Genomic DNA, 72089 nt, shown 5'->3' with positions numbered 1-72089 from the left:
GTATTCTTTAAATTCATTCGTGTCTTTTTCTTTCAGAATAATTGGCTAATCTATAAAAAAGTTTCTTGGCCATATAGGTAATTAAGTAAGCTTACACAAATTACTAGTGTTAGAACTAGAATTTCAAGACTTAATTAAATTAGGTAACCGTTCATGTTTTAGTTGTCGTTTAGTTATTCAGAAGATCCAAATTATATTCCTAACCAATTAGGAAAACAAATATCCATAATTCATAGCAACATAAATTTATAATCTTCAGATAGAAGACGCCAACACCATAGTCCATAGTCTTGAAAGTGCTAGAGTTCTAGATGTTACAAATTTTATATATATAGGAAACTGTTGGCCGCTGGAAAATGCTGGTTTCCTACTAGACAAGAGTTCACATGTTTTCAAGCCTAGACAATAACTGCACTCTTTTATGTGGCTATAATGTTTTTCTCTTATAGAAATAGGAATTTATACTAGTAATGTATGTGATGTCTCTCAACCTGAACAACCCCACATGTTTGGCAATTCATTGTCTGTGCTGAACCAAATAAGATACTTCAATCTAATTTCTCAATGAAGAACCTTTAATTTTTTTCCCAGGATAACAAACTTTAGCCATACTCTTGATTTTACCTAATTTGACTACTATTTACCTAATAAGATATTCATTTTCCCGAAGAGACGGATAAAATATCTCGATATATAGACATTTAATATTGTTGTACTCCCTCCGTTCACTTTTACTTGTTCACTATTCACTTTGCACATTCTTTAAAAATAATAAATAAAGTGCACAATTTACCATGATACACATATTAATTGATGTATTGTCTTAATGTATTTGAAAAATGATTTGGAATGAGTAATTAATGCTAAGGGCAAAATATAAAAAATAATTTATTTTTCTCTTGATATGCGAAAGTGGACAAGTAAAATTGAAAATCTATTTTTAGAATAATGCACAAGTAAAAGTCAAGGGAAAGAGTATTTCCAAAAAGAAAAGAAGGCAAACGATTGTAGGAGTATTGCATTTTCTAGGGACAAAAGTGGAAAGGCCATGGTGCAATTGATTAATTAATGATATTGATCCAGTAACAATAATTATCCCAAACTAGAACGTGTATGTATTTCTTCCTTTTCGTTGATTCAATTAACAATCCCATATATATACATTTTCTACTTTTCCGTATGCTCTAGGGAACTAAGAAGTCAAATGGATGATTTTATAGATAGCAATAATCGCAAAAAGAATGTAAAAGAAAACACTTCTTTATATGATGGCTATACATTGCTTATCTATAAGGTTATAGGCAATTACTCTCGCCTAAATTGCCATAGAAAGTCCTACTTAATTAGACATAATGATGGATTATCAACATTACGTCCATTTGATGGAAGCTTGTAATGGCAGTCATTTTCACTTAATTATTTTATTAACTTCTTCTGGTAGAGGTATTCAATTATGTGGACCTTAATCCTCACTTAATTTCTCCACTAATTCATATTAATTACAACTTAATGACTATAAAAAATCACGAGTGCATATTATTAAGTGTGGAAAGAAATCTTAACAACAGTTTGCTTCTGTTGTAGGATGTGGAATGAAAGATTTTCTTCCCTTATTTTATGGTTTAGAGACAGCAACAATAGAGGCAGCTACTTGACATCTCTATTGCTAATTGACATGACTCCTTCAAGCTAGACAGTATTTTTTTTTCATTTTGTTGGAAATTCAAAACAGGGAGAAGCAATAATTGCCTTAGTATTGCCAAAACACATAATTTTATTAACTAGAAATTTTCATCGTCTGAGATCATAGGCCAGAACTCCATCTAATTTGTCAACCATATCGAGTGTGAGTTGAGGAGGTGGAGCCAGGATTTGAAATTTATAGATTCGGGATTCTAGATCTTTTAAAGTTAGTGGGTTCTAAATTAATAATTTGTACATCTTAAGAAAATACATGATTCTGACTGAACCCATATGTTCTACATTCCCTCCTCCCCAGGATTGAGTTGCAAGGTCATTATTTGGTTACTTTAAATACATTGCCAAAACACATAAATTTATTATCTTGAACAATTTCTCAATTTGTGCATATCATTATTACACACGAATCATATTGACCTTTTTTGTATTATTCTGATTTTATCGATGTTCACGAAGGTATAAAAAAGGTCAAACTTGAAACTTCAATCTCAAATAAGCACACACACATATATATATATATATATATATATATATATATATATATATGCACTTTCAATCACTCTAATTATATAAAACGATTGAATCTTAGAATAAAACTGCTTAGAACGGCCAATAATTGCCCACTACAAGAAATATCAAGGCTAATCAAGTCAAGATGATGGAAAACGGGTGTTTAAATGAAAGCAACCTTGTATATAATGGTGAACTTAAAAAAGGCAAGAAAAAAAAGGATAAAAGTCATAATGTGGCAAATCTAGGAAAATCGTACTTCTATAATAATTTTGTCTCTGTCGTCGCTATGTTAAAACAGAAATTAAAAAACTATTAGAAGAAATTGAAAAAACTTTAACGATAAGAAATATTCCGGGTTCACAATTTCCTTGTGCGTCCTTAAAGAATTTTAACCCCCTCACAAGTTGTCAAGGTAATGGATCAAATCCTCCCAGGTTGAAACGGAATAAACCTTCATGCAACAGTGGCAATACAAACTGCAGGATACCAACGAACTCAAAGAACGGAGCAAAATCACACTTACGAATTTAAAAGAGAAACTGCGAAGTAGAATGCTGGATTTTCAGAAGGAAGTTCTATATTTTTCTCAGTATGTGAAAAAGGAAGCCAAGCCTCGGAATTTATAGGTAATTGTCGGAAGAGGTGTGATGTCTGTTCATAATGTGAACAGAAGGGAAAGCAGCGTTTAGCGTTTTGGATTATACATTCCAGTTAATTCCGTTAATGAGCTGACTGGCACTTAATTAATTCTTAAATAATTAATTAAATAAACTTTGTCCAAAAAATTAATCTCATCGATCGATCATTTGACAAATCCGAAGCCGAAGCGAGCGACGAAGACGGCGCGAGGCTTCATTCTTTTCAACTCCTTTAAGAGCTCTGAGAAGTGATCCTATATTTATACACACAAGTGTAGTTGTCCCTTACCAATGAGGGACAAAGTTCATTTGTCATAAATAAAAAAGCTCATTTGATTCAAATTTTTCATTTCCCTCTATTTTATTTACCACCATTTCTCAATTCATACTTCTAGTCTTTTAAAGCCCAATGGCTTAAAGTCCAACAATTTCAATATCAATGATGCTAAGATCTGATCCACATTACGTAAGAGAAGGGAAATAAAAGGAAAAAGTTAAAGAATACGCAAGCAAAAGGATTTTTTCTTTTCTTTTTCAAGTGAAGAGTTCAATTGTGATGGTGATATGCACAGTTACTTCAACTTGAAAATTGTGTTGCTATATTATAATCCAATTAATCAATGATAATGACACTTAGGGGCCTGGAATGTAGACTATAGTTTTAGGGATTATAATCAAATTAATCAAAAATATTGAAATTAGGCCCGCATAGCCTTAAGTCTAAAGTATGAATAATGAGGGTAGATGTTAAATTCATAAAGCACCACTGAGGCGTTTAACAAAAACAAAATATAAAATTTATTTAACTAGGATTGCATATATTTTCATTAGCGTTTGGGGAAAACTATGAAACTCGGTCTACATTTTACATTATGCTTAAAGTGGTAATTCTTATTGATAAAAATACTTGACTCGCCTACTTTTTACATTAAGTTACTCAATTTAATCATTATAGTCACAAAATAAAGTGAGGATGCATTCATTTGACTAAGGCTAAGTGAAAACTATTTTATGCATAATATATGTCACGCACTTATTTGTTTAAGTGCTGTTTAGTGTAAACATTAAATATGAAAAAGTCACTATCTCTGTTTTTCCTCGCGGTAAGTTTTAAAATTGCGCTAAATCTTCATATCACTTCATGGTCATCAAATGAAATGTGAATAACACCTTATCTTACTTTGAGTGAAGAGATTGTCGATCTTACTTTGAGTGAAGAGATTGTCGATCTTTTTCTGTTGATCTTTTGAAATAATATTTGGAAATTGGAATGTGCAAGCGAAACCTTCCTTCATTCAATGACAAACCAGAACTTCTTATTAAGAAACTATATATATGAAGCTTTCTTGATATTTATGTACGTATATAATGGTTTAAACAGAAAATATCTCAAATTTTAAGGGTTTTATTGTGATAAACCAAAAAGGTCATCACTTATTTTAAAAGAAAATTCTGTGTTCCGAGGCCTCAAAAAAAACTTCTTTCGGCATCACCTCGATTTGCATGCGCAGTCCGGGCGCGTAGCCGAAAAGCCATTATGTGAAAATCTGTGAAAAATGATGAATTTTGACTTTAAAATAGATTTAAGTTGACCTCGGTCAACATTTTAGGTAAACAGACCCGGACCCGTGATTTGACGGTCTCGGAGGGTCCGTAGGAAAATATGGGACTTGGGCGTATGCCCGGAATCGAATTCCAAGATCTCAAGCCCGAGATATGAATTTTTAAAGAAAATTATTTTCTGGAATTATTTAAGAGTTTTGAAAATGAAATGTGTTTAAAACTTGATGGTATTGGGCCCGTATTTTGGTTTCGGCGCCCGGTACAGGTCTTATACGTGATTTAAGATAAGTTTGTGAAATTTGGTAATAAACGAACTTGAGATGACGTGAATCGGATCGTATTTGAGAAAATTGGAAAATTTGAAGTTCTTAAGAAATTTCATGATTTTGATGCTAAATTCACAGTTGTTGGTGTTATTTGAGTGATTTCAATGCACAAGCAAGTCCGTATGATATTTTTAGGTTGGTGTGCATGTTCGGTGTGGAGCCCCGAGGGTTCGGGTGAGTTTTGGATAGGCCACAGAGTAAAAATTTCACTTAGGGATTTGCTGGTATGTTGCAGGCCTGCAGGCTTAGCATGGCTCGCTAATACGAGCATTGTATCGCAAATGCGAGAAGTGGCCTGGGCTGCCTTATTCGCAAATGCGAAGAAATGGTTGCAAATTCGACATCGCAAATGCGAAGGCGCAGTCGCAAATGCGAAGAGGCCTGGTTTTTCTCAGGGTTCGCAAATGCGAAGGTAACAGACTTCTGGGTTCGCAATTGCGAACCCTGGTCGCAATTGCGACATCTGCAACCTGCAATTTTATAACTTAGCCGGAAATCTTTCATTTTTCACACTCTTTCAAAACCAAAACACTCTTGGGCGATTTTTCAAAGACAACTCTTCTTCCAAATCGATTGTAAGTCAATTTTAACTCGTTTTCTTCAATCATTAACATCTTTTCACATGATTTCAACTCAAAATCAATGATTTTCATGGGGGAAATTGGGTGTTTTGGGTAGAACCTAGGTTTTTCAAAAATTGGGGATTTGGACCTCGATTTGAGGTCCGATTTCAAAACAAATTATATATTTGAGTTCGTGGGGGAATGGGTAATCGGGTTTTGGTTCGAACCTCGGGTTTTGACCATGTGGGCCCGGGGGCAATTTTTGACTTTTTGGGTAAAACTTTAGAAAACTCATTTTCATGCATTAGAATTGATTCATTTGGCATTTATTGATGCAATTAAGTAACTTGTGGCTAGATACGAATGAATTGGTGGTGGAATCAAGGGGTAAAGCGATAGTTGAGGCTTGAATTGTGTTCGTGGCATCGAGATAAGTGTTTGGTCTAACATTAGCTTGAGGGATTAGGAGTCGAGTCTTATTTGCTACGTGTTAATTGTGGAGTACGACGTATAGGCATGTGACAAGTATCTATACGTCAGTGTCAAGCATGCCAGTGAGTCTTGTATTGTAATTGTTATGACTCTGTTGTGGTTTACTACGCTTCACATGTTATTATCATTATTGTTCCCTTGTCGGGATGTTATTGTCATATTATTGTTCCCTTGCCGGGATGTTGTTTTGATATTATTGTTCCCGTGCCGGGATGTTGTTGAAATATTATTGTTCCCTTACAGGGATATTGTTATATTGCTCTTGTTCCTTTGCCGGGATGTTGTTATATTGCTCTTGTTCCCTTGCCGGGATTCTTTTGTGATTGTTGTTGATTTGTAACTAGGATTGAGTGGCACGCCGCCACGGAAATATATGAAATAGGAGCGGATTGCACGCTTGCAACAAGATATAAAAAATGGGAGCGGGTTGCACGATACAACAAGATATATGAAATGGGAGAGGGTTGCACGCCTGCAACAAGATATATAAAATGGGAGCGAGTTGTACGCCTGCAACGAGATATATGAAATGGGAATGGGATATATGAAATAGGATCGGGTTGCACGCCTGCAATGAGATATATGAAATGGGATCGGGTTGCACGCCTACAACGAAATACATGAAATGGGATCAGGTTGCACGCCTGCAACAAGATGTGAAATGAAAGTGAATTCTGCATTTGTTTTCCTTATCCTTGTTAGTAATTGGATTTTGGTTTCTTTATATCTCTCTTGATATTTTGTTGTTATCTGCTATTCCCCGAAGCATGTTTTCCCCCTCCCATATTTAACTGTAATTATCTACTTTTATTTTTCCGTTGTATATGATTTAACTGCACAGGTTTATTTGGTAGTCTGGTCCTAGCCTCGTCACTACTTCGCCGAGGTTAGGCTAGGCATTTACCAGCACATGGGGTCGGTTGTGCTGATACTACACTCTGCACTGTGTGCAGATCCCGGAGCAGCAACTTTTGGATCGTAAATTGGGTGGCTGCCTTCAGTCCACGCGGAGATCCAAGGTAGTCCTGCAGGCGTCCGCAGGCCCTGGCATCTCCCTCTACCCCTTTATCCCTATTTCATTTACTTAATTCAGAAACAGTGTGTCTTTCATCTTTCAGACTTTGTATGTAGTATTCTTAGATCGTCTGTGAAACTATGACACTAGTTTTGGGTGGTCGAGGCTCAAACAGTTGTATTAGATACATATTTCAGATAGTTTACTGCATTTCTTCCGCTTATTGTAATTTTTGATGTCTACACGTTATTGCTTTATAATTGTTAAAGAATATAAAATGGGTAAAAAGGTAATTTGTTCAAATAGTCGGCTTGCCTAGCTCACATTAGTAGGCGCCATCACGACTCTCGGGGGTGGATAATCCAGGTCGTGACATTCATATACTTGAAATAATTTTGTATTGTAAAACCTTCGTGCAGTTGATGACAATCACGAACTTCTTGTTCGAACAGTTTACCAGCTACTCTTTTTTTCCACTCACAAAATGATACGAGCTGGGCTAAGTAGCAGAAATTAAAAGGGAAATGAAAGAAAAAGTAATGAAATAGTAAATGCACGAAGGAAAGAGCAAGAAATGAATGCTAAAATTAGGGCAACAAAATAAGAGTTCTGTATATTCATCCTAAAGAAAGAGGAAGCCATTACAATATATAGGATTGCAGCCCTAGATTCCTTAGCTGGCAATGTACTATCTCTGCCAATTCTAACTAACAGGGCTAGACCTAATGTGTATAGAACACCCAAATGTGTGGGGTCAATTTGTGAATACTATAGCTATAACTTAAAAGTAAAAAGGGCTGAACTGACTAACTTGTAAACTTGTCCCTAACCTTCTTCTCAACTAATTTAATGGCTATGTTCACTTGTGCAAACACAAGGTACCATGGTCTGAAGCTCTTCTCTCTTAAATTGGTATCAGATCCCTCTCGTTAAAAAAATCCTTGTCCTCAAGGAAGAAATGTAGAACCTGATTTTGAGAGATTGGTAATCCTCCCAAGTTGCTTGATCTGGAGCTGCCTTATCCCATTGAACCAACACCTGTGCAATAGACTTGTTCCCTTTTTGTCATTCTTCTATCGAGAATTTGTTGAAGTTGAAGACAGTATGGTCTGGATATATTGGTGTGTGGGAAATGGTGTTAGGTAGTTTATAGCAAGGCTTGAGCTGAGATACATGGAATGTATGATGGAGTAGGAGTTGAGGAGGCATGGATAGCTTATATGCTACATTACCAATCTTTTGCAAGATTTGGTAAGGCCCATAGTATTTTGCTGAGAGTTTGGAGAAGTGAGTACCTGAAAGTGTCACATGCCGATAAGGCTGTATCTTGAGGTAAATCCAATCCCCCTCTTCGAATTGCCTATCACTTATATGTTTATTAGCTTGGTCGGTCATTCTCTGTTGTGCCTTTTGCAAGTGATATTGCAATAGCTGGTATTTGAATTCCCTTGTCAACAAGCTTCTGTCCACCTCCTCCATAGATGAATCACCTACCATGTAAGGTAAGTGAAGTAGTGGAGGCTGGCCATAAAGGGCCTCATAAGGGGTGGTTTGAATTGAGGAGTGAAAAGTAGTGTTATACCACCACTCAGCTGCTGCTAAGTAAGATGACCGGTTCTTTTGAGAGTCAGAGCAAAAACACCTAAGGTAGGTCTCCAGGCACCTGTTAACAACTTCTATCTGTCCATCAGACTGTGGGTGGTATGTTGTAGAAGTGCTAAGCGTGACACCACTCATAGAGAACAACTCCTGCCATAGTTTACTAGTGAATACAGGATCCCTATCAGTCACTATGTCCTCTGGCATGCCATGTAGCTTGAACACATGTTTCATAAATAACTTTGCAATATCAGTGGCAGTATAAGGATGAGCCACTCTTATGAAGTGAGCATACTTGGTTAATCTATCTTCCACCACCCATATCATTGTCTTTCCCTTAGCTTTGGGCAACCCTTTAATAAAATATATGCTGATACTGCTCCAAGCCAGTGAGGAAAGCTTGAGTGGTTGCAGCTACCCTGGATAGGGTAGTGTCTCATACTTGTGCCTTTGACATGTGTCACATTTCTTGACATATGTCTGAACATCTTCCTTCATTCCTCTCCAATAGAAGAGAAAAGCTATTTTTCTGTAGGTGTGATCTATGCCAGAATGCCCTCCAGTAGGTGAGTCATGCCATAGTTTTATGATATCATTACTCAATTGTTCATCAGGCCCTACCAGTAATTTTCCATTCTTCTTAACTGCTTGTGCACAAAGGTGTACCTTTTTTATTCTACCCCTTCTTTCTTAAGATCCTCAATAATGGCCACAAGCTCAGCATGTAACTCCTAGGTCCTCATTATCTGGCTTAACAAGCCAGTCTTAATAGTAGAGAATGTTAAAGCTGCCAACTCTACCAATGGCAATTTAGATAGGGCATCTGCCACTTTATTCTTCTTTCCCTTTTTGTACTCAATGATAAAATCATATTGCATGAGCTTGGTTATCCATTTTAGCTGAGACCCTATGTGCAACTTTTGTTCAAGAAGGAATTTCAATGCTTTTTTATCTGTCTTCACTATAAAAGGCATTCCCGTTAAGTATTGTGACCATTTATTCACTGCTATGACTAAGGCTAATAGCTCCTTATCATACACTGACAAGGTCCTTTGATCAAATAGGCTATTGGTTGACCCTTCTGCATCAGTACAACCCATATTCCCATGCTGCAAGCGTCTGTCTCCACAACAAATAGTATAGAGAAATCAGGCAGAGTTAGGATTGGTGCAGAAGTTAAAGCCTTTTTCAAGTTACTAAAGGCTTCAGTAGCTTTAGGAGATCATGTAAAATTATCCTTCCTCAATAGATCAGTAAGAGGTTTGCTAAGAACTTCATATCCTTTAATGAATCTTCTATAATACCCTACTAGCCCCAGAAATCCTCTTAGTTGGTTGAGATTAGTAAGTTTTGGCCACATCTGGACAACTTCTATCTTCTTATGGTCAGTAGCTACTCCTTCTGCTGAGATATAATGTCCTAGGTATTCAACTCTAGTGGCTGCAAATACACACTTGCTTTCCTTGGCAAATAGTTGGTGTTGTATTAATAGCTCAAAAATGATTCTGAGGTGTTGCACATGGTCCTGCAAATCCTTGTTGAATACTAAAATGTCATTAAAAAATACCTATATAAACTTCCTGAGGTGTGCTTGGAATATGTGGTTCATCAAACTTTGAAAGTTGGAGGGTGCATTAGTGAGGCCAAAGGGCATTACCAAGTACTCATAATGCCCAGAATGAGTCTTAAAAGCTGTTTTTTGGACATCTGAGGGTGCCATTCTAATTTGGTGGTAACTTCCTCTCAAATCTATCTTGGAGTAGATTCTTGAGCCACCTAGCTCATCTAATAGCTCCTCAATAATTGGTATACGGAACTTGTCTTTTATAGTGAGCTTGTTCAAGGCTCTATAGCCCACACATAGTCTCCAAGAACTATCCTTCTTCACCTCCAAAACTACAGGAGAAGAATAAGAGTTGGCACTGTACTGAATTATGCCTTGTTGCAGTATTTCTGACACCATCTTCTCTATCACATCCTTCTAGAGGGGAGAGTATCTATAAGGCCTTGAATTCACTGGAAGACTATCATCTTTAAGGGAATATGATGGTCAAACACCCCCTTGAAGGTGGTAGTTGTTTTGGTTTCTTAAATAACTATTGATATTCTTCCAATAATGCTTGCACTTCAGCTGGTTTTTCCTCCGAGCTAATGTCATGTTCCTATTTAGTAAGTGATGTTGGGCACACCTTGATCATAAAGATCGGGGTATCATTGGCAGTAATATTATTGATAGCCTTGGCATCTACAGTTTTGAAGGAGGGTTGGATGCCTTGTAGAGCAACTTGCTTTCTTAACCTCATGTACATATTTTCAAAATTGATTTGAATGTCCCCAAGCTTGCTCAACCACTAAATGCCCAGTACCACATCACAGCTCCCTATAGGAAGCACCAAGAAGTCATCTTGAAATATGACTCCTTGCATCAACCATTTAAATCATTGGCTTCCTTTTACAGATTGGATAACCCCCCCCCCCCCATCAACACTGATACATCTTGAGGATTCATTTGATAAATCTTGCATCCAATACTCTGAGCTGCCTTTTCATTGATGAAATTATGTGTAGAGCAACTATCAATGAGAATACTGATTGGTTTGTGCTCAGTGAACCCCTGGACCTTTAAGGTTTTGTATACTCTAGAACCATGCAAGGCTTCTAAGGAGATCTCACAGCTTTTTATAGCTTCTTCTTCTTGCCCTTGATCTGCAATGACATCTTCAAGTTCTATTTCTTCAGTGATAACTGCATCTGCCTCTTCAATTTCCAAAGAATAGATCTGGCTTTTGGCTTTGCATTTATGCCCTGGTACAATCTTTTCATCACAGAAGAAACACATGCCTGAGCTCTTTTCTCATCCATCTCAGCTGGAGTGAGTCTCCTTCTCCTACTATTATCAAAGCTGGTAGTAACTGGCCCTTTGCTTCCTATTGTGATCCCCTTAGAAACTCCACTAAATCCTTGTCTTGAAGCTGTCTTAAAAGCAGAATGTGCTGTAGTTTGCCCCTTAATGGTCTTACTCTAGGCAGCAAAGCTTGCCCCTTGCAATCTGGCCAGATAATAAGCTTGAGGTAAGCTGCATGGATTTCCTACTCTAATAGCATCTCTGAGCTTCGGTTTTAAGTTGTTCAAGAAAATGCTGATTGCATACTCAGTAGCTAAGTTGATCCTGGTGATAACACTAACAAAGGACCTCTGATAATCCTTTATTGAACCTGTGTGTTTGACATTCATAAGCTCAGTCATGGGGTCAGAATACTCAGCCCCAATCAAAATACTCAGCCCCAAATCTGTCACAGAGTGCCCACAAGTACTCTTCCCAAGCAGGAAGAGGCATTTGTCCCCTACTTCTTATGTAACCTAAATGCCACTGCAAAATATCCCCTTCAAAATGCATGGACACTAACTTCATTCTATGTTGAATAGTAACCTCCTCGTCAGCAAAAAACTGCTCTACCTTATACAACCAAGTCCTCACCGTTAAACTTAGGAAATTCTACCTTGTGATATTTAGCAAAAGGGGTGTTAGGTAAGGGACAGTAGGGGTGTAAGGAGGATTCTGTGGAAGATCATTAGTGGGAGTAGGCTGATATGGTGTGGTGTAGGAAGATAAGGTATCTGGTGGTACATGGGAGGGGATATGTGGGTGGTTTGGGTGTAGTAGATAGATGAAAACTGAGTATGTTGAGCATACTAATTATATGGTAGGGGTATAGCCATAGGTGAGCCTTGGGTCTGAAACTGGGCTTGTTGATAGCTCCTACTTAAGCTATTTTGGTTGTAAGGAGGCTGAAGTTGTATTAGGGTTGTTCTAGGAAGCGGGGTAGGGTATGGCTGAAAACTGTGTGTTTGAAAAGGGGCAGGTTGTATAGGGGAGGTTCGTGCAGGGAAATTGTGTAATGAGGAGCTAGGGTTTAAGGGGTATTTGTGAAGCCTGCGCCATAGGAACAGAGGTGGCTCTAATTGGAGCAACAGAGATGGGGTTACTGCTAGTACTGGAAACAACAACAGGAGGGCTATTAACCCCTTGCGAGCTAGGTGAAGCCACATCTCCAAATTCAAAAGGTTTATCATTAGGAGAGTAAAGCTCACCTCCGCTGTAGGCAACTGATTTGTCTCTCTTGGGTCTCTTACATCGTGTATAACCTCATTGAGTACCTCCTAAGCTTGCTCAGAGCTTCTTCTTGATTCCTACAGGTTTGCTCTTGAATAGCCTCCAGTTGTTCTTGCCTAGTTGTGAAGGTAGATACTTCTGTAGAAAATTTCTTGAGTGTCTCCATAACATCATTCATATTAACGGTCATCGTACCCACAGAGCCAAGATTTTCTCTGATACCACTGATACGAGCTGGGCTAGGTAGCAGAAATTAAAAGGGAAATGAAAAAAAAAGCGATGCAAGAAGGAAAAAGCAAGAAATGAAAGCTAAATTAGGGCAACAAAATAAGAGTTTTGTATATTCATCCTAAAGAAAGAGGAAGCCATTACAATATATATGATTGCAGCCCTAGATTCCTTAGCTGGCAATATACTATCTCTGTCAATTTTAACTAACAGGGCTGGACCTAATGTGTATAGAACACCCAAATGTATGGGGTCAATGTGTAAATACTATAACTATAACTTAAAAAGTAAAAAGGGCTGAACTGACTAACTTGTAAACTTGCCCCTAACCTCCTTCTCAACTAATATAACAGCTACGTATACTTGCGCAAACACAAGGTACTACGGCATGAAGCTCTTCTCTGTTAAATTCGTATAACAAAACCATAGGTGACAGGTAATGCAGATTTAGAGTATTGTTCACAAGTTCACGTGAATCTACTAATTTTTTTCGGATTATATATATATATATATAATAAAATTCATTAAATACCTATAAATATTTGACTATAAACTCAATTATTATTATTGTATCAAATTGAGACAGCTGTAAGAATACATAAACTCCTAATCCTTGATCCGCTTCTGAAGAGGAGAGGCAGAAGATTTTGTTGGCCCCAACCTAGTGAAAATAATTCGTATCATACATACAGAACCTTGACAAAAATCACTGTTATATAGATGTTATACATATGGAGTTGTATATTTTACTCGATACGTTATGCACCAATTTGATACAGTTACTTTAATTTTGAATTTTCAGTTATTTGTTGTAAATTGATACTTTGTGGTGTAGCGATCGGTACACGTGGTCAAATAGCACGATAATTAGCTTGGCAACTAACACACCAATTACAATTTTCCTTACTTTGGCATTTGCTTCTTTCATTACTTTTTTCTTCTCCTATAATATGATTTTTGCTCCTATAGAACATAGAACGAGTAATTTTTGTATGTTTTATATACAGCATTATTGATCTCTCGAACAGCACAAGGCAAGAAAAAATGGTTAAAGTGTGCTAGTGATGTGGACATAATATTAATTTAATCGAATTATGACAATGGAAGTCTAAGTGGTCAACACATGCATAGAAATAGGATAACTCAACTGATATCAGGCTATTGAAAAACGAAAAAAGAAAATTGATACCAGGCTACAAGACTCCAAATTAAAGACAAAGGAGGAAAAATGGCTACCGTTTTTAGTGAAACAGTTCAATGATAAAAAAAAAAACTACATTTATATATCAGTGTTGCGAGTTCAAATAAAAAAAAGGTCACTACTATGCTCTTATATCTTCTCTATTTTCATGTGAAAAAAAAAAACTACATTTATATATCAGTGTTGCGAGTTCAAATAAAAAAAAGGTCACTACTATGCTCTTATATCTTCTCTATTTTCATGTGAACTAGGAAAAACAAATATATATATATATATATATATATATATATATATATAGCCGGTTGAATTCATTGATTTTACTTTTTTTAGCTGGTATATATATATTATACATCGATTATACATGGTTATACATATATTATACATAGATTAAATAAATATTATATATTTGCCGGCTATTTAAGTTTAAGTGGAGAGCAAATAGATAGCTATTTAGGTTAATTCTTAAAAAAAAATACAACCATGTGAACCAAAAGTAGGGATATTCATCAGGGTGGTTCGAATTTTTACTATCCAATATTGCGATGGAATAATAAGTACGCGTTTATCCTTAACCAGAAATTTCAAATTCGAGCTTTAGGAATGGAGTTACCTTTAGTAGCGAGTGTTTTACCCCTAAAATGGAACTTTTCCGCCCGATCAGGATTAGTCGGGCCCCTAAGCTGGTACTGAACTTTGGATGAAAAATAAATAAAAAATTTAATTTGGTTTGGACTTAATTGGACCTTCTAAAATTGGCCTCAGAAATAATATAGTTATGTAAAATTGTATTATTATATGTATACATGCTAAAATAATATAATAAATATATCCGGTATTTCAGTTTGATCCGTCAAATATTTTGTAAAAATTGAAGACCGAACGTAACTACCCTAGCATTAAAAAAATCAGGAATTTTGTTGTTCTATTTGGAAATCGATGAACAGTCCTAACCGAAAGTAACCGTCATTCAAGGCAAAGGCAAAAACTACCACCTAAAGTAACAATTAACAAAACAATAACAATAAGTGACATGCTAATAGAACAAAAGAATATGACTATAGTATTAAAATCCCATTCATTCTTGTTTCTTTTAAAATGCAACACCGAGCCACTGCTAAAAAAATAATACTTCTCTCCCTCTATTTCAAATTAGACGAGATATTTTTCTTTTTGGTCTGTTCCAAAATAAATGATACATCTTTAAATTCGAAATAATTCAACTTTAAACTTTTCATTTTACTTATTTTACCTTTAATGGGAAGTTTTTATTACCACACAAATGTTATGACCCCACAAAGCTTTTACCCCTTAAGTTTTTAAGACCACAAGTTTCAAAAATCTTCTTCTTTTTACTTAAACTTCGTGCTACCTCATCTAAATTGAAATGAAGGGAGTAATAATAATAATAATAATAATAATAATAATAATAATAAGGGACCCCCTCCTAGACCAAGTTGTCTCATTTTCCATTGCCCATGGTCCCTCATAACATGGAGCAAATTAAGCCACTTTTCCCCACTATAAGTTCTCACTTCCTCCTCTCCCAAATTCCCACCCTTTTCTTCCTCTCATTTCCCAAAAGTCCATATGTCATAAATTCCAAAAGTGAAAAAAAGATTTGTGATTGATTGAAGAAATGGAAATAGAGTTGGCAAAGTGTGAGTGTTGTGGTCTAAAAGAAGATTGCACACAAGAGTACATTAGTCAAGTGAAGGAAAATTTTGATGGGAAATGGCTATGTGGACTGTGTTCAGAAGCAGTTAGAGATGAAGTAAACAGAGGAAAAAAGCAGCAATTTCTTTGCATGGAAGAGGCAGTGAAGGCACATATGTCATTTTGTAGAAAATATAAGTCAAATCCAGCAATTAAAGTAGCTGATGGGATGAGGCAGATGCTAAGGAGAAGGTCTGATTTGACATCATCATCATCATCATCACCTAATTCCAACAAGTATTCAAGATCAGCAACTTCATCTCAAGTAGGAGATGATCAATTCTCTTTCTCCTATTATTAGTTAGACAAAAGAGAGAAAGCATAGTTTCTTCAACTTTTGATGGAAAAATAAAAAGGTCTAACAACAAACAAGTCTTTTTCATTGGAGAAATCTTTCTTGATCTTGTACAGAGGATGTTGTTTTAATAGTGCAAATAGTTTAATTATTTTTCTCTCTTTTATTTTATATATATGGCCATGTTCTACTTATTATTTTTCCACTACAATCAACAGAAGAAATCTTCAAAAATTTCTCCATTATTTCCCTACAATAATGGAGTTTTTTCAAAATTTTCTCCTCTTTTTGACAAAAGTGGGAAAGAAAGTTGATTTAGTTTGTTCTTTGAGTTGATCAAACATTGAACTTTTTCTTGTGTTAGGACTTTTTTCCTTTGAATCTTTTGATGTTATGAATTGGCTTTTTTATAATTCAGTCTAATATAGTACCATATATGTTCCTAATTTTATACTCCCTCCGTTCCAATTTAAAAAAAATGAAAGACTGGGCACGAAGTTTAAAAAAAAATGAAAGACTTTTGAAATTTGTGGTCTTTAACAAGTCAAAAAGGGGTCTAGAGTATTTATGTGGTTATAAAAGTTTTTCATTAAGGATAGAATTGAAAGATTAAGCTAAATTGATTTTAAATTTAAAAATGGACCATTTTTTTTGGAACGGACCAAATAGAAAATAATTTCACGTAATATCAAATGAAGTTCAAAAGGAAACCTCCTCAATGCTGAAAGGTCAAAAAGATTATTAATTTTATCTTTACGACAGAGGCTCATTCCTAAATTTCCTTCTTTACCCTAAATTGATTAATGTTGACAAATCAAATTACTAGGAAGATCCAAATTATTGCTCATTAAACCAAGAAGATCTTTTTAGGAATCATGTCATATGCCACAATAACTTTATGTTTAAGATGCCTTTAATAACACAAATATTTCATGTATTTTGATTGAACATTTTATTGTCTGATCAAGCAGACTAAACTAAGGTTCTTGTTATCATATGCTAAATGACAACCTAGGATGATCATCTACTAGTTGACCTATTCAGGTTTTAATTTAACTACTACAGGATGATTCATCACAATATTCTCTGCTGTAAAGTAGAATTAGTTCACCAACTATACTAACAATTAAAGGAATTGTTTACACAACCCAACTAACACGACTTGAGATCATACGTTTTTCCCTTTAAAAAATCTATAACATTGAGAGATCAGGGAAGGAGAAGGGAAATACTTCCGTTGTCAAGTATTCTAAAAATAAATTTTTATTTTTACTTGTCATTTTTTGCATATCAACAGAAAAATAATTTATTTTTCTTATTTTGCCCTAGCATTAATTACTCATTTCAAATCATTTTTCAAATTCATTAAGACTATACACCAATTAATATGGAGATCATGGTAAATTATATATTTTATTTATTATATTTCTTAAGGGGTGTGCAAAGTCCATGTCGTGCAAAGTTGATCCCTATTGTATCGAATATTTCAATCGATATCATGACTAGACTGTAAAGATTGGTGGTTAACTAACACGACTTGATTTTTGATGATTTACTGAGTAGATTTTATATGACTTTGCTTGCTTTAAATAATGACATAGTATACATTTTAAATTGCCCCACGATCATGGAGCTAAGTCGTGAAAGTGTTCCAAAGCAAATCTTTGATTACAATCAAGTCAACTAGAAAACTCAGCCACTTTTTATCTACTTCTTCAGGTGGTCAAAATGTTATACCTTAAAGTGCAGACTATTGACAACTTAAGTTCTAAGTAATCTCACTCCAGTCACGCCAAGATTGGAGTTGAATAATACACTACAAATTTTCATTTTATTTAACGTTTTTGTACTTATATCTAGTGGCATTTATCCTCTAGTAAGGCGTGTCACTTAACACTGCTAAAATATATTTCTTATGTATGTATTTAAATAATGTTTTTTTCCAAAAAGCAGTACGTGTACATATAATAGACCCACAATGCATGCATAAGACGATATAAAATAAATATCAATTTCAAACAGGAAGTAAAACCTTAAAATCACTATATATGATCCTAGATCTACTGTTTTCACTTACAAGTCAAATAGTCGCGATATTGTCTATTGCTTAGAATTTTTTTTTTTCGGTTCAAGGAATAACTATTATATTAAGTTAAACCAAAGTAGTACAGGAAGCGTTTAAGTATAGAAACTATAACCTAAAGGGGCGACCCAGTGATGGGTCGTTACAAAGGAGGAACCTAAGGGAATTACTACTACTACTATTAATATCCATACTTCTTGAGATACAAAAAGGTTGGTTAAGAGGATTTTGTGAACATGTTGCGTGCTGAAGAACTGGTGGTGTAACAAAGTATGCTTGAGCGATCATCCTCCAAAGCCGGTTGTACAAAAAGCGGGGGTTGTGCAAAAACAGTAATGCCGGTAGTGTTATCCATAGGGAAACCATACTTTGCTAGCATATCAGCTACTTGGTTTTGCTCCATGTATGTGTAACATATGATAGGATCATCCAGCTACTCGTGCAAGAACCTGCAATCATGTATAAGGTTAGTATAAAGAGGGTGCGAGGTCTATAATATATTAATTACTATTTGAGCGCCTAGGTTCACTTTGAGAGGCTTGTATCCATGGTTATAAGCCAATTTCAATCTGTGATAAAGCGTACGTAGTTTAGTTTCAACACACCCATGAGAGATGCGACGTCGTGAAAAGCCGATGAGCCAGTTACCCGTGGAGTCACGTATAATACCACCAATCCCACTCTGGCCTGTATCGAAGTGGGCTGAACCATCAGTGTTAAGTGTGAAAGGAGTAGTGCGAGGTGGAATTGAAGTTGTATGGGTATACAGCTATGTGAGGACGGTGGTAAAACATCAATATGGAAAAATTCGGTTGCCATGTTGAGGATATGACAAGAAGAAAGCAAATTTAACGGTGAGCGAGAAATTATGACAATTCGAGCTAACTAAATATGCCAGAGACAGAAAGGTATAAGTATGGAATTTGGGATGTTCAGGGTATTTGGAACATCAATGTGTAAGATAAGTTGTTGTAGCAATTGAAAAGGGGAGTCGTCAAGCCCCTAGAGTCCAGCAAGGTTCGAGAGCATGTGTAGATTAGTCCAAATTGGTGTTTTCCTGGACATTCTAGGAGTAGATGTCTAATAGTTTCTGGACTAGTGTGGCATTGGGCACAAACATATGTGTTTAGTATGCCGAGATGTTGATAATATGCAGCAGTGGGTAGTCGATGATGACTGAGAGCCAAAGGAAATGTTTAATTTTGGGAGGTAACTGAAGTTTCATGATCCATGTGAAGGAGTGACGAGAGGGGGACGAGAGTAAATGGTGGTAGAGTGATTTGGTGGTGAAGGTCCTATGCTTCGTGAGGGCCTAAGCATGGGGGGGGGGGGGGGGAAGTGTATAGGAAGGGATATGTATACTAAGAATATTCTGTAGTAGTAGAGGCGGTAGTTCAAAGGGGATGGATGTAAAACCCCATTGACCATGGGATAAATAGGTAGAGACCGTATTAGTATGTGTATTACGGGGAATGTGCCCAATTAAGTAATTGCACATGGGCGTATTGGAGGTAATCAAGAGTCTGTCCAAAAGTTAATAAGAGTGTCATTACCGAGGATCCATTGTGTTTCGTATGGACACAGGCGCCAGCCAGTAATATGGTTATTCCAAATGAAAGAGTCACCAGTGATTCCATTACATCTGTGATAGAAATATTTGTGTAGGAGTGTGGCAGCTTATAATGAAGTTGGTTGACCGAGTAATCGTCAAGCTTGACTGGTGAGTAAGATCTGATTTTTTAGTTGGAGTTGTTGATGCCCAGGCCATCATCTTTCTTCGGGTAGTAACTTTTTGTGGGGGACAACTTCCAACAAGAAAAATTCATCTTACTTAGAAAAATCTTGGGTATGTGTATATCAAAAATATGGTACACTTCATGTAAAACATGAAAATCACCACGGAATTGATTGAGGCATCCAAAAACCAAGTCCAAAAGGGTGTATTGTGCCTTGAATCTTAGGTTAAAACAATCTCATGTAATGCCAATGTAAGCTACATGTATCAAAGCACAAATTTAAATAATGAATATCAGCAGTATGTACATATTGAACATATCGGGCATGCACTATCACATTTACTATACGAAGAAATTTGAATTCTTGACAAATTTTGAATACTCAATCAATCTTGAAGAGAAAATTATCACATTTTCACAATTGGACTTGAAAGTAGCAATCCAAAGTATTTTTTTTTCCTCTTCTAAACAGGGTTTTTTCTGCAAATAGCCGGCCAAATTCACTGTTTATTTTTCCTAGTTATTATATATAGATTTTATATTGATTATACATGGTTACACACATATTATACTTGACTTGTACATATATTATACATATATCGGATATTTTCAGTCCAAATTCGACGATACATTCTGTACCTTGCTAAAAAACCGATCCTTGTTTACCAACCACACATTGTCTAACCAAATCCAATTCTCTCTCGATACGTTCCTCAAAAAATCCGATTCGGACGGATTCTTCCCCCAACTAATGAAGAGATCTTGGCGGAATTGCCACATATGAAATTTAGCACAATTTTGGAATGATCCTTAACTTCACACTAAAAAATTGTTCGACAAGTAGAATCTATTGCAACTTGATATTCAGATTTCGTGGCCCCTAATGATTAGCTCTTCTTCGAGGAAGAGTTGATGGATGGTCCCAAGTGTGAAAATTTTGGTTCCTTAGGTACAAAGCATAATAAATGGCCATTTCCTAAAATGACTAGTTAAAGTCAACCAGAAAATGAGGCATAGTGTCATGACCCGTCACATCATCATGCTACATAGGTGCCACTTGGCATATATTTTTACTATATGGAAGGGTTAAATAAGTTAGGGAAAAGATCTTGGTGGAATATTCTAGAACTATGGAGAATTTCTCTAGAAAAGTTCTAGATATTTATGCATTTGTAGGAAGGTTCTAGAGAAATATAGAAGTTTCCTTAGGAAGACCCTAGAACCCTATAGAATTGTTAGGAAAGTCCTTAGAAGAATCTAGTTGTGTAGAATATTCTAGAGAAGGGACTTAGTTATAAATATGGAAGGACTTGTAGAACAATTATTATTTACATACTAGCCCCTAGGTGATTAGTATAAATAGGGGGCATTCATTTGTAATTCATCAACCAAGCAAAACAATCAAGTTCTCTCTAATACAAAGCTTCCTTTAACAATTCTCTTGTGTTCTTTCTTCCATTCTCTTAGCGATCTTGAGTGTAGTAAGGCTGACTTGATATAGCAAGAACGTGAGCAAGTTGTGAAAGATCGTGAGCGAGTTATCAAGTGCTGCACGTACACTTAGTTTAAGACTAAGGATGTGACAACGTGGTATTAGAGCAAAGGTTATGACTAAGGAATGTTAGAAAGAATACAAGAGATTGCTAGAAGGAAGTTTTGTAGGGAACCATGGCCGGAATTACCAAGGGCTTGGTACTTGCAGAAGGGATCAACGCGAAGGTCCCTAAGCGAAAGCAGTATTGTGGTGCACGGGCTGCACGCGAAGTGGCAGACTGGCGGAAGGTAAGGGAGCTCCGACAGAGGCCACAATTCGGGAGTATGTACGGGAGTTCACTACCTTAATGCTGCAAATCTCGTCATTTTCCGAGGAAGATTTCCTCTTCTACTTCATGGATGGGTTGCAAAATTGGGCAAAGCATAAGTTAAGAAGACATCAAATAGCCAACGTGAATGGGGCCATCGGAGTAGCCTAGTCACTTGTTGACTTCAAGATGGAGCCTGCCAAGTCCAAAGAAGGCAACGCCGAGAGGGATGAGGGAGATCATGATGAGGACAACGAGAAATGCATAGCCGAGGTATACAAGGGTAATGGCAAGGGGCTATCCCATAACGAACAATGGTCCAAGAAAAACAGCAAGGGGCCGGAAAATGGTAGGGAGTACGTGCCTAAGGGAGGGTGCTACTTCTGTGAAGGATCACATTGGGTAAGTGAATGCTCAGAGCTGAGGAAGCTTGCAGCAATGATAGGAAACTTTGCTCAAGCTCATAAGGATGACACAGGGGGAACTGCCTGTATTGGAGGGATGCGCTTGGAATCTAAGCCGAAAGTAGGGGATTCCAAAGCCTATCTTGGAACCATGCAAATGGAGCATGGTGACAGCAAGAAAAGTTGGACGGACATAGTTGAAGAGGATGGCGAGTTACAAAATGATGGCATGCTATCGGACTCAGACGATGCACCAAGCAGAGGGTTCAAGTTTGCCAGTAAGGCTAGACCACGGAGGGCAGCCAAATAGGGAGTGGAAGCATGGACTCGATGCTTGAGAAGCTGCTAGACTTGGTTGAGTCATGGGAAGATTCAGGCCAAGAGCAAGGAGGGGCATCCAATGGGCGGAGGATGGAGTCCATCATTGCTAGCCATCCAAAGTACAAATGCGTAAGAAGAAAGGTAGCTACTAGCCAGTACCTTGTGAAATGGGAAGGAGAACCGCTTCATAGGGCATCATGGCTAATGGACAAAGATCTCTAGCGACGCCAAGGCGAGGTGTGCGCATATGTGTCGATGCTTTGTGCCGAGGGCGACACAAAATTGGGTGGGGGAGAGTGTCATGACCGCCACACCATCATGCCACATAGGTGCCACTTGGCATATATTTTTGCCATATGGAAGGGTTACATAAGTTAGGAAAAAGATCTTGGTGGAATATTTTAGAACTATGAAGAATTTCTTTAAAAAAGTTCTAGATATTTATGCGTTTGTAGGAAGGTTCTAGAGAAATATAGAGGTTTCCTTAGGAAGACCCTAGAACCCTATAGAATTGTTAGGAAAGTCCTTAGAAGAATCTAGTTGTGTAGAATATTCTAGAGAAGGGACTTAGTTGTAAATATGGAAGGACTTGTAGAACAATTATTATTTATATACTAGCGCCTAGGTGATTAGTATAAATAGGGGGCATTCATTTGTAATTCATCAACCAAGCAAAACAATCAAGTTCTCTCTAATACAAAACTTCCTTTAACAATTCTCTTGTGTTCTTTCTTCCATTCTCTTAGCGATCTTGAGTGTAGTAAGGCTGACTTGACATAGCAAAAACGTGAGCAAGTTGTGCAAGATCGTGAGCGAGTTGTCAAGTGCCGCACGTACACTTAGTTTAAGACTAAGGACGTGACAATAGGTACTGATAATCTTTTTTGAAATTTTATCATAAGACATCATTTAAGTTTAATAATATGTACCAAGGCTTTCACTTCAACACGTCTAAGACTTCCACTATACGCTATTGCATAGTTTTCTCCCACGAAAGTTCACAATAATTAAATCCAATCTTAATTAAACTTGACACAAGAAAAATAGTACCACATGAAATCATAGTGAAGAGTGGTCTACAATTAATTTTAAACGGATACGTTAGTCCATTAATTGAGCTGTTTTTGTACTGTCCACTAGCTTAAAGTGGAGACATTCTTGATAGGGTGTATGCTAGGTTTGATCTAACTAAGTGATTTGGGTTCCTAATATAGAGGTGGGGGCCTATTTTCCAAATGGTAGTTGTATGAGTATGTTTATATTACCTGCATTAGACTGATCAATTTGGTAAAAGTCATTGTTTCAAACAAAGAATGTTTATAAATTATTACAATTTGGGAAAAATCACAAACCAAAGTGATTCATGCAATCCAAGTTTTGGACATTGCGACGAACTTCTCAAGCTAAGATTTTTTTTTAGATATTAATAACAAACAGATATATAAACCCAAGGGAAGAGGGAATTTCAGTACCAAATGCATTCGAACACATAAGTTCAGTACGTACCCTAAGTATTATTCAATTAGTTAGGTTAAAATATTTAAAAATGGATAGAACTTGATCTGGGTTTGATTCTGTGCCTAGACAGCTTGAATTGTTTTTTTTAAATGTCGAATACCGCTACTTTTGATTTATGCTGCATCATTCCCGTAAGATGAGTTAATCAATCGTGAGAAGAAATTCATTTTAGTATTTATACATGGTAAACATTTTCTCAATCTGATAACTGTAACTGAATTATGACATCTTCATTCTCGATTATTCAACTTTTCATAATATAATTATAACAAAATCTGAGTAGAGAGCTAGACTAAATCATAATTGCATGCAACGAAGAAGAAGAACATAGCTGAAAGAAGAAGAGAAATGAAGAAGGTGAATTCTGTTGTTCTCCAAAACTAACTCAGTTAGTGCAGAATATCTACTTTTATACAAATCCTCTCACACGAGTCACGTGTGAGATAAGGGTAAAAAGACTAAAATACCCCTGTTAACCAACATAACTACCAAGTCTTTAACACTCTTCCTCAAGTTGGAGGGTGGAAGACATCCAACATTCCAAACTTGGAGACTAATGAGTGATGTTGAGATGCAGACAGACCTTTGGTGAGCAAGTCTGCAAGTTGCAATACAGAACTGACATGGTGTGGTGTGAGGAGCCTTGATTTTATTTTATGTCTAATAAAGTGATAATCTATTTCTATGTGCTTTGTCCGTTCATGGAAGATAGGATTCTCAGCAATTTGAATGGCTTCCTTGTTGTCACAGAACAGTTGGACAGGTTTAGAAATTGGTATCTCCAATTCCTCTAAAAGTCCTGATAACCAACCAACTTCTGTTGTCATAGCTGCCATACTTCTATAATCTGCTCCTGCTGAGCTCCTACTAACTGTTTGTTGCTTTTTTGATTTTCATGAGATTAAGGAGCTCCCTAACTTGACAATATAACTTGTCACTGACCTCCTAGTATCAGGACAAGAGCTCAGTCTGCATCACAGTAGGCAGTTAATTTGTCAACTGGCCTTGCATGTAGAAGAACTCCTAGCTTGGTGCTCCTTTGATGTACTTAACCACTCTCAAATATGCATCCATGTGATATTGTTTTGGACTTTGCATGAACTAGCTCAATGTTTGTACTGCAAAGCTGATGTCAGGTCGTGTGATTGTCATATTTAAGAGCTTCCCAATTAGCTTCTGGTATGCAGTAATGTCCTTCAAATCTGGATCTCCCAACTTTCCCACATGAACATCATATTCTACTATGGTGAGCTTTTGATTCATCTCCAGAGGTGTTGAAACAGGTTTAGACCCACTCAAACCAACACTTGAAATCAATTCAAGTGCATATTTTTTTTTATTCAATAGAATGCCCTTTTGTGATCTAAGGACCTCAATACCAAGGAAGTATCTTAGTTCACCAAAATCCTTCGCTCTGAACTGACTTTGTAATGTCTTCTTAGCATCATCAACCAGTTTAGGACTGCTGCCAGTGATCAGTAGGTCATCTACATAAACAAGTATGATGACCAAATCTGAACCCTGCCTTTTACTGAACAAGGAATGATCATAATTACTCTGCAGATAACCATGTGTAGCCAATGCATCTGTCAACTTAATGTTCCATTATCTTGATGCATGTTTCAACCCATAGAGTGACTTTAGTAACCTGCCAACTTTTTTCTCCCCCCCCTGTTTGTGAAAGCCTTGTGGTAATCCCATGTACACTTCTTCATACAAGTCCCCTTGTAGAAAGGCATTATTCACATCCATTTGATGCAAATTTCATCCTTTTGTTGTAGCAATGCTAATGATAGTTCTAACAATTACCATCTTTGCTGCCGGGAAGAATGTCTCATGGTAGTCTAATTCCTCCTTCTGATTGTAGCCTTTAGCCACTAATTTGGCCTTGAATCTTTCCACCTCTCCATTTACTTTATGTTTTATCTTATAAACTCATTTTGATCCAATAGCCTGCTTTCCTGGTGGTAGATCAACCAGCTCTCATGTGTTATTTTCTTCTAATGCATTTATCTCTTGTTGCATTGCCTTAATCCACCTACTATCTTGGGAAGCTTCCTTAAAAGAACTAGGCTCAATGTGTGCTGAGAAAGCCTTCAAATATAACTAATATCGTGCAGTAATGTTAGCATATGAGAGTCCTTGAGAAATGGGGTATAAGCTATTTACTGTGAATTTCCCTGGTGTCACATAGTCCTTCAGCCATATAGGTGGTCTAGAGATCCTTCCTGTCTTTCTAACATCCACTGCATCTTCTTCTGGTGAAATGCCTTCAGCTTCCTCAACTGTATCTGCAGCTAAAGGATCTGAATTCATGATGATGTCTGCCTCTTCCTGATTCAGTGGTGGTAATTGATCAATACTATCTGCACCTAATTCTTCATGTAAATGCCCTTGTGGTTCTGTGTGTGTGATATTTGGAGATATATCTTCAGCTTGTACATGGATATCAGGAGAATGAGATTGAGAAGTATTGGGATTAGAGGATATTTCAATAGGTGTTAGCTCAGGAGGATCTTATGGGAATATGTCATCCAAGTCTAAAGTCATTCCTTTGAAAGGAAATACTTGTTCTCTGAAAAGAACATCTCTGCTCACTAGAAATGTTCTGTTCTCCAAATCATATAATCTGTAACTCTTTTGAGTTTCTGAAAATCCTATAAATACAGCTCTCCTAGCTCTTGGAGCAAATTTGTCTCCTCTAGGTAGTGTGCTTCCAAAACATAAACATCCAAAAACCTTTAGATGCTCAATACTTGCTGGATTCTTATAGAGGACCTCATAAGGTGATTTCCCTGATAGAACAGAGGTTGGCCATTTGTTTATCAAGTAAATTGTTGTCTTAACACAGTCACCTCAAAATCTATTTGGTAAAGAGCTTTGAAATTTTAATGCTCTAGCTACTTCCAGTATATGCCTGTGTTTTCTCTCCACCACCCTATTTTGTTGGGGTGTGTATGGCTAGCTACTTTGATGCACTATGCCTAATAAACTCAGTAACTCATTACACTTTGAACTGAAGAATTCAGTACCATTGTCTGATCTTAATCTTTTTACAATCAAGCCAAATTGATTTTGCACCATAGTAAAGAAGTCCTTCAACACAACAAATACTTCACACTTTGACTGCAACAAACATATCCAAGTATATCTGCTAAAATCATCAACCAGTGTTACAAAGTAATGTTTTTTGTCATATGTTAGTATCCTGTGAGGACCCCAAACATCTACATGCACTAGTTGAAAAATCTGTTCTGTTTTACTGCTACTAAGTTGGAAAGGAAGTCTATTCTACTCAGCCAAAGGACATACTTCACAACTGTGTTGTGTCTTGGCATCTATCTTATTCTTCAGTAGAGGAATATGTTGCATTGCAACAGTTGAATGATGACCTAATCCAAGGTGCCATAGTGTTGAATTTTCCTGCACTTTCATAATACCTCAAGCTATAGCTAGGAATTCCTTATTGATATCTTTCTTCAACAGATACAAACCATTGTATTCTTTACCAAATCCCAGAACCTTCCCACTGTAGAGACCCTGAAACACACAAAAATGAGGGAAAAATGCAGCACAACATGACAACTCCTTAGTCAGTTTAGACACTGACATCAAATTGAATTTAAAGTCGGGAACATGTAGTACATCTATCAGTGTCAATTCTTCTAATATCTTCATATTTCCTGTATGTGCTACATGACATTTCCCTCATGTAGGAACTTCCACAGCACTATTATTCTGGTTTTCAATCTTTCTTACATTGTCTAGTACTTCCTTATAAGGTGTAACATGATGTGAGGCAACAGTTGTCACAACCCAAGTTCGCTCTCCGTGAACTGTTGACGGCACCTAATCTCTACGACTAGGTAAGCCTAACAATTGCAAAAAACAAAACAAAATACGGAAAAACTAATAAAAACTGAAGATAAGCAAATATAGAAACGTTTAAGATGTTATTCGGCATATACTAATATAAGATCTCAAAACTGAACAACTTCTCAAAACCCAGAATCTCATGAAATCACAAGCTATTGAATAACTATCAGTGTCTAACTCCAGAATGTCTAAACAAAAGTAAATAGAGAAGGGCTAATACTGTAAAAGAGAATAGAAAGGGACTCCTCGGTCTGTGGACGCGGCAGATATACCTTGAAGTCTTTAGAGAATCGCCTCGCCTCAAGGGTAGTAGGGTTGAGTCGAAGTACCTGGATCTGCACATGAAAAAAATGCGCAAAAAGGGCATGAGTACACCACAACGGTACTCAGTAAGTGTCAAGCTTAACCTCGGTCGAGTAGTGACGAGGAAGGTCAGGGCCCTACTGATTATAGCTGAAAAATGAGGTAAACCATTATAGAATACGATAATATAATTAAATGCTAACAGTATAAAGTAACACAGGATAATAAGAGTAACAACAACTATAATAGAGACAGAATTATCACAGAAGAAATACAGCTCAACATAGAGATAACAACCGGGGATCTTCCAGGATACCGTCCTGTAGTCCCCAAATGTAAATATTCAGTGGATCTCCCGGGTGTCTTCCCGTAGTCCAATTCATAGTGCACGGGGATCTACCGGAATTCCGATTCGTAATCCCAAATGTAAATACCAGTACTAAGGGAATCTATCGGGTGCAGTCCCGTAGTTCTAATATAATATGCAGGGGGATCTACCGGAATACAAATCCGTAGTCCCAAAATAAACATGCAGGGGGATCTCTCGGGATACCGTCCTGTAGTCCCAAAGTAAACACATAGAAGCAACACTGAGAATATTCAGTTCAATCCAAATTTCATACCAAGGTAAACAGGTATTTCTAACCTAGCATGCTGCATATAATTCAAATAAAGCAGTTTGAGCAAGTAAAGCAATTAAGTCAATTAGATATGCTTCCCTAAGCTAATAGTAGGCTTAAATTGCAAGTAGTATAAACAGGAAAAGAAACACAGTTATAGTTACTTAATGAAAACAGGATTATCAGCAATTAGCACAAGTACGCACTCGTCACCTCACGTACAAGGCATCTCAAATATCAACAATACCAAATCCTAAGGGGAGTTTCCCTCACACAAGGTTAAGCAAGCCAATTACCTCGAACCGGCTCAAAAATCAACCCGAAACCATACTCTTGCCACGAGTACTTGACTCCAAATGGACCAAATCTATTCAAATTCAATTTCATAATGTAAATATAACTTCAAGTAACTAATTCACTAATTAATTTGAAGCTAACACGCGAAATTAAGAAAATTGCCCACAAAGCCCCCCGGCCCCACGTCTCGGAATCGGGTAAAAGTTACGGATTATGAACCTTCATTCACGAGTCTAAACATACCAAAATTATCCAAATTCGATGTCAAATCCCCAACCAAAACTCGAAAAGTAGGTCTAAGAACTTTTCCAAATTTTTCTCCAATTTCTTACCCCAATTCCGAATTAGATGATGAATTCATGATTAGATTAATGGGTTATAAGCAAAAAGGAGTTAAGAATCATTACCCGCAAACTCCCTCCGAAAATCTCTCCAAAATTCGTCTCCTACCGAGCTCCCAATTCAATTTTGTGATATGAACTCAAAATCCTCGAATTTGAACTTTATGTTCTGCCCAGACGCGTCCTTAATCGCGATCGCGGAAACTCTCACGAAATCGCGAAGAGCAACTTTGTTGACCCCCAAAATAACCTTTCGTGAATGCGATAAACCCTATGCGATCGCGATGTTGCACTGCTCAGCTCTACGCGATCGCGAAGAGAAAATCTTCCACTCCTCAGCTGCCTCACTTCTTCCTCTTCGTGAACGTGGCGTAGCCCATGCGTTTGCGATTCAACTCCTACCAATACTACGAATTCACACTCCCTTTCCCGCGATCGCGTAGAACAAAATCCCCTCTGCCTCATCTAAGCCTTCGCGATCGCGAGCCTCCTCACGTGATCGCAATGAAGAAAAGTCTTCAACAAAAACCAGCAAAAATCTGATCCTTCTCCAAGTCCAAAAATTGTCCGTTGAGCATCCGAAACACACCCGAGGCCTCCGGGACCTCAACCAAACCTGGCAACCAACTCTAAAACATCATTCAAATTTTTTCCAACCTTCGGAACGCTCAAAACAATATCAAAACACCAATTTAACATCGGATTCAAGCCTAAGAACTCCAAAAACTCTCAAATTATGCTTTCGATCAAAAAGTTTATCAAACCTCGTCCGAATGACCTGAAATTTTGCAAGACGTCACATTCAACACTACGAAGCTACTCCAATTTCTGGAATTCCATTCTGACCTCGATATCAAAATCTCACTATTGAACCGGAAACTTTAAAAGTTCAACTTTCGGCATTTGAAGCCTAAATAAGCTACAGACCTCCAAAACACAATTCAAACACGACCCCAAGCTCGAAATTCCCTAACGGAGCTAACGGTACCGACGGAATTCCATTCCGAGGCCGTCTTCATACTGCTCCGACTATGGTCCAAATTCTAAAGTTTAAGCTCTCTTTTAGGGACTAAGTGTCCCAAAACACTCCGAAACTCAAAACCAAACATCCCGGCAAATCATAATAGTAGGAAAAAATACGGGGAAAGCAGTTAATAGAGGATCGGGGCATTAATTCTCAAAATGACCGGCCGGGTCGTTACATCCTCCTACACTTAAACATTCGTTCGTCCTCGAACGATCATAGAGACATATCTGAAGTAGTGAAAAGATGAGGGTAACAGCTGCGCATATCCTGCTCGGTCTCCCAGGTCACCTCTTCGACCAGCTGACCCCACCACTGAACCTTCACTGATGCAATATTCTTTGACCTCAGCTTCCGAACCTGCCTGTCCAATATTACCACCGATTCCTCAACATAAGATATATCCTTGTCCAACTGGACTGAACTGAAATCCAACACGTACGACGGATCACCGTGATACTTCCGGAGCATCGAAACATGAAACACCGAATGAACTCCAGCCAAGCTGGGAGGTAAGGCAAGCTCATAAGAAACCTCCCCAACACGCCGCAATATCTCAAAATGGCCAATAAACTTCGGACTCAACTTCCCTTTCTTCCCAAATCTCATAACGTCCTTCATAGGCGAAACTCGAAGCAGAACCTGCTATCCAACCATATAGGAAACATCACAAACCTTGCGATCGGCATAACTCTTCTGTCTAGACTAGGTTGTACGGAGTCTATCCTGAATCACCTTAACCTTCTCCAAAGCATCCTGAACCAAGTTTGTTCCCAATAATCTAGCCTCACCCAACTCAAACAAACCCATCGGGGATCTACACCACCTATCATATAAAGCCTCGTACGGTGCCATCTAAATGCTGGACTGATAGCTGTTGTTGTAGGCAAACTCCGCCAGTGGCAAGAACTGATCCCAAGAACCTCCAAACATCATCACACACGTACGAAGCATATCCTCAAAAATCTGAATAGTGTGATCGGACTATCCGTCCGTCTGGGGGTGAAATGATGTACTCAACTCCACTCGAGTACCCAACTCATGTTGTACGGCCCTCTAGAACCGTGATGTGAACTGAGTACCTCTATCTGAAATGATGGAAACTGGAATATCAGCAGACGAACAATCTCCTGGATATAAATCTCCGCCAATTGCTCCGAAGAATAGTAGTACTCACAAGAATGAAGTGTGCAGACTTGGTCAGCCGATCCACAATCACCCAAATGGCATCGAACTTTCTCAAAGTCCGTGGGAGTCTAACTACGAAGTCCATTGTAATCCTCTCCCACTTCCACTCCGAAATCTCTATCTGCTGAAGCAACCTACCCGGAGTGTGCGGACTTGGTCAGCCGATCCACAATCACCCAAATGGCATCGAACTTTCTCAAAGTCCGTGGGAGTCTAACTACGAAGTCCATTGTAATCCTCTCCCACTTCCACTCCGAAATATCTATCTGCTGAAGCAACCTACCCGGTCTCTAGTTCTCGTACTTCACCTGCTGACAATTGAGGCACTAAGCTACAAACCCAACTATATATTTCTTCATCTGCCTCCACCAATAGTGCTGCCTCAAATCCTGGTACATCTTCGCGGCACCCGGATGAATGGAATACCGCGAACTATGGGCCTCCTCTAGAATCAACTCCCAAATCCCATCAACATTAGGTACACAAATCTGACCTTGCATCCTCAATACCCCGTCATTACCAATAATCACATCTCTGGCATCAGCATGCAGAACCTTGTCCTTGAGGACAAGCAAATGAGGGTCATCAAATTAACGCTCTCTAATACGATCGAATAAGGAAGACCGAGAGACCACGTAAGCTAGAACCCGTCCGGGCTCCGAAAGATCCAATCTCACAAATTGGCTGGCTAAGGCCTGAACATCCATCACCATGGGCCTTTCTGCTACTGGTAAATAAGCAAACTCCCCAAACTCTCCGCCCGGTGACTCAAAGTATCGGCCACCACATTGGCCTTATCTGGGTGATACAAAATAGAGATATCATAGTACTTCAGCAACTCTAACCCCCTCCTCTGATGCAAATTAAGGTCCTTCTGCTTGAACAGATGCTGCAAACTCCGGTGATCAGTATAAATCTCACAAGGCACACCGTACAAATAATGACGCCAGATGTTCAAGGCATCAACAATAGTAGCTAACTCGAGATCATGGACAGGATAATTCTTCTCATGCACCTTAAATTGTCTAGACGCGTAGGTAATCACCCTACCGTCCTGCATCAATACCGCTCCAAAGACAATCCTCCAAGCATCAAAATAGATGGTATAAGACCCCGAACCTGTAGGAAATATCAAAACTAGGGATGTAGTCAAAATTGTTTTGAGATTCTGAAAGCTCGCCTCACACTCTTCCGTCCACTGGAACTGAGCACCCTTCTGGGTTAGCCTGGTCATAGGTGCTGCAATAGATGAAAACCCCTCAACAAATCGAATGGTAATAACCTGCCAAGCCAAGAAAAATGCGGATCTCTATAGCTGAGGATGGTCTGGGCCAACTCTGCACTGCTTCCACTTTCTTTGGATCCACCTTTATCCCATCACTCGACACCACGTGACCCAAGAATTTCACGGAATCCAACCAAAACTTACATTTCGAGAACTTTGCATATAACTTCTTTTTCCTCAAAGTCTAAAGCACTGTCCTCAGGTGCTGCTCATGATATTCCCGACTTAGGGGGTATACCAAAATATCATCAATAAAGACAATGACGAATGAGTCAAGATATGGCCGGAACACACTGTGCATCAAATGCATGAAGGCTACTGGGGCATTGGTCAGCCTAAATGACATAACAAGGAATTCATAATGACCATACCGAGTCCTGAAAGCAGTCTTCGGGATATCTGGCTCCTGAATATTCAACCGATGGTAACCTAAACGTAAGTCAATCTTAGAAAACACTCGTGCACCCTGTAGCTGGTCAAACAAATCATCAATACGGGGCAAAGGATAACGATTCTTCACTGTAACTTTATTCAACTGGCGATAATCAATGCACATACGCATAGAACCATACTTTTTCTTTACAAACAAGACAGGAGCACCCCAAGGTGATACATTGGGCCAAATAAAACCCTTATCAAGCAATTCTTGTAGTTGATCCTTCAACTCATGAGGGGCTATACGATACGGAGGAATAGAAATGGGCTGAGTGTCTGGCAACATATTAATGCCAAAATTAATATCTCTATCGGGCGGCATGCCTAGAAGATCATTTGGAAACACATCAGAAAAATCTCGTACTACTGGGACCGAATCAACTATAGGGGTATCAATACTGATATCACTCACATAAGCTATATACGCGTCACACCCCTTCTCAACCATACTCTGAGCCTTAAGGAATGAAATAACTCTACTGGAAGTATGATATAAGGTACCCCTCCACTCTACTCGTGGTACACCTAGCATAGCTAGCATCACGGTTTTGGCGTGACAATCAAGAATAGCATAATGGGGCAACAACCAGTCCATGCCCAAGATAACATCAAAATCTATCATGCTGAACAATAATAAATTGGCTCTGGTCTCAAAATCACTAAGAGCAACCACACACGACCGATAAATGCGGTCCACAACAAGAGAATCTCCCACAGGAGTAAAAACATAAACAAGGGAACTCAAAGAATCATGAGATACACCCAAATGTGGGGCAAAATAAGAGGACACATAAGAATAGGTGGATCCTAGATCAAATAAAACTGATGCATCTCTACGACAAACTAGGACAATACTCGTGATGATAGAATCGGAGGCGACAGCCTCGGTACGGGCAGGAAGGGCATAATATCTGGCCTGGCCTCCACCTCTAGGGCGACCTCTACCTCCCCGACCTCCACCTCTAGCTGGCTGAGCAGGTGGGGTAGCAACTGGAGCTGTAACCATAGCTTGAGAACTCTGTGGGGCACACTATGGCTGAGAAGTCTGTGGAGGTGCACCCCTCCTAAGTCTGGGGCAATCCCTCACCATATGGCGGGTTTCACCACACTCAAAACAAGCTTTGGGAGGATGTGTCGGCTGTGACTGGCTCGGGCCAGGTCTGCTGGAATGACCACTGAAAGCACCCCGCGCATGAGGCATACTAGATACTGGAGGTACGTAATAAGGCTCCTGAGGCCTGGGAGGAGTTGGAATATCACTGGCTGTTGGAAGAGTTGAATGAATGGGGCGACTCATATAACCCCTACCATGACGAACTGTTGCTGGAGCACGGGCACCAGAATAATGGCCCGACTCTCGAGACCTCTTGTCCTCCCTCTCCTCTCTATCCCTAGCATGCATACCCTCCGCTCTCTTAGAAATGCTCACCACCTACTGATAAGAAATATTCATCTCCAACTCATGATCCATGCTAGAACTGATGTTGGGAATGAGCCCCTCAATAAACCGGTGAACCCTCTTGCGTACAGTAGAAACCAAAGTTGGTGCATCACTACAACAAAAAGGGTGTTTAGCGGCAATACAAAACGGTTTTAGCGGCAATAATAATATCTGTTATATCTTTTACTGGTCATTGGCATTTATCCGCTGATGTTGGGGTCGGCAAAGCCTTTAGAGACCTTTATAACAAAAGCTGGTAAAATATATGATCTATTGCCGCTAAAAACAAGAAACTTTAACGCCAATTGTTTGCGGCAATTATGATGGCTGCTAAACTCAATTTAAAAATGGCTAACTATGCTCATTTAGCTTCCATTTATATAGCCGCTAAATTTAAAATAATTGCCACTAAAAGTTGTATCTTTAATGGCAATTATTTTTTGGTAATTAGAACTGCAATAGTATCCCTTCTGAAAATGTCTTAGTTTGCCCTTTTAGCATCCATTTCAATGACTGATATATTCAATTAAATTGTTGCTAAAAGTAAATATCTTTAACAACAATTATTTTTAGTGCTAAAATTCACAAGCTGTAACTGAAATAATTTAGGCACCATTAATAATAGTTACTACATTCATCCAGAATATGTTCCAAACAACAAAAATTATTAATACTAATTCAAAAATATGATATATCTTACTAAATCTTAATAAACAAAAGGAAGTACTAATAAAAAAATCAATGTCACATTAACTTTAAAAAAAAACTTATATTGTTCGAATTGAATAGCTAATGCTATTATATAACTAATCCTGACGAATGATAATCTTCAAATAATTTCCGTAACTTTTCATCATATTAAAATCTTCCACCCGCTAAATTATTGAACATCAGAGTGTGACCTGAAATTATAAAAAAAACTATGTCAAAAGATAAAATATAATGTGAAAAAATATATTGAAGAATCTATCATTGTCAGTCTGTCATATTCTTTTTTAGCCAACTCCCTCACCTAACATTTTTAACAATTTTCTTGTATAGCTCCAGTTTTTTCTCTTATAAAAGGTTAAACAACATAATAATAATTAAATTGCAAGCTCGCCAATTTCACATTATTTTTACAAAAGAAGCATACCTAGAAGAATGGCAAAGAACGATGTGCACTAAGTCTACTTCAAGTCAATTATGGATAATTTGATATCAAGATCAAGATATATAAAAAACACTCATAGTAGTTAAAAAGATAGTTGTTGAAGAGCTACCATAGAGAATGAAAGCAAACTCTCCATGGAAATCTCTACTAACTTGATCTGCATGATAAGGACCTTTACCCATCAAAGTTATATATGCCTCTACAACAACGATTACTTTATTCGTTATATTTTTTAAACATATTGTTACTTTAGATATTATACATTCTCAATGTGGCGTTAAACAAGCAGAATATACCATCCACAACTGCAAATAACCTAGCACAAACAAAATATTGATAATAAAATGGCCTATCATACAATTACTTATTTATAAGGAAAGATATTCAAACAATTATTTATATATGGAATGCAAGAACAGAGAATAAATAACGAGTTATCAATGTGTGCTAATCCACAGAAAGTTCTAATTTTTTTGTCTCTCCCTCTCCCTAAGAGATTAACAATAAGGAAGAATGTTCATTGACTAGGAACGTTCACCATTTGGGATCAAGTTAACAAGATAATGTTAACTAGAAGGAGCTTCCATTCAAATCCTCACCCGCAGTATATAACTAATCTCTGCTTGGACTTTCACATTATATCTTTAAAATTCAATCCTACGCCCACAAATAATGAATTAACATCAATAACTTAAATTGTCAATTGATTACTAAGTTAAACAACATATAATTGGAGATATGGTTTCCTAGGTTTAGAAAAGTTTTTACTCTCTTTAGTAAGCAGCAGTTCGTTGAGTGATCTCATTTACTCTATAGTTGCATAGGCTTATGTATAGAATCTAGTAAAAGAAACAACTGACACAGGCAAATGTATTTCTCCTTATTTAGTCTATTATTGCATCTGTTTACGCTTTATTTATCCTCTGTTGGAGCTCTTATGTTTAAACTTTTCAATTGATATTGATCTAACCAAGGGTTACATAAATAAAAAATTCACAACATATGAATGTCTAAAAAATAATGTCTTGATTTTCAAAGATTCATAATAATACTAGTAAAACATCATACACATTAGTCATTGTTATTCAAGCAAACATACTTCTGTGTAACATTTTATCAAATACTGAATAGGTTTCTTAAATTTGTCCTCTAGAAGCAACAACTAAAGTAATATAGAATACTCAAATAAATCATAATCAAATCCCATCACAAGCAATATAGTAAAAGGCAAATAAAGTAGAATAAACCCAGTTTCAATTATTACAAAATAGAAATCCAACAAACGCAAAGCTAAAAACAAAAAAAATGAGAACAGTTAATTCCTATCAAAATGGAATACGTAGAATATTCTATCTATATAAGGATGTAGATGGAAAATGATAAATACAAGTAAAAAAATATGCAAAAGTATCAAATAGGTAACTGGCAGTGATGGAGATGCCGGCGATAGTAAAAAGGCAGAGATTTTCGATCAATAACTGGTTAATCGGGCTTTGACAATGGTGTAATATCTGTGTTCATGCTTTTTCTTCCTTTTTGGTTGCTGGATTGTTGCTATTATCTTCAATATTCATTGAAGGCATAAAAACTCTTAGATGATCTAAATGGAAAAAAAATAAGAGAAACACTATAGAAGAAAAGCCAGAGGCGGGAGGAGTAATAGAGAGGGAAATGAAAAATATAGGGTTTGCTTTTGGAGATTAAAAAGTTAAAGTTTGTTATTTTACTGGCCATTTCATTTAATTGTCGGTAAATATGTAGCTTTTTCCGTCTAATTTATATTAGCCACTAACAGTTTGACATAAGGAATTAATTACCGGCGATTATCTTATTGCCACTAAATAATTGCCGCAAAAAATACATTTTGTTGTAGTGCATGTCTAGCCAAGCTAGTGAAACGGACAGCATACTCCGAGACAGTCATAGCACCCTGGCGCAAATGCTCAAACTCTGCGCGCCATGCGTCCCTGAGGCTCTGAGGAACATACTCTCTCAGGAACATATCTAAAAACTGAGTCCAAGTTAGGGAAGCTGCCTCATCCGGACTGTCTAACTCATAGGTACGCCACCGCTCATAAGCGGATCCTCGAAGCTAGAAGGTAGTGAAGGAAACCTCGTTCGATCCTGATATACCCATGGTACGGAGGATACGGTAGCACTCATCTAGAAATCCCAGAGCATCATCTGATGCTAGACCACTGAATACATGAGGCTTGTACTTCTTGAACCTCTCAAGCCTCAGCTACTCATCCTCAGAAGTTGCTGCCCTATCCTCGGGCTGATCTGGGATTGCAGGCTGTACAAGAATAATCTCTAGGACCTGATCAACATGCACTTAGTGCTCAGGAGTGCGGGCGCCGAGAGTTTGTGCTCCTCCATCGGCCTTAGATGTAGCTGCAGCAAGGGAAGCAACCCTGCCTGAGCCAGAGTGGTGTACATACTCATGAACTGTGCAAGAGTCTTCTGGAGAGCTGGAGTGGTAGTAGTAGTAGGCGTATCAGGTGCCTGGACTCTGGCTGGAACTACTGGTGGCACCTCGGTGGCAGCTCACGCGGGTGCTCTGGCTGCACCACGTGCGCGTCCTCAGCCTCTACCCTGGCCCTGACCTCTGACAGCTCCAGTAGGGGGCGCGGGTGCCTGATCATCTCTGGTAGCACGTGTCCTCACCATCTGTGAGAGAATAGAAGACAGAAGTTTAGAATTGTGATATCAAAAATCTCGCACGACAAGGAAATCAAATAAAGTAGAATTTTCCTAACAGTTACATAGCCTCTCGTAGATAAGTACATACGTCTCCATACCGATCCGCGAGACTCGAATAAACCGGATTGTGATTCATGACTCCTATGAACCTAGAGCTCTGATACCAACTTGTCACGACCCAAGTTCTCCCTCCGTGAACTGTCGTGACGGTACTTAGTCTCTACGACTAGGTAAGCCTAACAATTGCGGGAAAAAAAAAACAAAATGCGGAAAAACTAATAAAAACTGAAGATAAGCAAATATAGAAACGTTTAAGATGTCGCTCGGCATATACTAATACAAGATCTCAAAAACAGAACAACTTCCGAAAACCTGGAATCTCATAAAATCACAAGCTATTGAATAACTACCAGTGTCTAACTCCAGAATGTCTAAACAAAAGTAAATACAAAAGGGCTAATACTATAAGAGATAATGGAAAGGGACTCCTCAGTCTGCGGACGCGGCAGATATACCTCGAAGTCTTTGTAAAATCGCCTCGTCTCAAGGGTAGTAGGGTTGAGTCGAAGTACCTGGATCTGCACATAAAAAACATGCACAGAAAGGGCATGAGTACACCACAGTGGTACTCAGTAAGTGCCAAGCCTAACCTCGGTCGAGTAGTGACGAAGAAGGTCAGGGCCCTACTGATTATAGCTGAAAACGAGGTAAAACAGTATAGAATACGACAATATAATTAAATGCTAACAGTATGAAGTAACACAGGATCATAAGAGTAACAACAACTATAACAGAGACAGAATAATTACAGAAGGAATACAACTCAACATAGAAATAACAACCGGGGATCTCCCAGGATATTGTCTTGTAGTCTACAAATATAAATATTCAGTGGATCTCCCGGGTATCGTCCCGTAGTCCAACTTATAGTGCGCGGGGATCTAGCGGAATCCCAATCCGTAGTCCTAAATGTAAATACCCAGTACTGGAGGAATCTACGGGGTGCAGTCCCGTAGTTCCAATATAATGTACAGGGGGATCTACCAGAATACAAATCTATAGTCCCAAAGTAAACATGTAAGGGGATCTCCCGGGATACAGTCCCGTAGTCCTAAAGTAAACACATAGCAGCAACACGGAGAATATTCAGTTCAATCCAAATTTCATACCAAGGTAAACATGTATTTCTAACCTAGCATGCTGCACATAATTCAAATAAAGCAGTTTGAGCAAGTAAAGCAATTAAGTTAATTAGATATGCTTCCCAAAGCTAATAGTAGGCTTAAATTGCAAGTAGTATAAACAGGAAAGGAAACACAGTTATAGTTACTTAATGAAAACAGGATTATCAGCAATTAGCACAAGTACGCACTCGTCACCTCACGTACAAGGCATCTCAAATATCAACAATACCAAATCCTAAGGGGAGTTTCCCTCACACAAGGTTAAGCAAGCCAATTACCTCGAACCGGCTCAAAAATTAATTCGAAACCATACGCTTGCCACGAGTACTCGACTCTAAATGGCCCAAATCTATTCAAATTCAATTGCACAATATAAATATAACTTCAAGTAACTAATTCCACTAATTAATTTGAAGCTAACACGCGAAATTAAGAAAATTGCCCACAAAGCCCCCCAGGCCCACGTCTCAGAATCGGGTAAAAGTTACGGATTATGAACCTTCATTCACTCACGAGTCTAACCATACCAAAATTATCCAAATTCGATGTCAAATCCCCAATCAAAACTCGAAAATTAGGTCTAAGAACTTTTCCAATTTTTTCTCCAATTTCTCACCCCAAATCCGAATTAGATGATGAATTCATGATTAGATTAATGGGTTATAAGCAAAAAGGAGTTAAGAATCATTACCCGCAAACTTCCTCCGAAAATCTCTCTAAAATTCATCTCCTACCGAGCTCCCAATTCACTTTTGTGATATGAACTCAAAACCCTCGATTTTGAACTTTATGTTTTGCCCAGACGCGTCCTTAATCGTAATCGCGGAAACTCCCATGCGATCGCGAAGAGAAACTTTGCTGACCCCCAAAATAACCCAACACGAATGCAACAAACCCTATGCGATCTCGATGTTGCACTGCTCAGCTCTACGCGATTGCGGTTGACCTCACGCGATCTCGAAGAGAAAATCTTCCACTCCTCAGTTGCCTCACTTTTTCCTCTTCGCGAACACGACGTAGCCCACGCGTTCGCGATTCAACTCCTGCCAATACTATGCATTCGCACTCCCTTTCCCGCGATCGCGTAGAACAAAATCCCCTCTGCCTCATTTAAGCCTTCGCGATCGCGAGCTTCCTTACGCGATTGCGATGAAGAAAATTCTGCAACAAAAACCAGCAAAAATCTGATCCTTCTCCAAGTCCAAAAATGGTCCGTTTAGCATTCGAAACACACTCGAGGCCCCCGAGATCTCAACCAAACATGCCAACTAATTCTAAAACATCATTCAAACTTATTCCAACCTTCGTAACGCTCAAAACAACATCAAAACACCAATTTAACATCGGATTCAAGCCTAAGAACTCCAAAAACTCTCAAATTACGCTTTCGATCAAAAAGTCTATCAAACCTCGTCCGAATGACCTGAAATTTTGCAAGCACGTCACATTCAACACTAAGAAGCTACTCCAACTTCCAAAATTCCATTCTAACCCCGATATCAAAATCTCACTATCGAACCGAAAACTTTAAAAATTCAACATTCAGCATTTCAAGCCTAAATAAGCTACAGACCTCCAAAACACAATCCGAATATGCTCCTACGCCCGAAATCCCCCAACGGAGCTAACGAAATCGATGGAATTCCATTCCGAGGTCATCTTCACACTGCTCCGACTATAGTCCAAATTCTAAAGCTTAAGCTCTCTTTTAGGGATTAAGTGTCCCAAAACACTCCGAAACTCAAAACCAAATATCCCGGCAAATCAAAATAGAAAAAATAAATACGGGGAAAGTAGTTAATAGGGGATCAAGGTGTTTATTCTTAAAACGACCGGCTGGGTCGTTACATCAGTGTCTATTATCCAATCATAGTTAAATGCCTTGGACAAAAAAGAAGTTATACCTGCCATCAAGGTATGACATTCACCTGGATCAGGATGTGCAGTTGTTTGTATTGATCTTCTGTGAAGAAATGCCCCTGCATCTGAGAAATAGTATCAGAACTTCCTCCTTCTCCTACTGATATATTAGCATATCCTTTCACTCTAGTGTTCTGAGGCTTCTTCTTGCTTTTAAAATCTGATGGATAACCTATGATCTTATAGAAGTTCTCCTTCAAATGACCTTTGTAACAACAATAATCACATTGAGACCTGGTTTTCTTGTAGCCTTGAAACTCTGTCCCCTTCCAGCTAGCATATTAAAGGTTCCTTGTCTGAGTTAGCTATACTAAGTGTACGTTGACTCTCTTCCTGAACTGACAGTGCATACGCTTGATTCACAGTCAATACAGGTGTTTTCAGAAGAATCTGACTTCTCACATGATTGTAACTTTCATTCAAGCCAACAAGGAATTGTAACAAGCGTAAATTTTTGAACTGATCTAGAAAAGGTCTAGTTTCCTCACAATCACACCCAGCTCCTGGTACCATTAGATCCATTTCATCCCACAAATCCTTCATTTTAGTGTAATAGGTTGTTATAGAGTCTGTACCTTGCCTTAGAGTTCCTATTGTTGTCCACAAGTGATAAAACCTAGTAAAGTTTGATTTGTCAAAGCGTTCCTTAAATTCATTCCATACCTTCCTCGCATCCGATTCGTAGATGATGCTAGGCTATAATTCAGCAGATACAGTGAGACCAATCCATGAGAGCACCACAGAATTACTTCGTTCCCATTGATGCCCTAATTCACCTCTGTAAGAGCTTTACAAACAGGCTCCGTCGATGAACCCTAACTTATTTTTTACCAACAATGTCATTCTCATCGATCTGCTCCACAATGCATAATTTTCAGGTCATGTAAGCTTGATATTAATCAATGCTATTCCAGGAATGTCTGTTTGTTGTAAAAATAGTGGATGATTGTGATCAATTTGCAGATTTCGAGTTTCCGCCATGACAGACCAGATCAAGCTTCAACAATGGCTGTCAATTGAAATTTTGAAATCCTTGATATAATCTCAAATCGCCCGCTATGATACCATGACAAAATCTGAGTAGAGATCTAGACTAAATCACAATTGCATGCAATGAAGAAGAAGAACATAGCTGAAGGAAGAAGAGAAATGAAGAAGAAGATGAATTATGTTATTCTCCAAAACTAACTCAGTTAGTACAGAATATTTGCTTTTATACAAATCCTCTCACACGAATCACGTGTGTGATAAGAGTAAAAAGACTAAAATACTCCTGTTAATTAACATAACTACCAAGTCTTTAACAAATTATATTTTAACTCATAAGATTTCAGTCTGAACTATAGTCTTTTGACCACCAAAAATAATCTGGTAGGGGGATATAGTAAACATTGATCACAGGACTGCTGGAATTAGGGACAAATTGACCAAGCAATATACCTCCCCAAAAGATACATTTATAATTATTTAATTTAAATTATTTTCTCCGTCTATCGTAATATTTTTGAAAACATTGACTTATCTATTGGGTTCCAAACTTTTTCATCTCGTCATTACCTATATGGTAATAGTAGTACTAACAGCATCACATTATCAATTAGCATAATTCTGTAACCATTAAAATACAGCTCTATAAGCATTTCTCAAAAAAAAAAATCCCCTTATATTTAGGTTTAATTCCATGAAAAGAAAGTTAGATTCTCTCCATAAATTTTGTTTATAAAATATGTTCAAAGTGAGAAAATGGATCTGTAAGGGGGGTAAATGTGTCATTACTTATACCCCATATATTTTCCGGACGATATGACCGTTATATTCAAATTTCAAACACCCATATATCTTTTCTTCAACTTCAACCAACTCCCCTTCCGAACAAACCAAGAAACCCACAAAAGATCAGATTTTGGGTATTTTCATAGCTAAAAACACGATGAAATCAACTCCAGTTTCAACTCCAAAGTCTTGCGTGAAATCGTCTTTCACCGGCATCATCATGGAATCTGAAACCAAAGACAGCTATTATTTCCCTGGATGTCGAAAAGATACCAACTGCAACTGCGAAATTTGCATAGCCAGTTTCAATGCGACCCTTGATCTAATGCCTAACAGCATGCACAAGAGCTCTAAGCCCCTTAAATTTCCAAGAAGCCCCATTTCTTTTGACTCGTCAACTCTTTCGACTCCCAAATCGAGCAACACTACTTGTGCTTCTTCTTCCTCCTCCATGTCCCCTACGCTTGATTCCACAGCAAGAATGAACTTTCATGAGAAGGTGAAGAGGAAGAAGAGAGAATTCAGTTTTGGGGTTTTGTTGGCGAGGTTGGTTTTTGTGCTGAGCGTTGTTTTCGGGTTGGAAGTTTGGTTATCTTGGGTGGTTTCTGGGTTCTTGCAGCCTGAATTGTCACCTGAAATTGTTAGGAATTTGAGTGAAAAATCATGGGGTTTCAGTGATTGTAATGAAAGATTGGTATTCTTGAAGAAGGAGCTTGAAGGTCTAATTGATGATGAAGAAGTGTCAAGTTGCAGCCCTCTTAATTCTACTTGGAAAATCAACCAGGTATATACACACACTTGGTGCTGTTTCATAAATACTAGTAGATTGTTTGTCTTCGTTGATTCTATGTAAATATTCACTTAGTGATGTTTCTTAAATGCTGGATTATTGCTTTTATGGTTATATGTTATATTCTTGCTTCATTTCAAAAAGTAAGTCTGACTTGTAACTTAATTATAGGATGGTTTGCTTTTGACTTCGCGATGTACATTGTACAAGTCCATTTCAGAAGAGTTGAGCATTTGGGGATGGCCTTTGCAAACAGCTGGTTTGCTAACAGCCGGATTTTCTGTGCGTTCGTATGCCATATTATCAGGAAGACTCACTGAGGTACCCGAAGTTCGACTATGTTTTTGATTCTGTCTTCTTTTAGTTGACATTTGAGTTTGCTTCATCAACTTAAGATTTTGTTGCTCTTTTCCTCTTCGTTTTGTGAACAGTGGTCAAATGGGGAGATTGGTTATTTGATTAGAGAGTCTAATACTTCATGGACCCAACAAAAATGGAGTGCTTCTGCTGTGCAATTGGACCCAAATACATGGATCCTAGAGTATAGTCAAAGCCCTTTAACTGAAAATGGAAAATTGGTTTCAGCTGCATTGGAGTTTTTGTAGTTCAGGCTGACAAGAGAAGTTCAAAAGTTGAAACAGCAGTTCTGGCTTTTGTCTGCTTTCACGAGCCAGCACAGTGATTTCACAATAGAGAGGTTCCAGATTCCAACCTAAACAGAGCTTGGGGTTTCTGATGTTCTTATGGGAAAGCATTCTCATCCCTTATGAGAGCTTCTGGTTTTTGCTTTATATTTTTGGTGTTCTTGAACCTTGAGAATATTCAATGTTTGCATCATTTCGATTTCAACTGTAAATATTATATCCCATGTAGCCAGAAATGCTCTGCCTGCACTTAGATGATGAATTTTAAATGCTAAAGAGAAATGAGGAAAATATGATACAATGTAGTTTACGGCTAATTCTATTTCACAACTTGCTGTCACCAGTAGTCTTTACAAGAGCATGAGCCATCTCTGTAATGGTGAAATCTAGTCCTATCTCTTACAACAATTTCTCTCTCAAACGCCTTAGACGCCAACTTCATAAAGTTATGGCAATCCTCACAGATCCGTAAGTTCTTAATTATATGTATTGGCGATCCCCTATTACTTTTCAGTAGCCCATAACAAAGAGCCAACTTCTCGCTGTGCAAAAGAACCGCATCCTTCTTCGCATCTTCATCTACATCAAGTAAAACAACACTGGTATTTGGAGCATAACCAACCTGCTTCAACTTGCAAACTATCTCATCTAGCTTTTCATAGATGTCATCTGCTTGCTTATGACTCTTATCAGCTGTTAAAAATTCGTGTATCTCATGGTCCATTTCAATCTTACTGTGTCCCCGTTCCTTCAATATGCCTTTGTCTTTCATAAGTCTCCTCACGTCCCCGACATTTTCCCATCTTTTCTCTTTAGCATAAATGTTTGATAAGAAGACATGAGCCCCGTCATGTTCAGGATCTAACTCGAGAAGCCTTTTAGCTGCAAATTCCCCTAGTTCAAACTCAGCATGGATCCGACAGGCAGCCATTAATGAACCCCAAATGATAACATTTGGAGCCATAGGCATAGACTCTACCATCTCTAGGGCTTCCCTGAGACGATTTGCTCGGCCGTAAAGATCCACCATGCAACCATAGTGTTCAAGTTTAGGTGTAATTTTGTAGTCATTCACCATTGACGAGAAGATCTGCAGTCCCTCTTCAACTAGTCCAGCATGACTACAAGCATATAGAACAGCCACAAATGTAACCCAATTGGGCTTAACTTGTTCACACTTCATTTGATGAAAGTGCATTAAGGCCTGCTCAGCTTCTCCGTGAACAGCAAATGCGCTAATCATACTAGTCCATGTAATGACATTTTTCCTTCGCATTCGACCAAAGACTCCTCTTGCGCCTTCTAGAGACCCACATTTGGCATACATATCAATAAGGGCATTATTTACAGGCAAAGCTTCTCGAAATCTATACTTATCAACAATCAAATGGATTCTTTTAGCTTGATCCAATGCCCCGAGATTCGCAGAGGCTGAGATAACACTTAGCATAGTTACTTGGTCAGGCTTCACTCCAGATGCCTGCATTTCGCCAAGTAACTTGAGAGCTTCTTGAGGTTGATCACTCTTTGCATAGCCAGATATCATAGCACTCCAACAAACCAAGTCCTTATTTGTCGTTTGGTCAAAAATAGAGCGTGCAGCTTCAACTTGCCCAACCTTTGAGTAGCCTGAAATCATGGCAGTTGATACCACCAAATTCTTCTGTGACAGTTTGTCATACAAATTCTGAGCCAAATCCATGCAGCCACAACCTGAATACATGCTGATTAGAGAAGTTTGCAGACGAGAATCAGCAATGATATTATTCTCGGATATTAACCCATGAATCACTTTCCCAATGGATAAATTTCCAGCTCGACCACAAGCAGATAGAACGGTGGTGAAAACTCTTGCATCTGGTTCCAAATTAGAGCTTCTCAACTCTTCCAATAGCACCAATACATCATCAAAAAGGCCATTCTGACAGTAACTGTAAACACACAGCACAAAATGTCAGCAAGCTATAACTAATAAGCTTAAAAGACATCATTTGCTTTTTAATTAACAATTCTGAAACCATAGCATGAGACATACGTGCTACTCGACAAATTTGAAAATGCATAAACTTGAAGTGATTCAACAACAACTACGAGTATGCCTGAATTCACCAGTGGCGTTCAGCATATCAAGCATATGAATCCTCAATATCTATTCCACTCCATCTAGGTCCGTTATATTCCATTACTTAATAAGTATTTTTTTGGAACAATTAGAGGTCCTAAAACTAAAGTATTCCTAGTAAACATTTCAACTTCAACTCAATTTACCCTTAAGTATTTTCCAAAGAATTAACCATCTTGGAGAATTAAATTAAGAACAGCATACCCATCAATCATTATATCCCAAGTGACAATATCTCTGTGAGACATTTTATCAAACACCAACCGCGCATCTTGAATTTGTCCACAGGATGCATACATCCCTAGCAAAGCAGTCTGAACAAACGGGTCAGAATCAAACCCAAGCTTACAAACCAACCCGTGAAGATCCACCCCTACACGCAACGCAGAACCTCTCGCCGCAGCTTTCAGCAATGGCGGGAAGCTAAACCTGTCAACTTCCAACCCATTCCTCCTACCATTCTCCAAAAACAAGAACGCATTTTGAGATTCCTTAGAACGCGAAAGCTCGCGAAAGAGCTTGTTGATGAGATGAGTTTTTGGAGGGCTTTGCAAAGTGGATGAGAAAATGGAAAGGGAGTAGTGAAGGGTTGAAGGTAAAGGATTGGAAGAAAGAATGAGCTGGAAAAGGAGGGAATTGGAACTGGAATGGGACAAATTCTGGCGGAGTATTTGGGTGTGGACTTGTTTGAGTTGAGTGAGGGAGGTGGCTTTGGAGATGGAGGTGGATAGGTGGTGCGTGGTGATGGGTGGGTGGGGGTGGGGTGGGGTGGTGAAGGGGGTGATTGGGTGGGTCATTAAGGCCATGGCATGTGAAGGTAACGTAAGAGAAGGGGACTATGCGGGGAAGAGTAGTAGAGCTTCGGAAGCTCTACAACTGATAATGTTCTTTGGAAGAAGTCTTCGCAATTTGCATAAAAAATATTTCTATATGAAGTTATATTTTCAATTTTTGATTTAAATTATTAAAGTATTTCTCAAGAAGAACGATGAAAATACTACTCCCTCCCTTTCTCCGTTTATGCAATAATATTTTCTTATTACCTTTTTTATGGAAAAAATAATATATTTATGACCTTAATAAAATGATTTTACAAAATATATAACTTTAAAATTACCATTGTACCTTAATAAAATGATTTTAAAATTATAGAAATGTTATGACATATTTATGGCCACAACTTTCAAAAGTTTTATAGTCACAAATATATTATAATTAGTTTAATATTTTAAGTATCAAAAATCTTCTTTGTTTAACTGCACTTATCAATAAATACCAGTGATGTAAGAAAAAGGGGACAGAGACATTGTGCTAAGGGACTCGGGGCACACCGGGAGTCATCAAGACTTTAGGTATTGTGGGCGTATTAAGGCTGAGGAGGTCGTGGAAGCTATGCGCAAGATGAGTAGGGGCCAGTGACCGGGTCGGGCGAAATTCTAGTGAAATTGTGGAGGCGTGTGGGTAGAGCAGACTTGGAATGGTTAACTGACTGTGCTATTTAATGTTATCTTTAGGACGAAGAGGATGCCAGATGAATGGAGGTGGAGTACGATGATACCATTGTACAAGAACAAATGTGATATTCATAATTGTAACAACTATAGGGGCATCAAGTTACTAAGTCATACTATGAAAGTTTGGGAGAGGGTGGTGGAAGGAAGGGTGAGGAGGGCAGTGTCTATATCCGACAATCAATTCGAGTTCATGTCGGGTCGTTCTACGGAAGCTCCATCTTATCAGGAGGTTGATGGAACATTACAAGGATAGGAAGAAGGATTTGTACATGGTGTTTATTGACCTAGAGAAATCATATAACAAGGTTCCTAGGGAGGTTCTTTGGAGATGCCTGGAGGCCCTATAGTTGTTACAATTCTAAATATCACCTTCCTTCCACCACCCTCTACCAAACTTTTACGGTATGACTTAGTAACTTGATGCCCTTGTAGTTGTTACAATTCTGCATATCACATTTGTTCTTGTACAACACCTCCATTCATCTGGCATCCTCATCGTCCTAAGATAACATTAAATAGTGCAGTCAACCATTCCAAGCCTGCTCTACCTACACACCTCCACAATTTCACCGGAATTTCGTCTGGCCCGGTCGCTGGCCCCTACTCATCTTGCACATAGCTCTCACGACCTCCTTAGCCTTAATACGCCTACAAAACCTAAAGTCTTGGTGACTTCCAGAGTGCCCCAATTCCCCGAGCACAATGTCTCTGTCCCCTTCTTTATTCAAAGGTCTATGGAAGTGAGAGATAACTGTAGACAATAAATTGCGTCGAGAAAATAAAATCAAGACCGAAAAATATTGCAGCAATCGTAGTATTTTATTTTAAATAATATGAGTGTACAATCTCTATGATTCCTCTGATTCGACTTTTCCAGTATAAATTCAAGAGCCTTTGAGCTTGATCTTGAATTTTAATTTGATTTATCCGTCGCGAACACTTTGATTATTGCCACGAATTTTATCACGGACAAGTAGCCTTAATCTTGAAGGCCTTGTATTTGATTTGACTTCGTTCTTGATCTTGAACTTGAATTGTTCTTTGTTCTTGAGCTTGAACTTGATTTGTTCTTCGTTCTTGAACTTGAACTTCGTTGCTTGAAGCCTGAAACTTGTAGAGAAATTTGCGGTGTTTGATCCACAAGCTCTCTTTTGCTTCTTGTTATAACTTCTGGTGCCTTTTCTGGGTTATAAAAACCCCTATTTATAGTTATGGGAGGGAAAAGTTATGATAAGAACAAACTCTTTTCGACTAATCAAATTAAAGTGTGACAAGGCCGTATTTGATTGGCTAGAATATGTCACTTACACGCGTGGCACATTTTCATTGGCCTTTTAATTTGGCTTGACATGCCTTGTCATTTTGACACCTGACACGACCCTATTGGCTCTTTCGTTTGACTTGGCGTGCCACATCATTTAACACGTGACACCAAACTGGGCCTCTAGGAAGATGACATATTGGGCCTAATAAAGTGGACTCATCATTCGCAGCCCAATTATATAGGCTAACCCAATAGATTTGGACTTATTTATTTAATCCATGTATATTGGACATATATAACTAATCTAATTATATTAGCCCAATAAATTTATTTGAACTAACATATCTTTAATTCAAAAATATAGTCCAAATAATTTTATGGATTTAAATCTAATAAAATATAGATGCATACAAATGCCCCCTATTTCAACACTTGTCGGAGTATGAGATCATCAAATATCCGAGACTAGGCTTGAAGTATCCGGGGACAATAGCATACACATAGAACACATATAAATCCTTTATATGGATTTAAAATGTGCTGTGAATGATTTAAAGAAAGTCTGCACATGCGTTTTGCTTTTAACTTCGTCATAGTCATATATTCACTTTTACTACATTTAATTGACGAAGAGGCTCATATATAGCTGCCACGTAGGATTTGTCCTTTCTTTATACTTGATATTTACCTTTAACTTAGGCAAAATATTGCCTTTGGACAGAAGCTCCACACGCATACTAAACCAAATCCCACTAGAAAACCAATTGTGCCATTCAAAAGGCGGTAGAAGTCTTCCCACATTGAAATCGATCTCCGTCCAGCTGCTTTGAGAAATCTATACAAGGTACGTACTCTCCAACTTGTGAGCATCAGTTTGCAGTATTTGCAAACCACTTAGAGTCTATTTTTTTGCGGACTCGAAGCAATAACGCGAAGGTAATTTTTTCTTCTTCTTTTCTTGTGCTTTTCTTCTTTTGTCATTTTTTTTGTAGGTTAAACAAGAGGATACGTTCTTGTTTAACGAGATGATCCATGCATGAAGAACACAATCTTAGGGTGTGAAAGGATGGATACTCATTCTCGCCTGAATATCGGAGAGATTACTCTCATGGCCCAATTATCGGAGAGATTACTCTCAAGGTAACCCGACAATCGAAGAGATTGCTCTCAATGTGGCTCGACTATCGGAGAGATTACACTTAATGTTGCTCGACTATCTGAGAGATTACTCTCAATGTGACTCGACTATTGGAGAGATTACTCTCAATGTGGCTCGACTATCGGAGAGATTACTCTCAAAATGACCCGACTATCGGAGATATTACTCTCAAAATGACCCGACTATCTGAGAGATTACTCTCAATGTGGCTAAGCTATTAGAGAGATTACTCTCAAAATGACCCGACTATCGGAGAGATTACTCTCAAGGTAGCCCGACTATCGGAGAGATTACTCTCAGTGTGGCCTGACTATCAGAGAGATTACTCTCAATAAAAATTATAGTTCCTTTTAAGGACAAACCCACGAAGAGGCCAACTTAAGGTACAAAGGGATTTATATGTTCACCGTAAGATTAGAAAGTTATAAAGCTTCAACTCGAAGTCGACATCGACTTGAACACTTGGAAAACTTTGATGATTTGGCGGACTTTGTAGACTTCAACCTGAAGAGTGGTTGACTTTTAAAATTCAACTTGAAAAATTAGCAAACTTGAAGACTTCAACTTGAAGATTTGGAGGGCTTAAACAATTCAACTTTAAGACCAGCGAATTTGAAGACTGAAACTTGAAGACCGACGGACTTGAAGATTTCAACTTTGAGACTTCAACTTGAAGACCGACAGACTTGAAGACCGACGGACTTGAAGACTTCAACTTGGAAACTTCGAGGGCTTAAATATTTCAGTTTCTCTTTTGCTTTACATTGTCCAACTTTTATCTTAGTCACATAATTTTTCAGCTTTACGCGCTTGTAACAAAAGATTCATATCTTGTCGTGCGGGAGTCCAAATAACGAACCGTTTGATTTCTCGAAAATTACACTTTAATATCTAAACTATATACAAAACTTAGAATCAAACACCTTCAGAATTGCCCCAGATAATATTTTTTGAAACCAACTTTAGATTCCACAACGTTGAAAATTTTAGATTTGCGCAGTCTTACCAAAAAAATCATATCTTGGTATAGAAAAGTCAAAATCACGAACTGTTTGATCTATTGGAAACTTAACTTTCACAAATCTATAACATATCCAAAATGCAGGATTTAATGCCTTAGGGATAGTTTCAGATAATAGTTCGAATTCAATATTAAATTCTGATGCGGCGACAGTTTCATATTTGCATGACTTTACCAAAAGTTTTGTATCCTGATGTAGGAATGTCGAAATCATGAAACATTTGATCTATTGAAAACTTAACTTCCAAATCTATAACATATCCAAATTGCAAAATTTAATGCCTTAAGGATAGTTTCAGATAATATTTCGAAGTCAATACTAAATTCTGACATACCGACAATATCAGATTTGCACGGCTTCGCCAAAAGTTTTGTATCTTGAAGTAGGCACGTTGAAATCCAAAACTACTTGATTTCTTGGAAACTAAACTTCAAAATCTAAAACATATCCAAAATGTAAAATTTAATGCCTTAAGGATAGTTTCAGATGATAGTTTGAAGCTGACTTGGGTTTCTGATATGCCGACATATCCAAATTAGCGCGACTTCACCAAAACTTTTGTATCTTGGTGTGGAAGCCTTGATATTGTAAGACCCTTTAAATTGTCAGAAATTGAAATTCAATAGCTTCACTCTCACCAAATGTCTTGGGTTCAAGTTTTACTGAATTTGAAACGTCGCGAAGGCTTACTGATAGTGGCTATATAGACACTATTTACACTCTAAATGAACCATACTTTATTGTTGTTTTAAATGCAAAATGATAACAAAATACTCTAATTAGTATTATTTTGCTTTGTAGGAACTAATCCAAGTTAGAAGAGACTATGGAGTATTTTGGAGTCAGGATATAAGGCCAATCAAGAAGAACCCAAATGAAAATAAGCAAGAAAAAAGGCAAAAGATGGATGGACAAGAGGCTACTGCGACCGTGGTCGACCGCAGCTGGAATGAGGTAGGCCAAACGAGTGAGGCAGAACTGATGCATTTCATTGCGGTCGTGCTGCGTTCTGCCGCGGTCGCGGTCGACTTTGGAATTGCCCAGAAATTTGGGGACTTAAGTGTAAATCGTGGAAAACTTATCCTAACCCTATATAAGCTCAACAAACTCGCTCAAGCTAAGGTTAAGCTTGTTTTTAGACTGAATTGGAGGCAAGAACAAGTGTGAGAAGATCAAGACACCATTAGAGTTTTTCAATCTTCTTCTTGTTATCATTACTTGCGAATTATGAATAATTCTATATTTTTATCTTGCTTTGCTATAAGTAGCTAATTATTTAGTCTAGGGTTTTGATGGAACCTGTTGAGGGATGAACTTCTTGTTGTGTTAATATAGTTTGCCCGGTTTAATCTCTATTTGTTCAATTACGTTCTTGTTATAGTTAATTGATAGGATCCTCAATTAGTTGTGCCTATTTAATATGTATTATTCAGGAGAGAGTACATATTTAGGTAGTTGTTGAACAACACCACTCCCAGAGTAAATGAAGAATCAATAACTGAGAGTTTAAAGGTGGGACTAGGGATAACGAAACCTTGGGTGCGATCTAAGTGAGCTGTAAGAAAAGCTAGCTAGCGTAACTCGGGAGAGTGCGTCTAGTAAATTGTCGTAATTACTCGGGAGAGATTTACGGTAGTAAGAGTGCTCATGATTGATAGAGACAATTAGGCAAATCTATGTAAAACATAACAGGAAGGGATTCCATCAATAGGGAAAATCATAACCTTAGATCCTTCTCTTATTTGTTTACAACTCAGTCATAGTTAGCGTTTAGTTTACTTAATTTATTCAGTTATAGTTAGTAGAAATATCACCAAGTGTTACTCAAAATATCTGGGAAGTTGATTATGGAGAATTTAGTGAGTCTGACAAGAGTAATTGGTAGGTTAATTCCCTGTGGGATTTGACTCTGGGCTAAATACCCGGATTATATTTGCAATGACCGCTTGTCCTTTTATAAGGCATAGTTGGGCGTGATCAAATTTTGGTGTCGTTGCCAGGGAATTAACGGTGTTATCAATTATAGTTGAAAGAAATACAAAAATTCTTAGTGTAGTCAGTCTTCTTTATTTTCAATCCATACATTAAAATTTTAACGTTTGTTAACTTGGTTGTACAGGTGCATGCCTAGAAACTCATCGAGAACTGGTGAAGTATTTGAAGCATTATCAGATCCTGAGAAAGTTTTCAAGGCCTTGAATCGGTCCAACCGGAAAAATAAACAACAACAATCAACTGAACAACTTGAACTAGACATGGGGGATAACGTAGTAGACCCAGATACACAGGTAGTGGCGCCTCTTGTGCCAGAGGCTCCTCTATATGACTAGGCGTAACCCACAGTAGAGAATTTGGCCACAGCGATATTAGTCCCGCAGATACAGGCCGAATCTTTTCATATCACAAACAACATGTTGCACTTGTTGCAAAACAAGGTACTATTTTAGGGGTTATACAATAAAGATCTTCAATAGCACTTGAAGAATTTCCTATCAATCTGCAAAACTCAAAGGTAGCCCAACGTAATGCAGGAAGCAATAAAGTTGTTGCTGATTCCATTTTCAGTGATAGGTGCTACCTAGACTTGGCTAAATTCACTCCCTATTAATTCCATCATGACTTGGAAAGAATTAGTCAAGCAATTTGTGAATAAGTTTCATCCACCTAATAAGACTGCTCAGCAAATTGATGAAACTTTGAGCTTCAGACAGAAACCAATGGAAACATTGCAAGAAACATCGGAACAAGTCAAAGGGATGTTGGTTATATGTCCGCACCACGGTATTCCAGACCAGATGTTGGGGCAGTTTTACATGGGTCTGATAGATAGAGTGAAGGCTAATGTTGATACTTCAGCTGGTAGAGCATTCTTGAGCAAATCATGGAGAGAAAGCCAGATCCTACTTAACAAGATGGCACAAAATTTGGGGTGGACAACCAGGAATGCACCTATCACTCCAGTAGTTCACTCAGTGCCCTTAGATCCAGTCAACACTCTTGCTAAAAATATGGCCACCTTAATGACACAAATGAGCATACTCACCAAAAAGGTGGAAGAGTCAGGGTTGAAGCAGCAGGTGCACATTGTAGATACAACCAATGGGGGCTTATACACATCTTGCATTAATCATCCAATTGGTAGCCAGTGGAATGCAGAAAGTGATCATCATCATTACCCTGAAGACATGAATTATTTGTCTTATTATGGGGGTCTGAGACAGGGTGGTCAGAATTTGGGCCAATAGAATCAGCCATACAGACCAGTCCAGCCATAGCACAACAATGGAAATATGGGATCCATGTGACCTCACAATAATGTGGCGCCCTACCAAAGGCCACAGGGATACAACAACCAAAATCAGTAGCAGGATTATCATCCTCCTCAACAGCAACATGGTGGGAGACAAGAAGATGGGTTTGCTAGACTCGAGGCAATGATGCAGCAGGTTATTGGGTCAAATGTGAAAATGAGTGAACGAGTAGATGCACATGAGTCAGCCATAAAGAATATTGAAGTACAAATGGGCCAGATTTCGATGTCTTTAAATAATTGTCCTCATGGGATATTTCCTGCAGACACTCAGGTAAATCCAAAAGATCAAGGCCCGAAGCAGCTGATGGCAGTGAGTCTACGTTATGGTCGAGACTTAGACTTGGAGCAAGAGAGGTCCCGAGGAAGCAGACAGGCTGAGACACTTGTACCAATGCCCATTGAGCTAGATGATTCAGCAAAACTGACAAAGGTGACAATATAGCATGCCTAGGAAGAAACCAACCCACAGATTGAGGCTGAGAAAGAAGCTGAGACAGACCAAGAGCCGGTAGTTGAGGTGGTGTCTGACATATAGAAAACCCAAATCATTGAGAAGAAGATACCTCCAGCACCATTCCCACAGAGGCTGGCCAAATACCAGAAAGAGGAACAATACAAGAAATTCTTAGAGATGTTAAAACAAATCCAGGTAAATATTCCATTGATTGATGCTTTGAAGGAGATTCCTGGTTATGCAAAAATGATAAAGGACTTGATGTCCCGAAAATTCGACTTCCAAGATTTGGCCACAGTGACTCTAACTCAAACCTGCAGTGTTGTAATGACTAGACCAGTTGCTGAGAAGTTGTCTGATCCAGGGAGTTTCACAATTCCCTGCACCATTGGAACTTTGCCTTTGCCAAGGCACTCTGTGATTTGGGGGCTAGCATAAATCTTATGCCCCAGGCGATCTATAAGAGGTTGGGGATTGGAAAAGCTCGACGTCTATGTTATTGCAGCTGGCTGACAGAACTGTGAAAAGACCCTTAGGTATTTTGGATGACGTGTTAGTACAGGTAGGGAAATTTGTGTTCCCTGCAGATTTTGTGATTCTGGGTTGTATAGTGGATGAAGAAATTCCTATAATTTGGGAAGGTCATTCTTGGCCACAGGGCGAGCCCTCATTGATTGTGAAAATGGGGAGCTCAAGATGAGGTTGAACGATGAGGAGATAACATTCAATGTGTAGAAATTTATGAGGCGACCAAGTGAATTCGCCAATTGTTCTCTTATTGATGTCGTGGATGTAATCGTGGAAGAGGATGATGAGACATTGACTATTGAGGATCCTCTTGCTGCATGTCTTGTGAATTTAGATGAGGTAAATGGGGAAGAATTGGCAGAATGGGTGCTAGCTCTAGAGGGCAGAATGTTTTGGGAGAGAACACTTGAATTCAAGCCCCTGCACTTAGAAAATAGTGAAACTCCTCCAGCCAAGCCATCCATAGAAGAACCACCAAAGCTGGAGTTGAAGCCACTGCCAGCCCATCTCAGGTATGCGTTCCTAGGACCTAACTTCACATTACTTGTTATTATCTCATCCAATTTATTAGATGTGCAGGCACAACAGCTTTTGCAGGTACTCACGGAGTGCAAGACTGCCATCGGGTGGACTATGGCAGACATCAAGGGGATTAGCCCGTCATACTGTATGCATAAAATTCTGCTGGAAGAGGGGCACAAACCTTCTAGGGAGCACCAATGAAGGCTGAACCCAACATGAAGGAAGTGGTGAAGAAGGAGGTTATTAAGTGGTTGGATGCGGGAATCATTTCCCCATCTCTAACAGCAACTGGGTTAGCCCGGTGCAATGTGTTCCTAAAAAGGGTGGTATGACAGTAGTAAAAAATGATAACAATGAGTTGATCTCTATAAGAACCGTCACCGGGTGGAGAATTTGTATGGACTATAGGAAATTAAATCTGGCCACCCAGAAAGACCACTTCCCACTTCCCTTCATTGATCAGATGCTTGACAGACTGGTAGGGAGGTCCCACTTCTATTTTCTAGATGGGTACTCAGGGTACAACCAAATCTCCATTGCACCAGAGGACAGAGAGAAGACCTCCGTCATATGTCCATATGGAATTTATGCCTTCTAGTGGATGCCTTTTGGCCTATGCAATGCACCCGCCACATTCCAAAGGCGCATGATGGCCATATTCACTGACATGGTTGAAGATATAATGGAGGTGTTCATGGACGATTTCTCAGTGGTAGGAAACTCATTCGACAAGTGACTTACAAACCTGACTCGAGTGTTGAAAAGGTGTATGGAGACTAACCTTGTACTTAATTGGGAAAAGTGTCATTTCATGGTACAAGAGGGTATAGTCTTGGGACACCGGGTATCAATCAAGGGAATCAGGGTGGATCATGCTAAAGTTGATGTGATAGCAAAACTGCCACCCCCCATATCAGTCAAGGTAATCAGGAGCTTCCTCGGATATGGCGGTTTCTACCGGAGATTCATTAAAGACTTCTCAAAAATTTCCAACCCTCTATGTAAGTTGTTAGAAAAAGATCACCCTTTCATGCTTTCTGATGATTGTAGGTTAGCATTCGAGGATTTGAAAAAGAGGCTAGTCACAGCACCTATCATTGTTGCCCCTGACTGGGAAAAATCATTCGAACTCATGTGTGACGCCAGTGACTATGCAATGGGGGCAGTGCTAGGATAGCGGAAAGACAAGATAATGCACCCAATTTACTACACCAATAGAACGTTGAGTGGAGCCCAGCTGAACTACACTGTGACTAAAAAGGAGATGCTGCTTGTGGTGTTCGCATTCGACAAGTTCAGATCATACCTGATTGGCTCTAAGGTAATTGTATATACTGATCATACTGCTCTCAGGTAGTTGATTGAAAAGAAGGAGTCCAAACCGTGCCTGATTCGTTGGGTGCTCCTACTGCAAGAGTTCGACCTGGAGATTCGTGACCGTAAGGGCACGAAAACTAGGTTGCTAATCATCTATCGCGACTTGGAGGAGCTGAACACTCAGTTGAGACAGAGAATATTTTGGAAACCTTTCCAGATGAGCAGCTACTCGCCACAAGCCTTGAGAAAGTGTCATGGTATGCAAACTTTGCAAATTACCTGGCAAGTGGTATAGTTCCCTATGACTTTTCCTCTGTGCAAAAGAAAAGGTTTTACTGCGACTGCCGCATGTATTACTAGGATGAACCTTATCTATTTAGAATTTGTGTTGAAAATATGATCTGGAGGTGTGTCCCTGAGATAGAACAATCTTCTGTTTTGCAGGCATGTCACACATTGGCATATAGCGGACATTTTGGAGGAGTCAGGATGGCAGCAAAAGTTCTAGAAGCCGGGTTTTACTGGACAACATTGTTTAAGGATGCACATCAATGGGTGAAGGGTTGTGATGAATGTCAGCGAACCGGGAACATTTCTCGTCGCCATGAGATGCCCATGAACTCAATTCAAGAGGTTGAAGTGTTCGATGTATGGGGGATAGACTTCATGGGCTTCTTTGTCAGCTCCTTTGGCAATAAGTACATACTTGTTGCGGTAGATTACATGTCCAAATGGGTGGAATCTGCAGCACTCCCCACTAATGATGCAAGAGTGGTGGTGGGGTTTTTGAAGAAGAATATAGTCACCCGTTTCGGGACCCTGAGAACTATTATCAATGACGGAGGCACTCACTTCTGCAATCGAGCCTTCGAGAAATTGCTAGCAAAGTATGATGTGTGCCACAAGGTAGCAACCCCATATCATCCTCAGACCAGTGGACAGGTCGAAGTGTCAAATAGATAAATAAATAGTGTGCTGACAAAGACGGTGAATGCCACAAGATTTGTTGGGCGAAAAAGCTAGATGATGCACTCTGGGCCTACAAAATCGCTTTCAAAACACCAATTGGTATGTCACCATACAAGTTGGTGTTCGAGAAGGCCTGTCACTTGCCAGTAGAACTAGAACATAGAGCTTGGATGGTAATGAAATAGCTAAATCTGGACATTGAGGTTGTAGGAACTAATAGAGTCATAGAATTGCATGAGCTAGACGAGTTCCGATTTCTTGCTTTTGAGAGCACGAGGCTATACAAGGAGAGAATGAAGAATTTGCATGACAAGAACATTTTTGAGCAAAATTTTAATCCCGGAGACATTGTGTTTCTTTATAACTCACGACAAAGGCTATTTCCGGGTAAATTCAAGTCACAATGGTCTGGACCATTTCGGATGGTCGAAGTGTTCCCTTCAGGTGCTATAGAGATTGCCTCAGAAAAAGATTCCCACACATTTAGAGTCAATGGGCAAAGATTGAAACCATATATGGGCATGGATGAACCCAAGGAAATGTCAGTGATCCATCTGACTGAACCTCAGAGGTCGAGCGAGCCTTAAATGCGCTCATCTGAGTCGTGTCGCGACGTTAAATCAGGCGTTGTGTGGGAGGCAACCCATGATTTCTTTTGTTTCTTTTTCTTTTGTTTGATGTTGTACTAGATGTGTAGGAAACTAACATTCTTATATAAAAAAAAACTCGTGACCGCGACCACGGTAAATGAATAGTATTCTATTTTGGATTTCTCGATCCACCGTGACCGCGGTGAAACGCGAACATTTTTCTTCGCCACCCCCGCCCGTCATTTACTGCGGTTGCGGTAGGACCGCGGTCGACCGCGGTGAAATGCGACCAGTCTGTCACCCAGGTAAGTTGTACTTAATTTTTTTATTATTCCTTATTTTCTTTTCTTTTCTCTTCTACACCCCTAATAAAATTAAAAAAAAACTGCCCCACCCTCACTTTCCCCATTCTTCTCTCACTCTACAAACCCTAACCCAACATCTCTCTCTCTCTCTCTTTCTTCTTCTTCTTCTTCTTCTCTCCATCTATCCCCAACCCACCTCTCTCCCACACTCACACACACTCCCTCCTCCCCATCTTCCATTACTCTGAACTTCTACAAGACCCAAGTATGTCAAATTTTTCATCTCTCTTCTTGTAATTCTCTATTTTGCAATTTTCATGTTTGCATTGTTGTAGTGTTTATAATTAGATTTTTGGTTTTTATTTTCTTCTTTCTAGTGGGTAATGTGTAAAAAGTTGTAGAGAAGATCTTGGTATTGTGGTGTAAAGTTAATTGTGGTGGGGTGGATTTGTGAAGTGAGAATGGTTGATTTGGGGGGAGAGTTTATGCTTCCATAGGGCTAGGTGTGTTAGATTAGAGACCATGCTCACAAGGTGTTTATGAAATTGCCCCAATAGAGCTGTAATGGCTAATGTGACCATGGTGGTGGTGAAGTCTAAGTAACTACCCAGGGTTCACACAACTCAAACCCTCACTAATAGTAGCCTCTATTTTGTTAGGTACAATGCATCAGTCCAGGAAGAGACGTACCACAAGTTCCTTCGCTAGTGGGCCTGGAAGTTCATCTAGAGCTCGGGGTCAGGCTAGTGCGGATCAGTTTGACCACACTAGGTTTGTTTCCAAAGCAGCTCAAGATAGGTTCAACGCCAAGGCATCCAAGAAGTTGACCTGAAGTACACATTGACAGGCATGCCCTGCAAGCTGAATGCCCAAGTATTTTTGAAGAGTTGAGGAGGTGTTAGTTGGACATCTTCTTTGATGAACTGGAAGAGGCAAATGTACTGATGGTAAAGGAGTTAATTGCCTGGAGCATGTTGATAGGGTGGTCACAGTACAAAATACACGGGTGAATGCGTCTCTTGAGGCCATCCATCGAGTGTACAAGCTACCGGTATTCACTGGAGAGATGGATTATTACTATTCTTATCACCGCCCAAATGTCTAGTGGGCACCAATTCTTGAAACAATCTGTGTGGCTAACCGTGAGCCAATATGGATAAAGTACAGAATTACACTAAACTCTCAATCTCTTACTTGGGAAGCTAAGTGTTGGCTCACAATCATCAACAGGTGTTTGCTGCCCTCCAACAACATTACCGATGTAAATGGGCCAAGAGCAGCGGCTATTTATTGTTTTATGACCCACCATGATTTTGATGTGGCCAAGCTCCTTCATGATGAAATGTTCATTCGCTCCCCGGAAGTACTCAAAGGGTTTTACTTCCCCTCTCTGGTCACCAAGTTGTGTAGTGCTGCACGAGTTCCTAAAAATCCCACAGTAGATGGGAAGTTGCAATTGAAAGCCCCATTCAAGGCTAGCAAAATCACAGTTGGGAGAGAGCCGGTATTAGTGGTTGATGATGATAATGATGCCGATGAGGATGCTGAGGACGCTACCGCCCCATTAGAGCCGAGTGCTGATGAGGCGGGCCTATCCCAGGCCTACCGAAGTACTTGCATGACAGCCCTGGAGCAAGAAATGGCTGGCCTACGCACTTCGGTCACTGACCTGGGTACTAGAGTTGACAATTTAACTACTCAACATGCTAGGTCGGAGAAAAAGATCATGGGCTGGCTCCGGGCACTAGGACGAGCGTGTCACCTCGATCCTAGCACCGTCTATGATCAGGACTAAGCACCAAGGAAGTCCTCTTACCTTACTCTACTTTAAATTCTTTGACATGGGGACATGCCAAATCTTTAAGTGTGGGGTGAGGGATGGTTATTGTTGTATAATTGTATAAGTTTGTTTGGTGTTGTTGTTGTTGGGTGTTTTTGGTTGATGTTAATTAAATGTGACTTGGCCCGAATACGGACACCTTTCGATGGGTCTCTTGAGGGACTTAAGTCAAACAAAAAAAAACAAAAACAAAAGATTTTCGTTTGTTAGGTAGTGTATCAACTCCCTGTTGGTTTTTCTTTAAACCACGGTTCTTTTCCAGGGGTTTCCATTTGAACCGGATGTAGTTAGTTTTTTCTTTTTAGTTTAGGAAGTCTTGGGCGAGAAACAAAAAATAGAAATAGGGACCCTTAACTCTATAATACCTTGAATAAAGACTGCTTTAGTGTGATACTTAGGCTCTTTAGTTGACTCAAATAAGGTCTTAAATTGTGTGTTCCTGAATGGTTCAAGTACTTAGAGTAGAGTGTCTGATGATCCTAACTGAATTGAGTCATGTGCCATGTGTGAGTGAGGCTTTGTGTATTTTGTGTTAACATTCAATGCCTATAACTTGCCCTGTGTGTGTACAAAGCGAAATGGTAGTCTCATTTGGTCTGGAAAGTGATATAGGCGCTTCTTTGCTTAACCTTTCTATGTATGCTTGTTCCCACCTAATTGTATATACCTTAATTAACCCCATTGATCTTGTAAGCCTGTTTTCCTTGGCAACCACATTACAAGCCTAATCCAAGTTTAAATAGCCTATCTTGTTGAACCCTATCACCTCTTAGAAGCACTGAAAGTGTAATGGATATAGAAAAATATAAGTGTGGGGTAGTTGGGTGGGCTGTTAAGTGGAATTAAGGGGACATGAAAAGAAAAAGTGCATTGGTGGATAAACAATATTAGAGGCCACCAGAAAAAGAAAAAAAAAGAGAAAAGTCTCAAATTGGTGGTAGCTATTAAAAGAAAAAGTGTGCTTGATAAGGGGTTAACACAATAATGTAATGGTGGAATGAAGGTATGGCAAAGTTAAGAGCTTAAAAATACACAATATAGTGGAGTGCTTAGGGAGGTGTAGTCACTATACCCATATGTATCCTACCCGTCCCGCAACCAACATTACAACCAAATAAAGTCCTATTTGATTCTAGACTGAATGAGCTCGATTAGTCGCGTATTACACTACGGGAAAGCCTATGGTGCGTTGTTTGTGGCATAAGATTTGTTTCTGAGGGTGAGTGAAATGTTGTATTCAAGTTCCTCAGTATGTGGTTTGTAAATAATATAAGTCTCTTTTGTAGTGAGTAGGCACATGATTCATGAAGGGAAGGTAAGTTTGGACCTCTGACTAAGAGTAGGAGAGTTGTTTAGGGGTATTGTGTGGCTAGAAAGGAGTCCACTCTTGAGGCGAGGAGGTCGCGCTGAAGTAGTCTACCCATGTGAAGTATTCTTGGTATAAAGAGTAGAGGAGGTATCCTGTGATGATTAGACCTATAGAGTGTGGTTTGTTGCTAGAGGACTAGCAACGGTTTAAGTGTGGGGTGTTGATATTTTGCTATATAGACGCTATTTACACTCTAAATGAACCATACTTTATTGTTGCTTTAAATGCAAAATGATAACAAAATACTCTAATTAGTGTTCTTTTGCTTTACAAGAACTAATCTAAGTTAGAAAGATACTATGGAATATTTTGGAGTCAATAATGTGGATATAAAGCCAATCAAGAATAACCCAAAGAAAATAAGTAAGAAAAAGGCAAAGGATGGCAGGACAAGAGGCTATCGCGACCGCGGTCGACCGTAGCTGGAACACGGTAGGCCAAACGAGTGAGGAAGAACTGATGCATTTCACCGCGGCCGCGCCGCGTTTTGCCGCAGACGACTTTGGAATTGTCTAGAAATTTGGGGACTTAAGTGTAAATCGTGGGAAACTTATCCTAACCCTATATAAACTCAACAAACTCGCCCAAGCAAAGGTTAAGCTTGTTTTTAGACTGAATTGGAGGTAAGAACAAGTGTGAGAAGATCAAGATACTATTAGAGTTTTTCAATCTTCTTTTTGTTATCATTACTTGCGAATTATGAATAATTCTATGTTTTTATCTTGCTTTGCTATGAGTAGATAATTATTTAGTCTAGGGTTTTGATGGAACCTGTTGAGGGATGAACTTATTATTGTGTTAATATAGTTTGCCCAGTTTAATCTGTATTTGCTCAACTACGTTCTTGTTATAGTTATTGATAGGATCCTCAATTAGTTGTGCCTATTTAATATGTATTACTCGGGAGAGAGTGCATATTTAGGTAGTTGTTGAACAACACCACTTCCAAAGTATATGAGGAATCAAAAACTGAGGGTTTAAAGGTGGGATTAGGGATAACGAAACCTTGGGTGCGATCTAAGTGAGTTGTAAGAAAAGCCAGCTAGTGTAACTCGGGAGAGTGCGTCTAGTAAATTGTCATAATCGGGAGAGATTTATGGTAGTAAGAGTGCTCATGATTGATAGATACGATTAGGCAAATCTATGCGAAACATAACAGGAAGGGATTCCATCAATAGGGGAAATCACAACCTTAGATCCTTCTCTTATTTGTTTACAACTCAGTCATAGTTAGCTTTTAGTTTACTTAATTTTATTTAGTTATAGTTAGTAGAAATATCACCAAGTATTACTCAAAATATCAAGGAAGTTGATTACGGAGAATTCAGTGAGTCTGACAAGAGTAATTGGTAGGTTAATTTCCTACGGGATTCGACTCTGTGTTAAATACCCGGATTATATTTGCAACGACCGCTTGTCCTTTTATAAGGCATAGTTGGGCGTGATCACTCACCAAAACAACTTGAAGTTTGGCGAACATGAAGGCATAACGAATCCCCGGTCTTCAATGCAAATGTTTGGCAGCCTCCTAAAAGAGATTAGTCATTTTATTGAAGACATCAATTGCCATAGCGGCTTGCCCCCTTTAAATCAAATGGGATCCAAAGTTTAACAGAAGAATGGTATCTCAGCTCGATTTTCAAGTGCTGATTGAATGCATTACTTTCCATCGTACTTCATTCGCAAAATGATTGGGGGATTATGTATCTTTGAACTTATGCGACTGAACTCAGAATAAAACTCTAAGCTACCTACGTACCTCAGTGAAGAGGATTAAGTCATATCGTAGTCCAGAATGGGTGATTTTTTTCTTTTTCTTTTTATATGTCCTAACTTTTGCCTAGGCCACCTCTTTCGAGGTTTTCAACCTAGCGGAAACTTTTTTTAATTTATGAGGGTCGTACACAGTTTAGACTCATGGGGGCCAGGAGTGTAGGAACATGCAGTTTAGGCTAATGCGTCAAAGAGCGTTGCAACTTCAAGGATAATACTTCTTCAAAAACTTGCCATTGATAGGGCTGATTCTCATGCCATCTGCATCTACTAGCTTGTAAGGCCCACTTAAGTAAACTTTATGTACGACATATGGCTCATCCCATTTTTAAGTGAACTTCCCTACAGGTTTATGAGAAGTAATTATGGGTCTTTGTACGACAATGACTTGATCTCCTACTTAAAAGGATCTTGGGTGAACTCTTTTATTGGAGACACGAGACAATTGAGCTTGATAACATTCAAGACTCTGTTGAGCTTCCGACCTCTTTTCATCAAGAGCCTTCAACTCTGCTAATTGAAGTCGAGCATTTTCTTCATCATTGATCCCTTCTTGAATAGCTAATCGTAATGAAGGTATTTGACGCTCGAGTGGCAAGATGGTTTCGACTCCATAAACAAGTTCATAAGGGATCGCTTGTGTTGGCATGTGGTGAATTTTCCTATATGCTCACAAAGCTTCTTCCATACGGTCATGCCAATCTAGTTTGGATTTGGACACAACTTTCTTTAACAAGTTGCATAGAGTCTTGTTTAATGCCTCGGCTAGACCATTAGCGGCAGCATTGTACATAGAAGAGATAGAAGAGTTATGTTGCTTGAATCCAAAGAGTTCACAAATCTTGTTCATCAACCTATTTTCAAACGGCTTGCCATTATCCGTTATTATGTAACGAGGAATGCCAAAGTGATAAATAATATTTACTCGGATGAAACTTGCAACATTTTCCTTTTTTACTTCCTTAAGAGCAAAAGCTTCAGCCTATTTTGAGAAGTATTCAGTTACAGCCAAGATGTATAGGTGCCCACCAGAGGACTTTGGCAGTGGTCCAACAACATCCAGTCCCCAAGTGTCAAACGGCTAAGATACAACAATCGGATGTAACACTTCAGGAGGTTGATGAATAAAATTCGTATGGAATTGACAAGCCTTGCATTTTCAAGCGTAGTCCAAACAATCTTTTACCATCGTTGGCCAATAATATCACATCCTTTTTATATGGAAGTGGAGCTTTGGTCCATACTAGTGTGATCCACATACCCTAGAATGTGCCTCTTACAAAGCTTGGAGTGCTTCTTCTTCCCCCAAGCATCGCAAGAGTACCCTCTCGAATGACCTTCTGTATAGAGTATCTTTGTAGTAAAGGAAGCGAGATGCACGGGGACGGATTTCAGTCATTCTCCTCAGATTTTCTAGAAGTATCCCATAGCTTAAATAGTCGATAATGGGTTGTTGCCATTCTTCTTTCTCAGCTTCAGAAACAGCGACAATGTTAGTTCATTTTCTTCACCTTCAACCTCATTTGGGGGCGGTACTACCCATTTTTGGCACAGTAACTTGCACTTGATCAGGCAGTGTTAACGATGCAGCTAGGGCATCTAAAGAATTTGCCATCTTGTTTTCTTTCCTTGGCACATGTTGAATAATCACGTCGCTGACACACCCCATTAATTTCTTAGCATAATTACGATAAGGGCGTAGTTTAGGTTTTTTGACCTTGTAACTACCTAAAAGCTGATTGACCACTAACTGGGAGTCACCAAAGACTTGCAATTGCAACTGCTTCATATCGACAACCATTTCAAGCCCAAGTACTAAGCTTGATACTCAACAACATCGTTGGAATAGAGTTGCATCAACGTAAAAGAGTAAGGTAGAACTTCACCTTGAGAAGTGACAAATACTACACCAGCACCAGCTCCTCCACGATGTGCAGCACCATCAAAGTACATCTTCCATGGAGGTTGAACTTCAATGACCATTGCGTCCTCATCAGGTAGTTTATCAGTTAGCTCCCAATCATCTGGTATGGGATGATCTGCCAAGAAGTCCGCTAACACTTGTCCTTTTATAGCCTTTTAAGGGATGTACACAATTTCAAATTGTTGAAACTGGAGGTACCACCTTGCTAGTCGATCACTAAGGATAGGTTTTGACATCAGGAACTTGATGGAATTTGCTCTAGAAACAAAATGAATGACATGAGCTTGAAAATAGTGCTTCAGCTTTTGGATTGAGAAGACTAGCGCCAAACATAACTTTTCGATTGGCGAATAATTCAGTTCATTTGGTGTCATCATCCTGATTAAGCAGTAAAGGGAGTTTTCTTTCCCTTCACTATTCTTTTTGGCCAACAACTCTCCAATAGACTTTTCTTGTGCTGAAATGTATAGTATCAACGGTTTTCCAAGTATAGAGGCTGCTAAAACTGGAGGCTTCATCAAGTAGGATTTAATTATCTCAAAGGTATTGTTACATGCTTGGTCCCATCTAAAAGGGATACCTTTCTTCATAAGATGACTAAATGGTTGACACCTCCCAGCTAAATTTGAGATGAATCTCCTAAGGTACGCTAACTTTCCTTGCAGACTTTTCAATTCGTGAATATCTCGAGGCTCAGGCATTTTCAAGATTGCATCTACTTTGGCTTGATCAATTTCAATTCCTCGATGTTGAACAATGAAACCAAGGAATGTTTCGGAAGTAACTCCAATGGTGCATTTCAATAGATTCATCCTAAGTTGGTACCTTCTGAGCAACTCAAACACCATTCTCAAGTCTTTCAAGTGGTCGCTCTTCTTTCTTGATTTTACCACCAAAGTCGTCAACATAACATTCGATATTCTTGTGGAAAAGGTCATCAAAGATATTCTACACCGCTCTTTGGTAAGTGGCACCAGCGTTCTTCAAACCAAAAGGCATTACCTTGTAGCAATAAATACCCTTGGAGGTACGGAATACAGTAAGCTCTTCATCTTTTGGCGCCATGCGAATTTGTTATAGCCTGATGAACCATCCATAAATGACATTGCCTCATACCCAGTAGTAGCATTGATCATCAGTTCTGGAATAGGAAATAGGAATTCATCTTTTGGATAGGCATTGTTGAGATCCCTAAAGTCAACTCACACTCGAATTTGGCCATTTTTCTTTCTTACAGAGACAATACTTGAAACCCATGTTGGGTATTTAACTTCACGAATAAAGCCAGCTTCGATGAGTTTGTTAACTTCGGTTTCAATCAAGGGAACCAAGTCCGACCTAAAGCGCCTTTGAGCTTGTTTAACATGGCGAGCATCATTTTTTACTGCAAGGTGATGGACTGCTACTTTCGGATCCAAGCCAAGCATCTCTTTGTAAATCCAAGCAAAGACATCCCTGAACTCCTTGAGTAACTCAATATAAATGCTTTCTTTATCAACTTCTAGTAAAACACTTAGGTAGGTGGGTTGGGTTCTTTATCGGTGCCAAGGTTAACTTCTTTTAAGGCATCACCTATCATCTTCACTCCTTCTTCAAGATCAGGTGGAGCATCTTTCGCATCTTTATCTTCTTGAGGGTCCCCATCATTGAAGGATACATGATAACATGGTGAAACATCCTCTAATTCTGCATTTCCTCCATTAAAGATGGAATACCATTCTCGCCTTGTACAGTAACATGATACGAAGACCCCACACTTTCTTCATCTTCGTCACATTCCTTGGTGTAGTCCATAGTATATGGCTTTACCTTCAATACTTCTTTACATGAAACCACAAGTTTTATTTGTCACCTCATTCTAGAAGGAACCAAACTTTGGAAATCCTTAGAGATCTTCTGGATTTTGGCAGAAGTGGGTGTTCTTATGCTTTGAAAATTTCATTGGAACTTGTTCCCCTTCTTTAATGGACCCAATCTCTCAAACACAGAAGTCCTCATAGGTGATTTTCCAAGTTGATCAAAGACGGAAGGCTTGTTAGAGCGGCTGATTCATCTTCTATAGTGATATAATTGCTGCTCGCCCTTCTTATGGAGATGTGCACTGGTGACGGTTGCTTGTATCCCAAAACTTTATGTGGCTGTCTCATCGCAGCTTCTGATGGTAGTTTCCCTAACTTTGATGGCTCATTAGGATTGTATCCAGCTTTTGCAAATAGCCTATAAACATTAGTATCAAAACCTTCGTCTATTCACTTTGTAGGGAGTGCCATATTCTGCAAACGATTTTGGGCCACAAACCCTACAAGTGGCTTTGAGGACAACTTTATTGCCTCAATTCGTTTGACCGAAAGAGTTAACCCCTTTAGCATGTTAGTTTGGAGATTAGATGATTCACCTTCATCTTTCTTCTTTTTAGGGATGTATTGGAGCGGAGGAGTTACTTTCTTGCCGTGAGACACAATGTTCCCTTTATGAGACTTATTTGGGTTGGGGTGTACCTTCTCAGCAACATCTTTGGTTTTGTTAGCAACCACCACAGCTCTCTTAGCCGTGGACTCATCATCCTTGTCATTCATGACATCATCAACTTTTAGCTCCTTCACAATGCGGTTCTTCAAGTAGAGTCAGCAAAGTGTGACTCAGCCTTAGTGAATGGCTCGTCATCAGCAATTATCTTTTTTTTTACTTCACCTTCGTACTATTTCAAACATTGATGGTAGGTATATGGAACCACTTTATTCTCATGTATCCAAGACCTTCCAAGCAAGGCGTTGTATAAAGTCTTTGCATTGATCACATGCAGCCATGCACTTGATTGTATGTCTTCAATGGTGATTCCCAACCTGATCGCACATATGGCTCTTTGCCCCCTTGGTTGAATCTTGGATCATCACACGACTTTTCGAAAGTTTGTTCATGGGAATACCAAATTCTTTCATAGTGCAAACTGGCAAGATGTTCACTGAGGATCCTCTATCAACCAAAATTTGATTTACCCTTTAATCATGCATATAGCCAACCAGGTACAACGGGCGGTTAGAGTGTCACCTAGTAGAAGGTCGTCATTTGTGAACATAACGTTTTTCTTGCACGCGTTTACTTCTTGAGGAATAGACCCGATGAGTTTTTCTGAAGATGGTGCCAACGGTAGTTCATCACTTTTTTCTTCATCTTTATCAACATTGCAACAAGAGGATCATCACGAGAAATCTTCATGTGAAAACAATATGGCAAGTAATCCTCCAAGGTCACTGGATGTCGTGGCTTTTGAGGGTGGTGCACCTCCATTTTTGCTTTCCCCAAATTCCTAACTGGATTCTGTTTCATTGGTCTTTTCACCATCATTTTCCTTGTTGGTTGTTCTATTGATTCTTTCCATGGCCTCCTTTTATGGTGCCTACGATGAGTCACCAACGTCCAAACTTCATCGTCATCAGGTTGATCGACTTCAACTTTGTTGTTCTCCAGTAATCCTTCATCTTTACTTTCTTTAAAACCACATAATTCATCCGGACTGAATAAGCCAAAGGTGATAGAGACGTGGTTTGCGCTTGCTTTCTCATCTTCAAGCACGATCTTTTTTTCACGAGCCAAGTCCATAATGTTGTCTTTGAAGACAAAACACTTCTCTATAAGGTGGCTCATAAGTCGATGGTGTTTACAGTAATTTGGATCATTCGTTTTACCAGCTTCATTCGGCCGCTTCATCTCCGGAAGCTCAATGAGATTTAACTCGAGGAGTTCTTCAAAAATTACTGGCACATCAGAATCCAGAAATGGGTACTCCTTCTCTTGCATTTCTTTTAAAGTCAACTTCCCACTTGGTTTATCTTGAAAAAAGTGGATTTCGTACTATGCTTCTTGCTCACATTCGTTGTGAACTTCACAGGTGATGTGTTGACATTCATGGCTTCTTTGTTTTTAGATTTGGGTAAAACTTGCTCCATTTCCTGACTTCTTTCTTGCTGTTCCCTTTGCGAGGCTCATAGATAGACAACCTTTCATTTCCAGTGGAGGTCATGCTTAACTCCATGTCATGGGCATGAGTCGTAAGTTCTTCAAATGTGCTAGGCTTGATACCTTGCAAGATGTAGCGGAGTCCCCAGTGCATGCCTTGGATGCACATCTCTATGCTAGAAGCTTCACTAAGCCTCTCTTTGCAGTTGAGGCTTGCATTCCTCCAACGATTGATAAAGTCGATAATTGGTTCACCCTTTCGTTGACGAGTATTTGTAAGTTCTATCATACTCACAGTAAGTTTCGTGCTATAAAAGCGATTGAGGAACTCTTGCTCTAGCTAATCCCAACTATCAATAGATCCAGCCTCGAGGTCTGTGTACCAGTCAAAAGCATTTCCTTTTAGCGAGCAAATAAACTGTTTGACGAGGTAATCTCCATAAGTCCCAGCATTGTTGCATGTCTCACCAAAATGCGCCACATGTTGCTTTGGATTACCTTTTCCATCAAACTATTGAAACTTTGGAGGTTGATAACCAGCAGGCATCTTCACCATATCGACCCTTGAAGTCTACAATTTTGCATATGTAAGGGATGACTTGACAGCAACCTCATACTTGTTCTTAATGGTTCCTTCAATGAACTTTTTCAGTAGATCGATTGGAATCATCCCTTCAGATAAGACAAAGATAGCCTTAGCGGATGCTACTTGTCTTTGCGGAGAATCACTCTCTGGTACTTTTGGGAGCTTGCCAGGTAAGTGGGTAAATTCTTCTTCCATCAAGATTCCCACCTATCTATTAGCTTGTCGATTCTAGCATCTTGATTTTGCATGCACTTGGTCCGGCCAGCGATTGCTTCCGTCAAGTTTGCCAACTGATCCTCTATAGATGAAGCATTTGTCACCATGGCTTGCATGATTGTCATGGATGATGGAGAGTAGCATGGATTTTCACACTGATTGATCCTTGATTGGCTCACGCTATGTGGTATAAGTGGGGAGGATCCATCACTTGAAGCATCATCATCTTCCTTCACAGTAGAGTGCTTGGATCCTGAGAGGTCAAGTTGAGCAAGAGTTTTCTTGATCTTTTCAGCAACATCGCTTCCTCCTCCAGGTGCGTTTGTGGAAGATTTTGCTCCTTTTGAGGATGAAGATCCAAAAACAGGGATTGATGTAGACGGCACTTGGGGTGCTTGTTGTCCTAACGAGCTTGCTTTGCTCCTCGTAACTGGTTCAAAGCTTCCAAAGGTAACATCGAGGATGCTTTCCACATCAGCAAAGAACCTGGAATTAGTAGCCTTGGTGGAAGTTGAACTGGAGTTGATTTTCTTTGAAGCCATT

General features: G+C 38.9%; 3 protein-coding genes across 3 annotated transcripts; 1 reads left to right on the top strand and 2 right to left on the bottom strand.

The window, feature by feature from the left end:
* Nucleotides 1-24926: 24926 nt before the first annotated feature.
* LOC142162136 (uncharacterized) lies at nucleotides 24927-42138 on the bottom strand. The gene is made up of 8 exons (XM_075218451.1): nucleotides 41916-42138; nucleotides 41604-41800; nucleotides 27320-27365; nucleotides 27138-27217; nucleotides 26834-26951; nucleotides 26394-26620; nucleotides 25995-26330; nucleotides 24927-25382 (listed from the first exon to the last, which is right to left on the bottom strand). Exons 1-8 carry the CDS (start codon nucleotides 42136-42138, stop codon nucleotides 24927-24929), a joined length of 1683 nt encoding a protein of 560 aa, XP_075074552.1.
* Nucleotides 42139-43424: 1286 nt separating this feature from the next.
* LOC107801658 (uncharacterized) lies at nucleotides 43425-44881 on the top strand. Its single transcript, XM_016625021.2, has 3 exons — nucleotides 43425-44152; nucleotides 44330-44479; nucleotides 44590-44881. The coding sequence occupies exons 1-3, from the start codon at nucleotides 43526-43528 to the stop codon at nucleotides 44761-44763; spliced, it is 951 nt and encodes a 316-aa protein (XP_016480507.2). The 5' UTR covers nucleotides 43425-43525; the 3' UTR covers nucleotides 44764-44881.
* Nucleotides 44882-45029: 148 nt separating this feature from the next.
* Nucleotides 45030-47835, bottom strand: LOC107801657 (pentatricopeptide repeat-containing protein At4g14820-like). The gene is made up of 2 exons (XM_016625020.2): nucleotides 47129-47835; nucleotides 45030-46733 (listed from the first exon to the last, which is right to left on the bottom strand). Exons 1-2 carry the CDS (start codon nucleotides 47728-47730, stop codon nucleotides 45140-45142), a joined length of 2196 nt encoding a protein of 731 aa, XP_016480506.2. The 5' UTR covers nucleotides 47731-47835; the 3' UTR covers nucleotides 45030-45139.
* Between the last annotated feature and the right edge of the window lie 24254 nt (nucleotides 47836-72089).

This window comes from Nicotiana tabacum, chromosome 7 (assembly GCF_000715075.1).
Source record: "Nicotiana tabacum cultivar K326 chromosome 7, ASM71507v2, whole genome shotgun sequence".
NCBI lineage: Eukaryota > Viridiplantae > Streptophyta > Magnoliopsida > Solanales > Solanaceae > Nicotiana > Nicotiana tabacum.
The sequence above is the reverse complement of the archived record's forward strand: the minus strand, read 5'-3'. Positions and strand labels throughout refer to the sequence as shown.

Coding starts and splice junctions, on each gene's coding strand:
- LOC142162136 (XM_075218451.1), bottom strand. CDS start 42,138: ATGAAGGATTTGTGGGATGAAATGGATCTAATGGTACCAGGAGCTGGG. Junction 27,218..27,319: donor ATTTGGTAAAGAATACAATG/GTTTGTATCTGT, acceptor ACCTTGGATTAG/GTCATCATTCAACTGTTGCA. Junction 26,952..27,137: donor AGACACAACACAGTTGTGAA/GTATGTCCTTTG, acceptor TGTTTGTTGCAG/TCAAAGTGTGAAGTATTTGT.
- LOC107801658 (XM_016625021.2), top strand. CDS start 43,526: ATGAAATCAACTCCAGTTTCAACTCCAAAGTCTTGCGTGAAATCGTCT. Junction 44,153..44,329: donor CTACTTGGAAAATCAACCAG/GTATATACACAC, acceptor ACTTAATTATAG/GATGGTTTGCTTTTGACTTC. Junction 44,480..44,589: donor TATCAGGAAGACTCACTGAG/GTACCCGAAGTT, acceptor TTTTGTGAACAG/TGGTCAAATGGGGAGATTGG.
- LOC107801657 (XM_016625020.2), bottom strand. CDS start 47,730: ATGGCCTTAATGACCCACCCAATCACCCCCTTCACCACCCCACCCCAC. Junction 46,734..47,128: donor TGGGATATAATGATTGATGG/GTATGCTGTTCT, acceptor GTGTGTTTACAG/TTACTGTCAGAATGGCCTTT.